The sequence below is a fragment of the Ischnura elegans genome, chromosome 9, assembly GCF_921293095.1.
Source record: "Ischnura elegans chromosome 9, ioIscEleg1.1, whole genome shotgun sequence".
Lineage (NCBI taxonomy): Eukaryota > Metazoa > Arthropoda > Insecta > Odonata > Coenagrionidae > Ischnura > Ischnura elegans.
The window spans coordinates 97,031,846-97,103,934 of record NC_060254.1 but is presented as its reverse complement, the minus strand read 5'-3'; the positions used below and the strand labels follow the sequence as shown (position 1 = coordinate 97,103,934).

At 37.7% G+C, this 72,089-nt stretch overlaps 3 long non-coding RNA genes across 3 annotated transcripts; 1 reads left to right on the top strand and 2 right to left on the bottom strand.

Annotated features, from left to right (window-relative positions):
• Window positions 1-17,982: 17,982 nt before the first annotated feature.
• Window positions 17,983-28,620, top strand: LOC124165332. Its single transcript, XR_006866208.1, has 3 exons — window positions 17,983-18,183; window positions 24,557-24,775; window positions 26,932-28,620. It is a non-coding gene; the product is annotated as an uncharacterized LOC124165332 (long non-coding RNA).
• A 14,166-nt stretch (window positions 28,621-42,786) lies between these two features.
• On the bottom strand, window positions 42,787-47,056 carry LOC124166089. The gene is made up of 3 exons (XR_006866396.1): window positions 46,759-47,056; window positions 44,354-44,406; window positions 42,787-42,882 (listed from the first exon to the last, which is right to left on the bottom strand). It is a non-coding gene; the product is annotated as an uncharacterized LOC124166089 (long non-coding RNA).
• A 1,028-nt stretch (window positions 47,057-48,084) lies between these two features.
• On the bottom strand, window positions 48,085-55,337 carry LOC124165843. Its single transcript, XR_006866341.1, has 3 exons — window positions 54,679-55,337; window positions 53,266-53,318; window positions 48,085-48,153 (listed from the first exon to the last, which is right to left on the bottom strand). It is a non-coding gene; the product is annotated as an uncharacterized LOC124165843 (long non-coding RNA).
• Window positions 55,338-72,089: the final 16,752 nt, after the last annotated feature.

The window sequence follows — 72,089 nt, the reverse complement described above, 5'->3', positions numbered from 1 at the left end:
AAGTGCCATAAATAATTTGAGTCCATCTTAACCATCGAGAAACACCTATCTCGATTTTTGTTGTGAAGTTGAGTTTTTATTCTACGGCGGCCGAATTATCGAAAAATCTCAGTTTCAAGTTATTCAGTCAATGAAATATGGAAATATTATTTATATTAAAGTTATCTTCGCTCACATAGCGCACGGGTTTATCATTCCGATTATTATACTCTTATTTTTCCGTAACGCTTATCCCGACAGACGGCATGCATCGAGGCTTTTCTTCTAATTTCCTCCGTGGGAATGCAGACGAAAATTTTTTCTAGGGTGTTATTGCACAGAGGAACAATGCACCACTTGTAATTTTTCCTTATTTCAGCCATGTTCTCCTTTAAACGCAACGTGGCTCTTCCAAACCTGGGCTTGGATCTTGGACTCGTACTGAACTATGACGTCACGGCCAAAGATTAGTGGGGGCGGTATTTTTTAGCCCGCGAAACTCGGGAGACTTTTGGGAGTCATTTTCTAGGGTAAAAACTGAATTTTAAGCGGAAAAAAGTATATTGCGGTACTAAGTGTTTACTGTAGTATATCAGCATACTGTTTATAAAAAGTATGCAATTTCCCTATTGTGCCCAATATTGTGAAACGGAGATTGGGCTAGAAATTGGTGTGTGTCAGTGGGTCCACAATCCAATATCCAATGGATTGGCCAATAAATTGGCAAGTGTCATACGGGCTTAACATGCTATGCCCGGGTTTTCCTGTCATATTTATTCACATTCTCGCCTTTGGGCTAGATATGTCGATGAAACGGCTGTGGGGTGGTGGAATTTATATGTATGACATTTGAATGCGTTCAATAGAATAGTTTGTCATGAACGAAAGGTATTTTTTTAAAGTGAATAAATAAAGGACGACGCCGAACGGCTGCTATTTTTGATTTTACGAACAGAATTGCCTTGGCCGAACTGAAAAAGCGGAATTTCCGAAGAACAACTGAAAATGCCATTTTGAAAAGTAATCCTAGAAACTCGTGAAGATAAAATTTCGTAACTACTAAGAGTTGTTTCTAAAAACTAGCATTTGTTGAGTCCAACTCTTCCCCTCTCGCCTACCAGAGTGAATTCTTATATACTGTCTTCAATTTTCTGCACCATTGTCGTTAACTATAACCATCTAGCCATAATACCATGTAGAACTTTAACGCAATTAACATTGTTAAGGGTAAAATTTGTGTTTATTATTAATATGCATTTGTGCAAACGGTGATTATTTCTTTTAGGAGTCATTGGAATCACCAATAGTAGTTCCTAAGGAAAAGGTAATGAAGGGAAAACTATAAGCGTGTTTCAGTCAAGTTTTTACAGGACGTTTTTCCGTACATATTTGAATAGTTAACAGTGTAAATCTTTTCTAGAAGTACTAATATTACCTTCATGGCTCTGAAGTAGCAATGCTTAATATGGAATAATTTGAACTTGGTAAAGTATTAGCTGAGGAACAAGATCGAAGAGTTTAGGGAAACTTCCATTAAGATAGTACAATAAACATACCCCTATGAAAAAATTGTATAAGACTGTTTCAAATTTTTATACATTCTTATACATTGCCATGGCAATGTATAAGAATTTGAAACAGTTTTATACAATTTTTCCATAGGGGTAATTCGATGAATTTTGATACAAATGTGGTCAATTTGAAGGGTTAACCATTACTATATCATTACCCAAAATAAGACAGAAACAGGTATACAAACAACAAGCTAATATGCACTATAAGTGCTTTTCAAGAGATTTGGAGCATGGATAAAAGCTGCATCAAATAAAATCACAGATGGAGGAATTAAAAAAGAAAACAATACACATATTTCAAACTTATGTAATATACATAAAACAGCAAATTTTACATTTCCAGAATTCAGATTTAAGAATGCTATTGAAACTATTATTTATACAACCAATGCAAAGTATGCAAATTAAAAATAAATCTCAAGTGTAATTGATGGAACATATCTATTGATATAGTTTCAAAGGAATAGGAAAAGAATCATGAATACGGGATGAAAGCCACCACAAATCTTCCATTGTTACTGGAATAGCTGAACCTGTAATTAAAAATGTGTATAAATTGGTGAGCTGTACTAGAGGAACTAAAAAATGAACTATTCAACAATTTCAATGAATAGCACCAGTGTACACCAAATTTTCAGTCTCATCAAACGTTATAAAACCTCTTGATTTGTATCAAACATTCTATTACTCGAGTGTCTATTTCATCATTCACAGTCTGTGCTACAGGAAAACTAAGGTTGGGCGATATCAATTTGCAGAAAACATTCTGCCAGTCTAATCTAATGCGAAGATGGTGATCTTTCTGCCAACTGTCTTTCCCTGGACTCTTCCCTTCTTCAGCTTAAGAGCTGAAAAGCATTTATGCAAGAAATCCATGAAGAAGACATAGTGCATCAGGCATAGAAGAGCATCCAGCACAACTATTCAAGATAAATAGATTAATAATAGGAATAATGCCTCAAATAATATAATCACAACAACGCAACGATTTACATACCTATGGAAGGATATTTGAAGTCCGCTCTTCTTAGCTTTGTTAGAGCTATTACCACAAGTAGCCACCGTACAACGCATTCTTTATGATGCTTTTACCACGCAAAAAGAGTAGTAAATCGGCAGTATTAGTCAGGGAGCGCAATATTCGTTGCTGAAGAAACTGAATTCCCATGCGGTTCATCCGTCGAAAATGGCCGGTGTCTGCCGTGACGTCACAGGACTTCGGCAAGGGAACTGAGACCACCTCTCCTTTACCACCTTGGTGAATGGCTACGAATGGGGATTCACTGTATCACTGCGGTATTTTGACCATTTTCTTCGCGATTTTTCAATTAGAAGTACTAACATTTATTGTGTTATGTACGAGAAGTATTCTCTCAACCATGGTTGCATTGGTGAACTTACAATTAATGAACAGTGGCATTTTTCGGCTTTGGCAATGACGAAAACATACTTTGGCAGTAAAATGAAGAGAAAGCCCTTTGTACACTTCCGCAGATTTTTTTCTTATCTCGTTAGCGATCTAGCATGATTGGGGACATCGTTATAAAAGTATGAAATCTTACAAAAAGATTGGAAACGGGGGAATTTTAGAGAGGAAAATGGTCATGGTGTAAAGAATTTGCCGGTTGTCCACGAAGTAACGCGGCAACGCCTTCTCATATATAGTATTTTTTTAACGGTCACTTATGCGATGCAAATTGAACTGCGCGGTAGTGCTATTAAAAAAGGGATGTCAAAAAATCAGCATTCACATGATTTAGGTAAGTAATTAGTTATTTCATAAATGCATATTTTTTTATTTAGGAGACAGCTCTCGTTTTATTTATATTTTGCGATGGTGGAAAAAGGTCTAGCGCCGGCCTTGCAAGTGACACCTACGATTTACGTACGCTACGGAAAATTCTAGGAATAAATAAGACCTATTAACATATTTATAAATAGAAAAAAGGGAGGATTGGATTAAAATAATTTTAAAAATAAATTTGCTTTTTAACAATCAATTATATTTAATTTATTGGATAACTTACTAAATATTTTCATGTAATTTTGTACGCACGTACTTACAGAGTTTTCAATTACATTTTTAAGCAATTTGACATAATTTAATTTTTTAGATTTTTTGATAATGCATAAGATAAGAAAGAGAATGCGGATTCATAGATCATCTAAGAAGTGAATTTCAATTTATTAAAAAATCCAGAGGCAATTATTCTGTCAAATGTGTGAAATGTAACGGATATTTTTTTATTTCTCACGGCAGTAGGAATGATATTTCGAAGCACTTGGAGACGCAAGAGCATAAAATATATTTAAATACTCCTGCATCTTCCTCCAAAATACAGAAATTTTTAGTAAAAACAATTTATGGAAACGAAGAAAAGAAATTAGCATTATCAGAAGGATGTCTTTCCATGTTATTTTTCATAGTCATTCCTTCAGATGTGACACGTTATCACAAGCTATCAAATCGGTTTTACAGCGCACGTGATACATGCCCCTGATAAAAATAAACTCCACCATGGTGGGTACAGGAAGGGTAGCATCCTTCATGGTGGGTAGTTAACCTTGCACGACCCACGCCCTACCCACCATTAAGGGTAAGGGAAGGATAGAAAAATCCTTCGTGTACCCTTCCTTGGAACTCCTTCCCTTACCATCCGTCAACCCTTCCTCTACCCACCATTAAGGGTAAGGGAAGGATAGAAAAATCCTTCGTGTACCCTTCCTTGGAACTCCTTCCCTTACCATCCGTGTACCCTTCCTCTACCCACCATTAAGGGTAAGGGAAGGATAGAAAAATCCTTCGTGTACCCTTCCTTGGAACTCCTTCCCTTACCATCCATGTACCCTTCCTCTACCCACCATTAAGGGTAAGGGAAGGATAGAAAAATCCTTCGTGTACCCTTCCTTGGAACTCCTTCCCTTACCATCCGTCAACCCTTCCTCTACCCACCATTAAGGGTAAGGGAAGGAGAGAAAAATCCTTCGTGTACCCTTCCTTGGAACTCCTTCCCTTACCATCCATCTACCCTTCCTATACCCACCATTAAGGGTAAGGGAAGGAGAGAAAAATCCTTAGTCTACCCTTCCTTGGGACTTAGCATTTATAACTGAGGAAAACATATCCTGAAATTGTCTCCTCAGCTACTTTCACCTGCTAAAGAGTATTGAGTTCCGTAAAAGAACGTAAGCAGTCTTTGAAAGCAAAGATAGACGGGCTACACAACTAATCTTTAAAATTTCCTTAAGGGAAACAATAATATACATATTCAGTGGCGTAGCCAGGGGTGGGGTCCGGAGGGTTCGGACCCTCCGCCCCCCCGAAGTATAAAAACGCAATTGTTCTCCTTCATAATAGTAATCAAAATATTGAAAAATAATGAATTTAAAAAATATTTCTTTGACTATTGAAGTTTTTTCGATTATGAAAAGTGTTTGAATAAGTTGAATCCCAATACTTACTATCCTGTTTTTCAAAACTTTTCCCACCTGGTTTTGGACCCCCCCCCCAAACGAAATTCCTGACTACGCCACTGTACACAATAGTTTCTATAATTGTGTGAAAAAAGCTCATTTTGAAGTTTTTCCATTCACGTTTTAGGATGTAACCTATTTGTGTGGCTGACAATGAGACATTGCTAGAGTGATGTTCAGTATTTGAATGCCGATCTTATTTTTTGAAACGAAATAGGTGTCGTAGAAAAAAGTCACAGCTTTCTTCCACATAGGCCCGGGTGCGATTCTCATCTTAAGATTTTGTAGTATAAGTTCCGTTGAGAGGCTGATCCTGTCAAGTACCTCGATAGCCGAGGTTGAATTTGCAATGCTTTTCCTCCCGAGTGCAAATAATCTATTTCAAATGAGTGGATCGCTGTCTGGTCTGATCGCCCCGATGCGGTCAATTCCGAAAAGCGATTGTAAAACGGGTGAGGTGGCAGCTGCACTAAATCAAGGTTTCTCGGTTGCATTACTATTACTTTCCATGCCATGTCTTTTCTTTAATTAGGCGACCCGAGTTTCAGCTCCACACACCAGTTCCCAGATTATCACTAATTCAACGCTCACTTGTTTCCGCCTTCCCTCACTTCTTAATTCCCTTCCTCCGAGTATTGATCCCTTTTCCCTATCCCCGAAAGTCTTTACTAACTCTAACTTTTCTCTCTGAACATCAAAGCAGCACTTCCCATTTCTTACCACTGCTACAATTTTTTTTAGTTTTATGTGTTCTTTAATTTTGGGGTTTTGATTCTCGTTACATTTTATGTACTCGATTCTTGGCATATTTTAGGTAGGTTTGATTCCCGTTACATTACATATATTTTGTTTCTTGTTATATATTATTTATTATCTTGTTATTGCACCACTGTAAATTGGCAATAATTGCTGTATGCGCGCTTTTGAAACAAATAAATAATCATCACCAACAGGTGTAAATTATTATGTTATTATTGTAACCACAGTTACGTAACAGAAGAAGAGATGAATTTTGTAATAGCCAGGACAACAGTCTCAGGAACGAATATACCCATCTCTTTCCTCTATTCTGGCATCCGCTTCATCATTTTACACTTGGCCATTTCGGCTGGTATTGGCCATTTTTAGAGCTTTCAAATATCAAAATGGTTATTCCTGCATCTAACTTTATGATAAAAAAATTATATATCTAAGGACGTCCATTTTTAACGTCAGGTTGCATAGGTTCGTAGGTTTTATAGTCAAAGAAGTTAAGTTAAATTGGCTGTTTCAGGCGTGACTACATGAAATCTATTGGACTTAATGAAAAATGAAGAAAACTTTGTAATTCCACATAAATATTTAATTTACAGCCTAAGTTTGGACGTGGCAGGTCATCACCTGGTGTTGATAACGCACCACGTGCTTCTTTTCCCGTGATTATTCATTAAATGTTTATGTGGAATTACAAAGTTTTCTTTACTCTTCATTAAGTCAAAGAGATAATAAGTTATGCCTCGTGATTATGATCATTCAATAAAACACGGTTCGCTTTATTCTAAAAATCAAGTGGTCTAAGTCAGGGGTCTCCAATTTACTAGGCCACGAGGGCCACATTCCAAGTTCCGAATCGCCCCGCGGGCCGGAAAGCATATTTGCCGATGACTGAAGTATTCGATACCAACCTCTACTGAAGTGACTGAAGTATCCGCTGGCGTATTTCTTATATACGAACAGTTGAAGGCGACTTTGAAGTGCAGTACAGCGCTGCAATGCTCCTAGCGGCGTCTCACAGAGTTAAACGAGCGAGAATCGCGCGCTACTTGAAACGAGTGCGCGGGCCGGATGAAAGCCCTCCGCGGGCCGTATTTTGGAGACCCCTGGTCTTAGTAATAATAATCCAAATATTTAACTGTCCAGTAGTCAGTGACTTTCGAGGGCAAAGCAAGCTTCTAAGAAGACGGAGATGGCTCTCCTCTGAGTGTAGTGGTCCCCATTTTGTTACCTTTCCACCAATCGCTCTCTCGCGTCTATATTAAGATAGCTTCCTTCATCAAAGAAAACGAAATGCATTGATTGCGATTCCTCATCCACCATTTGTGTATTCATAATATACAATTTTTTTAGTTTTATGAATCCCAGAATGGCAACGGTCAATTTTAACCTCATTTGAAAAAGGGCAGATTGGTGCCAATGCGATTCCACTCCACGTGACGTCACAGGGACCTAGTTTCTATACGAGTAGATAGGAGTTTTACATCGTCTGAGATTACTAATACATGCTTGAGGCACAGAGCTCAGGCCAACATCTCTTAATAATCACACATTAAAAATACCTAAGTTCGAAAAGGTTCCTTCGTTTGATAGGGGAATAATAATCCTTATTTAAGCCAAGCGGTACCAGCTAGCAGGGTACTAAGCTACCTGCTAGCAGCCTGCGTTGTATCAGCGCTCAAGCCTCGCCTCAAGGTCACCTCACACGCCGACAGCTGGAACCAGAAACACGTCACACGGACTTTTCCCATCATTCCTACTTAGCCGTCGCGTTTTCGCGCGCTTGAAATTTTTCACTTTTCATTTAATCGCGAAAAATAGATATCGTCATTCGAAAATCTAAGAGCGTGAAATGCGCACTCCATGAGTATCTTTCGATTTAGGCAATAAAAAAATAATAGGAAACCATCCTATTATTCTTTTCAGTAGGCACGCGTACAATGAATGTGCCGTATATAAGGCGCGCGCGTGCGTCTCTGCGTATGGCCTGTGCTCGCTGCGTGCAACTGCTTCTTTCCCCGCAACGGCCCTGCCTCTCCTTTGCGCCCCTGGTCCGTTCCTCCCATTCCCTCCCATGCCTCCCCCATTCTGGCTGCTGCCACTGCTTCCCTGTTCTAGCTGAGGGGCTGTTCTAGGGAGGTTGGAGGAAGGAGTATGAGAACAGAATTCGTGACGGCTACGTGACTCGCGGCACGTACACGTCACACTCTTAGAAATCCCTGGGAATCGGAAGCAAATCGAAAGTTGGGAAAAGGGCGTCAGTTACTTGAAGATACCTCTCTCTCTCTCTCCGGTAACTTGCTTAATTTTGCAGAATTTGTAAATTGGCATTGGCCATTTTAAGAGCTTTAAAATCGCAAAATGGTTTTTCCTGCATCTAAATTTATGGTAAAAAATGATATATCCAAGGACGTCTATTTTGAATGGCAAACCGTGCTCGTAGGATTTATACCTTTATCACTACCGGTTAAAAACATGAAAAATAACACAAAAAACCTGAATAGGTTTTTGGAAGAACAAAATATGTAATCCTTTGAAGATTCCACTTAAGCATGTTGTTGAAATTATTGACTTCTAGATAGTGGTAACGTTATTTTAATATCAAACACAAATACAATGAGAACTTCTTGTTCACACGAAACAGAATTGACTTCAACTGAGCACATGGTGTGAATCGCACAGCATGCTACAACCAACCATCGATATATCGATAGTGTCTAAGCAAACTATCGAATGTAGTTAATTTGCTTTTCAATACATGTATTATACACTCGAAGCATTTTGAAGTTCTCTCAACTGACACTATTAGCTATTGTTATTGTAAATTACCCACATAATGACTCTTGATAATGATGTGATATGATCGATAATCACCTTCTTAATTACGAAAATTTTAAATTGGATCCGCAAATATTCATGATTTCACTCACGATGTAGCGGTTCCACCGCGTCTTATCTTAAACGACTAATTTATTTTAAGGGATTTTAAAAAATCAAGGCACTAATGTGATTTGAATTTTCGAACAAGGCATAAGTTATGGTTATCCAATTATTTTTTGAATTTGCATTGGGCATGTTGGGAGGTTTAAATGTGCAAAATGATTTTTTCTGAATTTAATTCTGTGGTTAAAAAAATATATGTACGTTATGACCAATAAACCGTGCTCGTAGATTTAGTATATTGATCAGTACTTGTTTAAAACGTTGAAAATTAACATTCAAGGGATCGGGTTTTGGAAGAATGAATGGTATAATACTTCGAATATTCCCGTGAAATCTATATCATCCAAGCGTGCACTATGTGCTTCTCTTGTTGTAAGTTAAGTATGGTGACTGGTTGAGTTAAGCCTCAAAGTTTCGTAGTTTCGTTAATCTTGATATTATTTGCCATGGAAAAAAATGACACTACCAGGAGTTGCAAAACGGACCTTGGGCTTTCCTGACCGCAGGTTTTTTCTGAAAGCTGTAGACACATGAGTGATGAAGTCTCTTTAACCCTATTCTAAGCCACAGTTTGGACTCCAATTTGAAATAGACAATTTACAAAATGTCCATTTATCCGATTTCTGCCTTAACATGATTTATCCGCCCATCTTTTCGTAGAAAATTAAATGAAATTATCGTGTAAATATGGTGTCGATATGAGGTTAAAGATAATTGCCATGGAAAAAATAACACCACCGGCAGTTGCACCACGGACCTTGGGCTTCCGTGACCGCAGGTTTTTTCGGAGATCATTCGTTAAGTGATAGTGTGAATACCGCAATCAGTTTGAATGTCGGACCAATGATCGTCCCTGAATTTAAAGGTCCTTATGACGGAAACTGCAGTCAATCGCGGAATCCTTATTTCTTACTTCACTAATTTCGAAGCTGCGTGATTATTTCCGCCCTCGAAATCACAAAATTAGTCAAGAAGCCCACAGATCGTAGTTTATGGTTCTTGGACCTTGCTGTGGAATTAATTGAATCAATTAGGAAGGTTACATGGTCAGTAATCACATTTTCGCAAAATTTTGGTCACTTGAAAATGCCATAGGTACAGCTTCTTTTAATGATGAGGATGGCGAAATTTTGAGATAGAAATTTTCTACATAAGCTTATCCGGAGAAATGAATTATGAAAATATTGCGTTGCATAAATAGCTGCGTGACAATAATAGGCTTCCTACTTAACTAATCAGCTCTAAAGACTCATTTACTAGTCATTAATTATAAAACCTAATTCATCACAATAAATAAAGGTAGAAGAGCAATTTATGCTTTCATATGATAATCTTTTTCATAGAAAAAACCGTTTTTGTATCTCCAAAGTTTAGTTTCTTCTATTTCTATCAATGTGCCAATTTCCAATTCAAGCCAGGATGATTGTACACCATTTGCTATGACGATCAATAAGTGGATCGTTTTTCTGCAATACAAAGAGATTCTCAAAAATATATATATTGTACTACCCATGCTAATGAAAAGGAAATTTTCGAAAAATTTAATCCCCATTTGAATGTGATCCTTAAATTCAAAAGGTCAATTTGAAAGGATTTTTGAAGATCTTAACTCCTTACTGAAATGTTTTCGAGCTGTTGGAGATCAATTGCTATACATAATGTCGACTCAAGTTATTCACTTAAAAGTGGTCTTGCAGTATGCTAATTAAGTTCGAAAATAGCATTAGTTAAAAATTGATACGATCAGTGGTCCACCCTTGGTTTAGGGGTTAGGTGGAAGAGGGGACTTTTCAGTCTCAACCTCACCCGAATAAAGACATTTTATTATTATTATTGCTTTGTAACCTTTGTGGGTGCAATGCAATCTCATCGGATCTCACTTTCGCAAAATACTCTTCAAAGCCTTCTACTTTTCCCCCTTCGCCTTTCCCCCCTCCTAATAGCCTCCCTGAACCTCACGGAAAAACGAACAACCCATAATCCTTCCCCTCCCCCCACTACTACGGACACCTCCGTCATTACCTTAGTCACCAACAACCTTCCGTTACTCCCGACCAACGGTCTTCCACACCCCGCCCCTCTCCAACTCTCACCACCCGCCCAATCACCTACTTCAGATTTCCCAGCCACCCTGTTCGGGCCGGAAGAGCCTTATGTCTTCTTTTCTTTTCATTTGAATTTCCCTCCTTTCTTCTTTTTTCCCGCCTGCCTTGGTTTTTTTGTTTTGTGCCGTACTTTTTTGCCTAAAGAGGGCTTGAGTAGCCCCGGAAGAACAGTGCAGGCCTGCGACACCGGTATTCTTTCCTTCGCTTGTGCCCAGGCGAAGAGGACAGCATTCGTTCGCCTGATTTCAAGGCGAAGACGCGTTTTTATCTCGCCGAAGCTCGGGCGAGAATCAAGTGGTGGAAGGACGCATGGGTGCAGAGTTCGGGCGGAAGCCAAGGTAAGGCGGGATTCCCTTACTTATTTTCTTCCACCCCCGTCATTTCTTCCTTTCATTCTATTTAATTCTTTGGTTTCCAGTCCCTCATTCCTCTTTCTTATTATTTTTCGTCGTAAATGTAAGGCTAGTTCCGGCCCTGCATGAATTGCATTTCGGGCGGGACACAACGGCCCCGTGGCGCGACACACCCCTTCCACCTACCTTCTTCCTCCCCCACAGATACCACATGATATAAAAGGATTTTTGACTGCTTGTAACCTTTGTACCTGAAGATGACGCCGCTGCGTCGAAAATAGTCGTACCGCGTAAATAAATTGGTGGATTAATACAAAGTTTGTTCGTTTTTACTCATAGAGGATTTGGACTTCGTAGAAGGAAACAAATGAAACATGAGCTACAACCTTTATTTTCCAATTATTATTGATGTAAAATATGCATCTGCCACAATATGGTTCAAGAGTTGTTGTTACAAACACCTTATAAGATAATACATGAACCAGAATATATATCCACTGTACACAATGTGTAAAATATTTACAAAGTATACAATACTAGCTGATCAAGCCAGTGATGCAGCGAGGGGGGGGTTTGGGGGATAAAACCCCTCCCCAGAGCTCAGAGAAATTTTCAAGTTTAATTCGTTTTACTCAATTGGATTTTAATTACCAATAGAATAGCGTAGGGATTAATAAATTATCCCTCAGAAAGCCGTAAAACTCACTATTTAACCATTTATCCTAAAATTCCGCAATTTACTAATCTCACAGCTACCGCTTATCCTGGTGGGTATACCATACCCCCCACACACCGGATTAGTTGCACCTAAACTTCCCCCAGCCTTAATTCCTGGCTGCGCCCCTACATCTGGCAACAGGGCAAGCAAAGGTGTTAGAAGATAAAGAGCGACCTGTATGGTTTTTTTGAAGGGTTATTCGAAAAGGTTACTTTAGACGGTTTTCAGATGTCTGTGCGGTTTCAAGGAACAAATTCACTAAATAGACATTATAGGAGCATCATGTATTTATAAATTTTATAAGCAGTGAAAATTTCATCTTCCATATGATTTTTCTTACGAAATTGCTATTTTTATTAACTTTTATCCGATTTTTAATGCCCCGTTTACACAACGATCGTCGGGACGTTGATCCGTACGATCGTAACCTCAAAACGTCGTGTAGACGCGCAGAGTTACCATCGTAGGCCTTAGTACCTAACACTGCCGAACTTACGATGGTTAGCGCTAGTGTGCCAAGAAAAAAGAGATCGAAATGAAGATCGATGCATATACGATTCTTTCGCGCCGTTGCAATCTTGATACAGTAATTGAAATTTCATAAATAACTCTAATATATCAAAGATATATGGCAACGAATGAAGACATTATTGAGCAGGTAATGGAAGGACGTGATGGGAAAGTTTTTTCTGATGTTCTATTTACCAAATGATATCGGATATTCTATACTATACCAGTTTTATGTATTTCTTTATTTACAGGTTAACCCATTCAGTTTTAGCACATGAAAACATTAATATTCTTTTGCTTCTTAATTTCCAAGATTTCAATTTTCTCACGCAGTGTCGTCGTCAGTTGTTATCTGACACAATTCCGCAACGAGGGCAGCACTGAGTTACGATGGTAACTTTTAGACGTGTAAACGTGCAGTAGTCGCGATCAACGTCGCGACGATCGTGGTGTAAACGGGGCATTTAGGCGCTGGGAGACCGGAAACGGAAGCGACAAGAGAAGGACGAAAAGCTCGTGAGGCTCTATGGGTGCGTTCCGAATCACGCATCATGCGCATCAACGCATGACCTTGATGCAGCCGTTCCGAAATTGCATCAAGGCATTGATGCGCTTATGCTGATGCGTGATTCGGAACGGCTTGATGCGATATGAGCGGGAAGTATTCCGCCGTTCAAAATACCCGCAGGCACCAGTGCTGGAAGATAGTTCGGGTTAAGCGATAACACAATGATTTATATGCCGAAATTTAATATGCATAGTACTTATGATGACGAAAAACGTTTATTGATGCGAATATTAATACTTAACTATATTCATTACGGTCGTTAGAAAGTTCCAAGCCGTGACTTGCAACTCATATTTACTTAAAATAGTGATAGTCTGAGCGAATTGACGGGAATTTGTGTAGCTAACTCGAAAAACGGTCAATAAGGAAGCGTAGTGTATAATATATCTCAGCCATAAGTGAGTTTTACGGGTCAAATTGTTTTGAAGAGACGATTTTTACGATCAATAGTACATAGATTTAGCTACTAGACATCAATGTACCTATGGTTTTCCGATGATATATATGACTTGAAAACAAATTTTTTTCATAAAAATCGGGAACAAATACTTCAAGCCTCGATAAAATGTTCACAAACGCTTTTTCATACTGCATATATAATGCTTAAATATAAACTCCAAGACATTTTTATTAAAGTATTCTACTGCTTGGTATAAAGGTAGGTTTGCATGGAGCATTCCAAAAGCATTCCCTTTGCCATTCCCCCCCTGCCCATGATCATGAATTCACAACTTCACCCTTTTCATGCCATCTAAAAATCCTATTCTCTCCTTTGTTTACCCAACATTCTATCCTCTGATAGTGTTTTCAACATCCACTCCCAACTCAGCACTCGCCTGACCCATACCTCCTGTCTCCTTAAGGATTAATTCAACCTCTCCTCTCAATATGGATCTCCTTAATTCAAATTAGAATTCTATCCAGAAGCTGCCTCAACATGTCTTGCACTTTGTCTTTCTTCTCTCAGTCCACTTCACTTTCTCCTTACCCAGATCTCAAACACCTCCAGCCTCTCCCCAGATCAAAATGTTACCAATTTACCAACTAATGTACAGTCTGTAAGCAAGCTAGTTAAAAAAAAGACACATTTGTCTTGTTTGATGAATCTGGATACAGCTTACTTGATGCCAGATCTTTGGAAGTAAAAGGGGTGATCTAGCCACTAGTTTTGAAGAAAATGCCATATGTTATCAAGATTTGAAACAATATAATTCAGAAAGTAAAAGTAATGCAACTTGTTACATAGGATTGACTGTGAAAGTAGTGGAGGACTGTTTACCAAGTCTGTGGCACAAGAGTAGCAGACTTGTGACAGAGTAACATGCAGGTTATAAAGAGGTTGTCAATGGTGTGGATTGTCCCACTAATAAATAAATTTCAGCCTTGCATAACATATGTTGATGGCAAGTTAGCAAAGAAATGATTCGAAATAAGTGCTAGAATGGATGCAGTATGTAATAAATTATGTCTGATCCTCTCAGAATTGTGTGGTCTGATGGTACTATAGGTGAAAGTATATGTATACTATTTATGTAAAATATATGCTCCCCTTCACTGATGATTGTACAAGAAAGGTTTTTGTTTTCTTTATTAAAAGTAAGAAGTCTCATTTTGTCCTATGATGCTATTCAATTTTTAAGGCCAGCATGGAGAATGAGACAGGAAACAATATGAAATGCCTGCATACAGATTATGGGGGTGAATATATGGGTCAGGCACAACAGGGGGAGTTACGGGCATGTGCGATAAAAGATAAAACTACTAAATCTTATAATCTTCAAGCAGCACTGAATAGCTGAACAAATAGAAAGCAAGGTACATACTCTCTACCACCAATTTACTAAAATATTATTGGGTTGAAGCTTGTTGAGCAGCTGTATATCTCGAAACAGTACCTTCCAAAGCAGGAGGGAATGCAATACCTGAAGAGAGATGGTCTGAAGGAAAATTTATTCAAAGACATTTAAAAGTATTTGGATGTACTGCCTATGCTTATGTGGCTAAAGAGCAATGAAAGATGCTGAATGCCAAATCCAAAAAGTATGGATTATGGGGGTGAATATATGGGTCATGCATAACAGGGGAGGTTAAGGGCATGTGCGATAAAAGATTAAACCACAAAATCTTATAATATTCAAGCAGAAATGATTAGCTGAACAAATAGAAATAAGGGATAATTAGTTACTAACCTCAACCTGACAGTGGAGAGAATGGCAGTGCTGAACTCACAAAGGTACCCAAGTAGTGAGGGGAATATCAGAATATCAAGTAATGAAGACTCCATCCCTGAATCAAGTTGTGGGGGTAATGACAAAGTTCCAACTCGTGTAAACACTAGTTTTGAGAGTAATCAAGAAAATGAGACAGTGTTTGGAAGCGAGGGAGGAGAAGCAGAAGAGATGCTTCCTTTATAAAATGCAGTGGCTCGAAAATTACCAGATCACATTATCTCCTTGTCATCTACTAACTTGACCTGCAATCAATCCTTGTCTCATAGAAGCAGCTCCTGGTGACCCAAAAATTTGTCCTGATGTTCTATTCCTAGTTTTGATTGGTTGTCTTATGTATGCAATGATTTGTACAAGACCAGATCTTGTCTTTGCAGTGTAAAAGTTAAGAAGGTTTAATGATGATTTTACAATGCAATACTGGGCATATGCAAAGAGTATATTAAGATAGTTGAGGGAGCTATAAATTATCACATATCTTATTCTTTGGAGAATGTCAGTCAGGAACGTTTCTTGAGGGATACAGAAATGCTGACTTTGCCATCGACAAAATAGATTGAGTATCCTGTACTGGATACATGACAAGTTAATTAATGGAGCAGTGGCTTGGGAAAACAAAAAGTAGTGCTGTGTGACCATGTATACAATAGAAGGCGAGTATGTAAGTTTGGCAGCTGGAGCAAAAAAATAGTATATTACTCTCCATAATTATAAAAGAAATTGTTGGAAAGAACTGCATTAAAATACTTGGTAGTGATGTGGTGCATGTATGCAATGATGAACAGTCTGCAGTAAAAAAAATTCTAATTGTGGAGATGGAAGGTCAAAGAACAGAGGTTAGACATCATTATGTTAAAAACTCTGATGCCAAAGGAAAAAATAATTGCTGATTAAATATGTCAACAAAATATATTTGGTAGCAGATGTGCTTCCAAAGGGGCTTAACAATGTTAAACATTTGAACTTAATCAATATAATTTTGTAGCTGATGGAAGCAACTAGCAACAGGCTTAATCACAACAACCTCCCTTCAACTAGGTTACAATTGTAACCTAGTTGCAAAGTTGAGAAATAAATAGCTACAACATATTCTGTGGCGACCACTACTGCACTGTTTGATCAATAAGAGGTTTTGAGTCTCATTTTTCAACATATGTACATATTTAACTGCTACCAGTCCATAAAAAAAGCCTAAATCACAATAAAATTAAGTATTTTGTGAATTGAATAATTGGGCATTGTCAGAGTGGCACTCATCAAATAGAATTTTTCCCATTCCTTCTGACTTTAGAACATTTTATATGGTGTAATTACAACTAAAAATTGAACTTAAACAATGAAAACCGGTAATCACTATAGTGATGGTGATTTCCGGTTTTCAATGTTTTTGTTTACTTTTCAAAGTTTTATGATGTCGCTTCAAGACAAATACCAAAGTTCAACTGAGAACTATTTTGGAAACCCAATACTTTTGAGATCATTGATAGAAGTGTGCGTTTAGTTGGATAGCATTTAGGAGGACACCGAAAATAAGTTGGCCGCGTCATCATGATGACGCGGCCAACTTATTTTCGGTGCATGCATGCGTTGATTAGTAGTATTTGGAGCCAATTTATGACACTAACTGCAGTATTCATATTATAATCACACGCTTTGAAAAAAATAATTGCACTGAATACTCAATCACATAAATCGGGTACTTCAAGCACACATCACTGTAAATAAAGCACACATATATGATCCTTGCTTAAAATGTATAAATAAATTACACTTGATGATGTTATGATGATGACTTGATGATTAACAAAATATACTTGATGATGGTATCTGCCACGGCATCACTACCCTGAATGTCTCTTTACTTGAGGTGAACTAATCTCTCTAGCAGGGGAAAATAATTTTAGTACCTACCGAGCAAATTCACTTGCAATGCCGGTGTTTCGCACATTAAATGGCTAATAAACGTTTGGCAAAACAGCAACATTTTGCAACGTGCCTTCAAATGATAGAACAAAGAGATTCAGCAAAGCGTAATCAATTCTTTTATTTCGACGAACTAAGTCTTACATAGTTATTTTGAAGATACTATTATACTGTAAACACTTCGTAGTAAGTAGCTTTTAAACTAATCTTTTCACAATTTAACGTTAATTGTCGGAAATTTCCACAAGTTAGTGTACAGAAGCAAAATTATGGTTAAAACTACCACGCTTGCATTTCAATGCGTGAAATTATAAATCGTATTTTGCATTTTTACCACCAATGAAATCAGTTACGGTTGTAAACAAGTTACATACACGCACACTTCAACGCATTGGATATAGAGTTTCCCATTTTCAATTTTATATGGACTAATTATTTCAAAAACTAATAACTATAACACCTTCAACTCTTTCCAATGATCGCAGAAGCACAATATAGTCGTGTAATCACTCTATGCAAACACAAAACACCAGTCACAATTTTAAAGGTTGCGCCCATTTTCGCCTTCGCATCAACCGCATCAAGAATTTCTGATGCGAGCCGATGCGAGTTGATGCTTCCGAAACCTCGAAATATGCTCGATGCAGGGCCGCATCAATGCGCATCAATGCTTGATTCGGAACGGCCTGATGCGCATCGATGCACATGATGCGCAGAGTCCTCTATATTGCCATATAATAACTACGAAGTTGAGTCGTCGCAACCTGCCATGTTTAGTCATATCATTAATGGCGGGCTGTGATGTTGTATAGGAGGAACGTCGAGTTGGTGCAGTTTTTTCCATTTTTGTAATTGATAAATAAGAGAGATGGGCGGTTCGTCTGCACCAAACTCTTCCATTAGTTGTGGGGATGTGTATCGCGCTTTTGTTTTTCCTTGTAATCCTCAGGTAAGGGCTAAATGGCTACAAATGTGGGGGATGGATGAGTGGCAACCGTAGTCGTCTTCCACTATTTTTGAGGTGAGTTAGAAGATGATGTAATTCAATGTATTGGGTAAGTATTCATATGAAGATCAAGTTCTTACTTAGTTTCGGCTTAATTTGATGAAAGGCTGTGATTTACTTCAAAGATTAATACCTTTGCCAATCAGTTTTACGTTGTACGTAATGTAAACAGAAGAGTGCATAATAATTCCTGCTATTGTTGAGAGTTTTTCATGTATAGGTATAAGGTTGTTTGTGTCAATGGTTTTTAAACTTTGATAGTGCCGTAAAACTGATATAAGTAACTCGTGCTACATTCAATTGATTAATTTAAACTATAAACTAGAATACGCAACCCCAGCAGCAGAGAAGGTTGTCTCAACGTTGTAGCAACGTTACAATGAGGAAACATACAAGTTGTCACAACGTTTCTTAAAATTGTCACAACGTTGCACAACGTTGTTTCAACGTTGTCTCAACGTTGAAGTTCCCAGGAAACAACGTTGTGACAACATTGTCTCAACGTTGTCACAACGTTCTGACAATATTGTCTTACCGTTGTCACAACGTTGTCACAACGTTCTGACAATATTGTCTTATCGTTGTCACAACGTTCTGACAATATTGTCTTACCGTTGTCACAACGTTGTTTCCTGGGAACTTCAACGTTGAGACAACGTTGAAACAACGTTGTGACAATTTTAAGAAACGTTGTGACAACTTGTATGTTTCCTCATTGTAACGTTGCTACAACGTTGAGACAACCTTTCTGCTGCTGGGGTAGTTAATTTGTCATACAAATTGCTTACATGTTGAGGGCTATGGCCACGATAAAACCAATGTTTCCAATTTTGGAATGCTGAATGAGAATTGACCCAGACATGGTCCAAAATCAGCAGAAAAAACAATGGTAATATTTGGAGTAATTTCTCTAAAAATAGGTTGTATCGCATAATGGAAGAGTATAAGCAAATCATAAACATCAGTTGAATTCCTAATTCACATTCATATACTTTACATAGAAAAGTATTACAAATGCTAAGAAATTCATTAGTACATTCCAATATTTAAAGCAAGAAATGGTGACCACTTATTGTACATGAAAGATGGTATAGCTAAAAACGCCCTACATTCACACCATCTTTTCTAATTCACAAAAACTTTTCAAATAGTTTCAGAGTACAGAAATGACCTTAGGCTATAAGTATTTAAAAACAAGTTTGTCATGCAAATGAAAACCTGAAATAGCTTTCCTCATTAAAAATTGCTTTTGAAAGAGTCAAAATAGTGATATTAATCAGTAAAAAGTAATAGCTCAATGTGTAGGTGTATGACTTCATCAAAGTTCAAGTCAAGTTGGAATAGGAACACTACCATAAAAACAATTGCATGTGGCCATCAGCTATACAGAGATCACACTTGGACTATCCCAATTGTGTACTCGAGGAATAATGGATATTTTTATCCAATTCCAGAGGTTTACAAATGATATTTGTTTTCCCCTGTAGTAAGAAAGGACTAAACATTAATCTTGAGCGAAGTAGAATTGGAAAATGCTAGTATATGTAAAGCCTATAAATGTGAAATCATATGGCATCTACTCACATAAAAAGTGGTGCGTCTTTAACGTAGAGAGTAGGAATGAAATAACTTATGAGGTGAATACAAAATTTAATAACATTCTCTTGCTACAAATGAACTTGAATTACAGTAACATTACTTATCATGAGCTAGGAAACAGCTTTAATTAAAATAGGCACTTACTAGCTATTGCATGGTATAAATGAGGGAAGAAAGACTTTTCTTCCCTTCTGTTTGCCTTTTGTAGAATCCTTCCAAATCCCTCAATAGGGTATCAACCGCTGAACCTTTTTGGTTGCTTCATCACCACCAAGATGAGTAGACTGTTAAAATTTGTATTAGCCAGATTTTAAATGCATTTTATTGTCATCCATTTTCACAAAGTGGTTTTTTTGAGTGTGTTTTCCACGCCCAACTCTTGTATAGAAACTAAATTAACTCTGTTTAATTCATTTTCACATTATGCATATCACCATTCAGATCATTCTTTTCTATTGACCAAGTTTATAATACAATAACCAGTTTTTAGCATTAGAGTAATGTCAAAGCAAAGAGTTTGAAACAAATGAAACTAATGCAATGTGGCCCAAAGATTTTTCTTTAGTTTTTCAAAGTTTAGGGTCATTCCATGTCAGTTCACCTAGGCCATGGCACCGACTCAGATTTTTATGAAATTTTTGTCACTAGATACTACCACCTATTTCATTACCCATGCAAAAAATATTTCCTCCCTCACTCTCATGGTTTGCAAGATATGAGGGGTCGAAGCTTGAGATGTTTGCTTAGACGTGGTGGTAGTGGGATTTAAATTCCAGTGTGCAGGGCACAAGGTAAAAATTCATAGCTCAGAAACCAAAAATAAACATTTGAATGAAATTTTGACCCATTGTGTATCCAAATACGTAGCTTCCTTAGTAATCCCTTTCATCCCCCCTGTATTGCAATGTTAGCCAAAATAATGTCCAAAATTGTTAATTAACCGATTTCTTTAGCTCAAAAACTTTTCTTCGTATTTTAAGAATAATCACGAAAAGGCAGACTAGTTAACTCATCCAATTCTTTTATGAGAGGTAAATATGCACTCCTTAACACTTTGAGTGCCGGCTGCTAAATTTAAAGCCCTACTGAAAAATCCAGCCATTTTTTACTATATTCGTACATTTTTTAAAACATTAGCATCAAAAATATATTTAAATCGATGTTCATTTCAATAAAAAGGGACTTTTCTCTTCTTTATGAATGAGTTGAATAACATTTATTGCTAATTCTTAAATATATAATTTAACAATGAAACCTACTGTTTTTGAAAAATAAAAAAGTTGTAACATATGATGTACCACCATAGCATGCATAATAATTTTTTTAATACGCTCAATTTGAACTATTTAAAGCACGGAAATCATAAAAAAGCATTGTTCCAAGCAAAGCATTATAAAACCTGGATGACAAAAAGGGTCAATGCACCCTCAACGAACGGTCCATTGGCCCAAAGAATTTTCACACTAAGTGGCCTAAGATGAGGTTGCCGGTAGCTGCAGAGGACTTTTCGTCCTCAAGACATAAATTGAACTCTTTTTCCATCGAGCAGTTGATTTTTGAAAGACAGAACCCCTAAGCAGTAAACTGGAAAAGTACCACGGACGAAATATTACGGCTTCACGCATACAAAGCCAATTAAATGGAAAGACGTAATATTATGTCCATGGCAATCCTCAGAAGGATTAGCAGGACGTAATATTACGTCCATGGCACGCAAAGTGTTAATACTATGAAATAAAAATGGTGGTGTTTTGACTGCCACTGAGTATTTCAGGTTTTACTTTTTCTGCCTCAGTGAGGGGGATTTGGGACGTGTAATATAAGATAATAAGTATAAGTGTATCCATAGCTTTATGATGATTCATTTGAAATAATGGTCAGTAAATCTAAGACCAAACCAGAGCCACAATAGTGAACTTGTTCATATAATTTTATAAGAACAATACTTGTCTTGTGGCAGGTGAGATGAAAAGAGCCCAAATGGCTTGGAAATGTTCTGTGAAATTATGCTCCTTTCCTGGAATTCACCTATTTTTCAAGAGTTTAGTTTATGGAAAAAATGGTATCGACTTACATTAGACTCTTACTGTGCATTATAAGAGAAATGAAAATACTAACCTAAATAAAATTATCTAAATAATACACTTCAATCAACTACACTTGGTTTGTCATTGCTATAACAATGTGACGCTGAAGTTTTCATCTGAACTGATCCTCTTTGCTCCTAGTGGTTCTGGAAGAATGTCTCTTCGATGAAAGAAGCTGACTTTGCACAACACCAGTTCAGCCAGACTCATTTCACTTTTACGAGTGAAGTGTATTATTTAAATAATTTTATTTAAATTAGTGTTATCATTTACCCCACAATGCACAGTAATAGTCAAATGTACTTTGATACCATTTTTTTTTTCAATAAAATAAACAAACTATAAGCAAATATCTCAAACGATGGGCCACCTCTGGGCAAACATTTCAAACTTCGAACCCTCATATCTTGCAAACTATGAGAGTGAGAAAGGAAACATTTTACAAAGGCCATTAAATAGGTGGTAGTAGCAGGCGACAAAAATTTTGTAAAAATCCGAGTCGGTGGGTGTAATTTCGAAAATTTCCTGGATGAATTGACCCTTTACTAAATTCCAAAATTTTACTGTGCATTCTTATTGACATTCTTCACATTCAATGACTGCGTTGAAGTAGCGTACTGAGTTTATAAACTTAACTATTCTCAACAATTACGATTCACGGCGCCATGAGACGAAAACTGTCCTCTGATTAAAATTTCCAGCTAATCAGATATTGTCGTTGTGCTAAAAACAATGCCTCATTGTTTCGCATTATATATTTCTGTGAAAGCGCGCAGCCTGCAGCCTGAAATTTCTACAATAGGCTACAGTTTCTCCATTGTAGAGATTCCGGTCTTATAGAATCGCGATTTCACAGTAAACATTAAATTTGATAAAAAGTAAGCTTTGGATTGTAGTGTAATTATAATATCTGATTATGATAGTTATTAAAGTTTAAACCCTAGTCTACCAGATATATGCGCAGGCAACACACATTTAAAAAATCCACTTGGTAAAAATAGTTCACAAAAATATGAAAGTATAAACTCTGCCTAATATGAATCAACACTAAAAAAAATTACAAACCCGTTCGGATGATACCCGTTCGAAGGATCTGGAAGGATTCCCCAAAAGTCAAACAAAACACCACAAATTCCGATGGCCATTGATTCGCAGCTCAATGCAAATGATTGCTACTCAATTGGGTTGAGAGTAAAACCAAGAATGAAAATTGATGCACGCAAGAAAGTAAACAAAGCCAATACATTATCATGCCGGCGGCCATCTTGTATGGATGGCACTTCGATAGATCGACAGTTGTAAAACATGGGCGGTAGTTTGAAAATCATATCAGAGGATATGAAATACGTGAGAATGAAATTATATCTAACATACCGCTTGCCACCAAAATTTACTCTCCTTGTTGAGATATTTCGCTGTGGCCATAAAAATATCTAACACCGATGAGGAGTGTTTATACTTTTCTTTGTACATCTACATCGTATTCATTGATGTGAAATCCTTTTAGTTTTTTTAAAATTTAAAATGGGTTTATTGTTTATGAGTGTTAATTATTTTCTATTGTCTATCATCTGTGAAGTTACATTTAGGAATATGGTTAATGGGTTCTCCCGTAAATAAATTTTTGCAGCAGGTATATGATATGACAAATCTGCTATTAATGCGATATAGCATGTCCTCTGCAGGTGTGATGTTTAAGTCTATGCATAGAGAAAATCATGGCTAGTATGAGTTCACATAGCTCGTAAGTTTTATTCAAGCTTGCATATAGCATTGAAGCCAGAATTAGTTTGTCACAGCAAGTTTGCTGCAAACTTGCCGCGACAAGGTTGGTCGTCACAAGCTGATGACAACCCAAGGACAAGTACAAGCGTTTGTCGCAAGTTTGCATGCTAACTGTGTCAGCGATCGTCCTAGGGACAGGGTAGGCCCGGGCCCACCCAAATTAGACAGAAAAATTTAAGAATCGAAGTCCAAAGTTAAACTTCATTTGTGTTTTTTGCGTTCTTTGCCCAGATGATTTTCGGACTTAGTTTTTTGGCACCTTCGTTGAAAATATTCTAAATGGAATTGAATGACGAAAGTCAATGCATCCCCAAAAAAGCTGTTTAAAACGCGATTCATGGACTTAAGAAGTTATTAAACCTTAGATTATGGAATTGGAAATCTAATAGGCAAATGAAAATATTGCCCACAATGTTGCAAAGTAACGTTGCCATTAAACGTTGTCCAAACGTTGCGTCAACGTTAACATTACAGTGCAACATTTGTAACGTTGCTACAACGTTGAGACAACCTTCTCTGCTGCTGGGGAACTTATTTACATGATGGAATGTGGTAAGTTGTTATTATTTCGTCACGTGAAAGTTATACTTGTAAATGCCCTTGAAAGTTATACCTGTAACATATAAATACTTTCACGTTTGAAATATCATGAGGAACTTTACGTGTGATACAATCAATGATACCAGTTTTTATTAAAGACTTACTGAAATCATGTAATATTCATGTCCTTTTTGGAACTATGTTGTTGGTAACGAATGTTTGTAGGCAATTGAACTCGAATCCATGTCGGATTTTACACCTTGTAATTTCATGCGATTTAGAAGCCGCAAAACCTTCCTTGATTAATATTATAGTCAACATACATTACATAATGCATGCACGTAATTATTTAGCCATTTAATCATTATTAAAACATATTCCTGCGAGTTATCTTCGTTTTCCTTGCCACAGGTGCACTTATACGAATCAAAATTTGAATCCACTCGGAAGGAAGGCTGGAAAATATTAAAAGCCCAATGATGTTCCGACGATTTTCGACGTCGCAAATTGTCCTAAGCCTATTACGCCAAAGAGGAGGCGTCTAATATTCGATTGCCGGCTGATAAGGACATGCCACTGGTGTCGCCTGAAGTCTTTTCCTTTGCTGAAGTTGAAGAGCCATCGAGTGTGGTATGTACGTAGGTTGTACTGTTATTCAAACCATTCTTGGCATTTGCTGAGAGAGTGTGTTTATGTTGTTATCAGTGTCAGTGCATTTTGATGAAAGGTATTACTATTGGTGATAACGAAGTATTGTGTCACCGTTCTATTGGGTTACTGTCTTTCAGTCATCTGGTTGTTGGACTTTGTTTTATTTTGTTCATCTTGAGTAGCATTTTCAATTCCATCATCCTTTGCTTTCACCAACATACCTTCGCTCAACCGGTAGCACTTTTTTAACACAAGTTTACTGCCCACTTATCTCTTCTTATGATGACTAAATTTTGAAATTATTCAATAGTAGCACTAACGGTTGTCCTGTTTAGATTATTAACCAGCCTGAGAAACAATTACCTATTAGATCTAGGCTGTACCAATATGATTGTACAAGTAATATCGATCCCTTTATAAATGGGTTTATTGGAAATGTTTCTTACAAACAACTGGTGGATTGATAAAGTGATGCCAGGGCATTTATTAGGGAATTGCATCAACAAAGCATTCATGTATCCTTATCGTCCATTCAATAGTTTAGGTTCTCAATGTCAGGCACTGCCTGAAGTATAATTATTAAAATAAAGTGGTAATTAAACATACTCTTTAATTATTGGTTCACATTTGTACTAATTGTAAGTAAAAAGTGGCAAGCATGCACAAGCAAGTGATATCTCTACTTTCCCTTCATAGCTTCATTGTATTCTTGGGGTCTGTGAACTAATTTACAAATCAAAAACATTGCTGATATTGACAATTCAATGATGTTGAAACTACCTTCATTTTGTGATACCATATTTGAACTAACTGCGGCTAAAAGTACAAAAGAAAGAAGACTTTTTAATAATTAATTAAGAGGTACCTAATTGCTATTTTCATTGTTAAAAGTCCTATTTGTTTACTTCTTTATAAGAGAGTACTTAAATGTTATATTAAAATGTGAATTGATACAATTTTTTTGCTTGCAACCAAAATCATTGACCATTGGTTTCTCGATAGTTTTCCTTGGAAAAAAATCATCTGTGTGTTTTGCATAGTCGATGGCTGGATGAATCCAAGGTTTCGTTTCTTGGAGAGGTTTAGTGTTTTTGAAGACTACATGCAGTCTTAGGAGCTGGAGATATTGAGCATGTCTTTATTTGTGTGTTTATTCATGTCATAAGCACCTATTACCCTGGGTCATGGTCTTCTAAAATCTGTTGTACATAGTTTGTCTGTTTCTATTATGCCTCATTTTAGTGTATTTAGGTGGTGTAAGTCTTTCTTTCTTATATTCCATATATGTCACATGCACTTGGTATTTTGCTGGGATATGACCACGTATGTATATTTTTAAATGAAGTATTTGTAAAGATTCTCATTCATCCATTATATTTTGAGAAATCAGCACAGTTGTTGAAAAATAAGCACGCAGTCTTTGCTAATGCTTATCATCTATCAAATAAGGTAGCTTCTCAAATTGACAAGTTTACTATCCATTGCAAGTTCTTTTCTTTCACATTGCCTTTGATTATATTCTGACAATTTTTCAGTTATACCATTTTTCATTACTTCCATAGCATCCACATTGGTACTTTACATTGAAAAAGTGTTTTCAAAATCCTTCTGGAGTAATTAAATTGAGTCACTGGTTACTCTTATGTTAAGCTGTTTTGGTGGCCCATGACTGTGTCGGATTTGAGAACTACCATCGTGTTTGCTAAATTCATTCTGACACTTTGATATTCAGTATCCTTTCTTGATTAATATACTTTGGATTCAATTATAATTATGCTTCTACTGCATTAAACTTGAGTGTCTTATTCAATAATGTGCTTAAATGTTTCTTCATATCTTGGCTCATCATCTGGGTGCATCAGTTAGAGTAACAGGGTGGGCAATATCTTGAATTCAGGTCCTCCTAAATTGAGTGCCTAAGAATATTTTGGTACTAAATTCCACCCTTAATATTGTATGGATGAGTTTTATTTATTTTCTAAGTGGATAGTCCTTTTACCAAGGTATTCTGCAGTACATATATTTTGCATTAAATTGTAGTGCATGTTATGTGAATGCCAGTGGTGATTGTTTTATTCTCATATTTTACTCAAGTTCACTCAGTTAATGTCACCAAGATTATTCCTTTGTTCCAGATTCATCGCTGCCTGTTGCATCAGGTTTTTCTGAATTGATGGCTGTATAATGGAACAACTGCTACAACGATAAGATACAATTATTGCATTTCAAGTCCAAATAACCTAAGCAGGAGAAGCATGTGCAGCATTATATTCCCAGCAATCATCTTCTGCATTGGCTTTGTGGTGTCACCTTGTATTTTGCCTAATGAGAGAATATATCAGGAGTAGCAAAATTTATTTTTTTCTTAAATTTTCTAGCTTGTTGTCTGTTTTTCTATATTCATTTTCAAAGGCCAGACTGAATGATATTGAACTTATATATGTTAAAACTGATTCCATGGGTTGTCATCCGGACTAGTATTTATAGCAAGTGTTTGATGTTGCTCCACATAGCTAGTTATAACAGAGTCACATCTGTTAGTGTTTACCTGTCCTTGATGTATTTTATTCAAAAGTGATTTTTTAAATGATTACCTCTTAACTACGTATTTCGTTGCTTTAATCTGGTAATTCACATATGTGGGTATATTTTTGTGCTCTTTACATCAAATTTGATGGTGAGTTGCTGATATGGAATTCTCAATCTATTCAATAGCATGGAAGCTCCTTTATTCTAATGCTCTAGAGCAGCTGACATATATTTGGCCTGGTTAACTAGTTTTTCCCTCTTTGCTTGTTGTGTGTTGATACGATGACTCTAATGAGTTCTTAATGCATATATCCCTCTTTGGCATATACACATTTCATCATTACCAATATGTGCAACTTTTATGCCATGAGTGCTTGGTTATCTACCAGTTGAGTAGTGGTTAATGTGGATTGTTGACGGCTTTACACATTCTAGTGAAACATGATTGCCTTAAGTTGTTTGATAGAGGTATACAAGCAACTGTTAAATCAGATATTTCATTATTTTGGCATAAAAAGAGTAAAAATTACGACCTAGTGTCAGAGCTTTCTTGTTTAAATATCCTTAGAAGTCCTTAATTTGCGGGAATGATTTCCAAGAACACTCCTTACCTAAGATTTTAATGAATGTTCAAGTCTGAGAAAGATTCTTACATCACTTTTAAAAGGTGCATGGTATGTTCTTTTAAAATATGATTTACCTTCTGTTTAATATCTTGTCAAAAGTATGAGCCATTTTTATCATTTATTACCATACAATACTGCTACCAGTCCACTTGTTTAGAGAGAACACATCAAAGGACTTGTGAATAAACTTAGGTGATTCATGCATGCTAAATTTTTGTAACTATTATTCAGATGTATGGCAATCATTCTATAATTATGTTAATTTCCCAAGTATATGATGAGGTAGTAAAAAATAACAACTAAGCTATTTATGTCATTCACATTTATCTCCCATTTAAGGATATTGATACCTAAGTGTGTGGAAATTGTAAGTTTATTCCATGGCATATTTCAGTTAGGCTAACAGAGATGTCATGTAGTAAATCTTTCACGGAATTGCATTGAGACAAAAGTGGACTGAATGAAGAGCCTGCTGTTGACAAAAGTCATATCAATATCTAGCTGACTTGAAGCTAACTAAGAAGGAAGATTTATTTTCATATCTTATCATACACTTTTGAGTGTTTTGTTGCAAAATACATGGGCATGCCATTACAGGAGTTGTGCCCTGGTCATAAAAAACTTCAGTGATCTTTTTTGGATTAATAATAAAATAGTTCATGTCATTTATAGATTGACTTTTATTCCTGCATTAGTGCCCTGGTATATGTTATAATTTTGGCCTTAATATGTGCACTTTGGTTCTCCTTTATTTATCTTATGTTTCACTTGTTTCACCTTAAGCAGAGATGGGAATTGCTTATACACAATTACAAATATATTACCCGGGATTGGGGTATTGTGGGAGGAATGATCTATTTTTCAGTCATAGATAATTTTTTGCCAAATGCATCTGCTTGGAATTTAAAAGTTAGTACCCTTGTGTCAACTCAGATTATAGAAGTTAATATCTTTTGTCTAGTTACCTTCTTTTGTTATAAATCACAACTCACTAGTTCACAGGGTTATGATGTGTTATTAGGTGTTCATTTATTGTATCCCACAAGTTTTTATGTTGATTTAATTGCAAGAGTACCTCTTTCTGTACCTACTAGGCTTTTTGAGAATGGTCTGACATGATTCCTGTTAGATTATTTTCTGTTTTTACTTCTCAAGGTATTGTACGAATGTTTTAGAATTGTTTTCTTTTGTTATTGTTTCTCTATTCCAAGTACATATTTCCCAGGAAATTACCCGAGTGGTTCACCTAGGCTTGTATTTATTAAATTTTATTTCCATTAGAAATGCAGTAAACAATGGAAGGGCTTGCATTGGTATGTTAATAAGCAAGGCGTCTAAGGGTGCGATTCATAGACGGCACTTTAGGCTAAAGTATACTTTAGCCGGGCTAAAGTCTGCTTTTTCCGTTTCATAAACGCCACTTTAGAGGAAAAATGGCCGAATCGTCACTTTACCGTAAAGTGCCCAACCGGAGCTCACTTTAGGGCTAAAGTGTCCTTTACGGATGAATAAATATGGCTGCACCGGCTGTTATTGAAGTTGAAATATGAAGATATTTGGGTTACGGAAATGAATATGAACTAATTTTTTGGTGAGAACACAGCAGCAAACTGGCGCGTTTCAAGAAATAACCATACAAGTAACATATGTCTTTTCCCTGAATATATATCGAGTCGGTATTGATGGAGATGACCCAATTCTTATATTTTGAAGTTTAACTCTATAGGTCGTGTGATAATTACAACACAGTAATTGGTTGAACAGGTTGGCATAATTTATGTTGATTTTATATACAAGTTAATTGTTAAGTTCTTAGGTTATTTATACGTTCATATTCTAGAATTTTCCTTAAAGATACTTGAATATGATAGCAAAATTCTGTTTACATTGGCGTCAATAGCCTTCGTAAACAAAGACTTGATTTTCATATCGTTTTGCCAGCCAAATACTAGTTTCTACACCTTGCATTGCATTTTAAGCGTTTTCATTCAATATTTGCTTAATGTACTCTTTCCGTATGCCTCCATATCACGCTTAACATGTTTCTGTGATTGTGAAACTAGAGTCGAGTTTCTGTTTCGTTTTTCGACTATACATTTGCATGTTTACAATGATGATATAAGATCTCGTCATGAAAGGCAGCAATAAAAAGTAAAACGTACTTTCCTTCATAGCCATATTATCAGCAGCAAAGCAATGTTTTCTCGAGGATGTAGGATTGTTATGAAATGTTATTTACGCAGCATCACAGACTTCACTGACATTTTTTACTGCAAAATTCGTGAATGGATACTCGGGTTAGGTATTCACATATGTTGAGGCATCTTTTAAAGTAGACAAAGAGATATTTATTGATATAAGTCCATTCTCACATTCAACATGTTTCATTGCGTGGCCATTCATTCATTGGTTTTGATGATATAGATATTCTTGACTGTACATTCTCGTCGATTTCTCTAGAATTTATAACCCCTTAGGTCAACATTCCAAGAATTAAAATATTGGTAAGCACAAAAGAATTCAACAAACACCCATACCTCATTCAAAATATGCGTCCAACTGAGACAACCACTGATCGGTAAATCTTCAAATTAATTGGCAGTTTCAAGTTAACGCGAGAGAATTTCACTATTTCACCCACCTTCAATGAACGTACACCATCAAACTTCGACTAACATGTAGTCCAAACAACCGTATGCAGTTAATCATAGAAAATGATCATAAAATGACGTGAAAATATCAGCATTTGAATATTTACTTCGCTGGGAACATCGAAGGGCATTACCAATGCACGAAGCTAATTAAAAGTGATCTTTTATTCAGCCAACTCAGTCATTAACGTACAAAAAAGCTAGTGGGGAAAAGCTTTCAATGACGCAGTATTCATTTACATTTGCACATAATATGAGAAAATACAGCTTAATAAGTCTTAGCAAAATACAACACGAAAACCCAGTCGCCAGAAACATGTAAACAAGTACGCATTTAATATCGTGTGTCATCTTTTTCTTCACTTTTTCGCAGCGTTCATTGCCAACACTCAAAAATTTCAATGCATGATCGAGACTTTAGGAGCTAAAGTTCCACTTTATAAAGTGAGATCCTTGGAACGACTCTGAAACGAACTTTAGCTAAAGTCTCACTTTACCGTAAAGAGAGACTTTGTAAAGTGAGCAATTTCAGTGTCGTCTATGAATCGCACCCTAAACCGTGATTCAGGTTTGTTTTTTCTAGGTTGCTGCAAGCTTGATTCTGGCTTGCATTGCTATATGGGTACAAGGGTGGACTGGCCAGGTTGGCAATCTCTGAGGCACCCAAGGTTAGGGGGGCCCTGCTGCATCTTGAAGGGATATTAAAGGTGTAATTAAAAAAGATATTCATTACTTAGATTACTTGAACCAATGTTTTTTGTAATTATAAAATTTTTCGTATTCATTTGTTGCTTTCTTAACTGCATACTCATTGTAAAAAAATGAAGTGATTTAGGTGTCCCGAAGACAAAAAAGAAACTGCAAGTGCTTATTTGGAAGGGTTATTCGAAAAGATTGTATTTAGTTTCTTTTTTTAGATTTCATTGCCATTTATGGGGCAAATTCACGAAAGAGATATCAGCTCCCTAATATATTAATAATTTTCTCACTTTTCATAGTATTTTTTCATGCTAAACTTCTTTTTTATTAACTTTATCTACTATTTAAGAGTGAGAATAGTGTCAAAGTCCATTTTCGGGCATGCAGTTTCCTAAAATTTTCCAAGAAGGACCTCCGAATTCCCCCATCAGGACCCAAATCACCCCAGACCGCTAAATACTACCATCATTGGAACAGATATACCCTCTGTCTGTTTCTATCATTCACGTTTGGTATTGAGCACATCTATTCATGTGAGTACCCAGTAGGGATGCAGCTAGGAATTAAGGCTGGGGGGGGGGTGGTTTAGGTGCAACTAATACATGTGTGTGTGGGGGTATAGAATACCCTCCAGGATTAGTGATAGGTGCGAGATTAGTAAATTGGCGAATTTTAAGATAAATGGTGAGTTTTACTGCTTTCTGAGGGATATTTTATTAGTCCTTACACTATTCTCTTGGTAATATTAATCCAATTAAGTAAAATGGATAAAACTTAAAAATTTCTCTTGAGCTCTGGGGGGGGGGGGGGGGAGAATTTATCCCCCAAAACCCCCCTCGCTGCTCCACTGGTACCCAGGATCAAAAAAAGGAGGGCATGTCGTGGTCTTTCAATTAGTAACATTTTTGCAAATAAAGAAGAAACCAAAATTGTAAGTAAATTATGACAGCGTTTCATTGGCCTATACAATGAAGAGAATGATTTTTAAATTTGTTCCATGCCTTATGCGAGTATAATTTTAAAAATAATTTCTTTAAAATTTTCGTTACGAGCTTAATTTATTTTCGCTTCTAAAGGGGGGGGGCGTAGCCAGGAATTTCGTTCGGGTTAATGATCGAAAAAACTTTATTTGTCAAAGAAATCTTTTGTAAACTCGTCATTTCTCAATATTTTGTTTTTTATATTAATCAAAGTAACTGTGTTTCCATATTGTCGGGGGGGGCAGGGGGGGTCCCACCGCGCTACGCCGCTGAAGGGCTGTTTCCAGCTGGTTACGCCCATTCATGTACCCGCTGTCCTACTATCTGATTTCAGTCATTAAACTCGCGGCGGAATTGCTTGTGTCAGTACATATTTTGCAAAGAGCCTTTTTATTGAGGGTAAGAGTTTCCGTTAATAGTACTTTCAGTGATTATTTAGCGCAATTGGGTGTCAACCCATTAAAATAAGGGTTCAATCAGGTCGTAATACGCTTAGCCTTTGCCGTGGTTTTATTTTTATTATCGTCGTTTCCATTGTTGTCATGCCTAGAAAATTTGTATTTATGTTACTGAAGGTTTCGAGAATCAATATCAACTATCCGAAAATTACCAACATTCTTCGCTTACCAAAAAAACGAAGAAATTTTACCACATCTCCTTATGGGAAAACGGGGTGTTTGTACTAACAATGGCGGACGTCGTGAATCCCATAGTGGAAGCCTATGCGACGACTCGACATGATGAGAGAGTAGTGTTGAGAGAGCAATCTAGAGGACTCTGATGATGCGTGATTCGGAACGCACCCTATTTCTTTCATGGATTTGTCCATGGTCCTTGGATTTGTCCTAGGAAGGAAGAATATGGGCCGAAGAAAAATTATTCGGTAAATACACGTTGAACACAGTAATGTTTACATTCAGTCCCTGCATACCTCAAAAGCTTTGCTGATGCCTCATTCACATTACGATCGTCCGAGCCGTCGTCCTAACGATAGTTGACCGAACTAGCCGTGTGAATGCATGTTCTGACTATAGTTGACGTAGTTCCGAACGTTGCCACTTTACGATGGTTAGGCGCTGGGAGACCGGAAACGGAAGCGACAAGAGAAAGACGAAAAGCTCGTGAAGCTCTATTTTTTCCATGGGCATTTCATGGATTTGTCCTTGGAAGTAAGAATATGGGCGGAAGAAAAATTATTCGGTAAATACACGTTAAACACAGTAATATCTTGTCAATGCATACCTCAACAGCTTTGCTAACAATCAATTTCCCGTTCACTTTAGATGTCAGCACTTGAGGGCAGCACAGGTCCACAACCATCGTAATGTGAATGCACGATAGTTCCGACGACGGCTTGGACGATCGTAATATGAACGAGGCATGACCGTTAATTTCTCGTTCACTTTAGATGTCAGCACTAGAGGGCAGTACAGGTTTTAACAATCGTCGTGTGAATGCACGATAGTTTCGACAAGGGGAGCCCTTGCCGAGGGCCCCCAATCACCCCAGACCACCCCTACAAGGAGGGACTAGAAGAGGGGGCCTGAGGGTAACCTCCCAGCAGAAGTGGGGGGTCCGAACAAAACTATTATTTATCTAGTGTAAAACCGATACCTCTGTACCACAGTTGGGGTCTATATCCTATCTTCACCCTATCCTCTCTCTGGATCTGCCGCTGACTGTGATCCCCTCTCCAGTTCATCCGCCCTTCCCGGCAAAAACTAATAGCTTCAGAAGTGAATGTGAAAGTCTTGGAATGGGGTAGGATAGAATCATCTATTTCGGGATGGGGAGATTGTTTCGGAGACTCTCCATGAAAGTTGCAGCGGTGAAAGTGGAAACCATTGGTTGTAGCCAGTGCTGAGGAAGGGCAACAAGGTTCAAACTACCCTCTCATGCAGTGGCGCAGCGAGGGGGGGTTTTGTGGGATAAAACCCCCCTCAGAACTCAGACAAATATGTAAGTTAAATCCATTTTACGTAATTACATTAGGATTACTTATAGAATAGTGTTAGGATTAATCAAATATCCCTCAGAAAACTGTAAAACTCGCCATTTTGAACCATTATTCTTAAAATTTTTCTGGAGGAGGGCGCCGGCAAATCCCGCTTACCCTGGCTGGTATGCAATACCCCCACACCCCTAAGTATTAGTTGTGCCTAACCCCCCAGCCTTAATTCTTAGCTGTGCCCCTGCCCTTATGAACTTCTGAGATGTCAAGTGAATCCTTTCACCAAGACAACTCCGAATAAACACCATCAAATAAGGATATAAAGAATTTAAAAATAGTTCTGCTACGGCCTTAGAGAATGAAGTTTTTCTCTTGAAAGTGTGGCAGCTTTTTAAAATATTTGATATCTTGGTAAATTCATTATTATGAAGATTGTCTTATTTCAATTGCCGCTAAAAATTTCTGTTAGATGCAGCAACTGTAACGTAACATTTCGGTTTCACATACCCTTGGTCATGAAGTAGTAATCCTGGTTTTTCTATGATATGTGAACATAAAGACTGAAATTGCAGGTTTCCTGTAATGATTAGGAGTCATAGGCGAATTCAGAGGGGGGCACGTGCCCTCAAAAGCCCTCATGACCCTCAAAAATATGCAAGATTTTTAACACGGTCCCATTATAATGCGTTCGTTTTGTATTACGAGGCATCCTCATGCCCCCCCTCCCCCAGAAAGAAATCCTGGATCCGCCCCTGTTTGGAGTTAATTAGAACTGTATCATGCTCTCCAGTGCTTAGGCGGCTTGGGATTCCGACCTCGAGATAGTCTATGATGGAATTTAACATCACTCAATTGTTGGTGTTATTTTTTGGCACTTTGCCTCAACTTTCAATTGGTAGTATCGAAAGTAATAACATGACGACCACTAGCACTATTAAGAATAACCTTCGATTTATATTTCAAGGTGTTTGAAAAATCGGCAAGGAGAAAAACCTGGTTTATCGTAAACTAAGACCAAATAAATCAAGTAGACCCACTGTTCGGGCGGAACGCTGTGGCCAACATCGCACGGTGGGGAAGTGAGGGGGATGAGGGGGCATGATGTTGGGAATGCAGACAATATACCATACACGCACTTCAGATATTTTAACGCTCATCCGCAGCAAAGTTGCTGAAAAGTGAAGATATTGGGCATGCAAAATGATTATAGACTTTAAAAAAATATTTTCGCGATGAACTAAGGCATCTTATAGCCTTCACTGTGTGCAAAAGTTACATAAACCAAGATTAAGCAAGAAGCGATTGTATTAAATACATTGATTAAGAATGTCATATGTAAACATGTGCAAAATGTACTGAATTGAAACGAAAGTTTTCAACAAATTAATGTTCAAATTCAATATTAGAGTTCGAGAAATCTGCTATTCCACCCATCTCTAATAGTAACGCCAGAAATATACGACTTTACGTTTCTTGACCAGGGAGAAAATGATGGAATTATCCAACAGAGATATTTCTATGCCAACAAATGAATGCCATAAATGTGTATCCGGCACCTTGCTATTTGGGAGCAGGTACATACCTCTACCCCTCCTCATACATTACGTCCATTTGTGGTAATCGAAAGCAAACCAATGCCCCCAGGAGGGTTTTAAACCAGGAAAGCAGGGAGCACAAATAACCTCGGAGTCCTAGATAATATGGAATCCCTGCTGAGAGGGTCTCTTGGGACGAAGTCCAACAGTCATGCTAAGGAGAGAACTCAGCCCTCCCGAAAACGATAAATTCTCCCAATAAATCAGGCTCATTTCATCATAAAAGTTTATTTGTAACTCATTTATATTTACTTCACTTGTGGAACTTTATATAGCCAAAATTAATGGAAGCTAGATTTTATAATTTAATTGTTGGTTTCTTTGAATATATGGAACAAATGGAATAGTGATGAAGTAACTATGAGTTGAATAATTTTAAAAGAAGTAATTTATATTATTTCATCTTAATTTGAAGCGATTCCATCGTGCCTAGCTGTCATGTCTTGTAAATTTTTCTCTTTATATGTTAATACGATTTATCATATTATGTATGTGTATCATCATTCTTTACCATTATGATATCGGTACACACTTATGCCTCTTTGGAAATGTATGAGAGTATTTGGCCACCACTCTCCTCCTCCCTGGGTTCCTCACTCTCTCCCATGGCTCAGCCATGAGTGTGGAGATGCAGCAGTGAGCTCATTCAGCTGAGGGAGAAGCTTCAGATATGTTCAATGAAAGTTTTTTAAGCTGTCTCTCTCTCATGCAATCACTCTTTTTCTACTGAATGTGAAAAGTGTTGTAGTGTAGATACGCAGGCAGAAATTTGCTTGGGATAGTTGGTGCTTTTGTGGTAAGGGAGTAGCCTATACTGATAGTTGTCAATGTCAATTATGTAGGTACTTTCAAATCAATGAGTGAAATGCAAGTTTGATAAAACTTCTTACGTCATTCCCAACCCCCTGTCAGCCTGAGAGCAATAGATCAAAGCTATTTGAGCTGTACTTGGGTGTTATAGGGGTCCTTCTTTCGCACAGAAAAGAAGAATAAAACAATCTCCCTTCAATGCAGTGGGGGGCAAGATAGGGACATCTTTTTTTATTACATAGCTATACCATGCAACCAATGGAATTGATAAAGAAAATGTGACTGATATTGATTAACATGTAAATGCTGGTCCATCAATGCATTCACATCATTTTCTACTCTGGCAAAACAACAGATGACTAATCTGAAAAATATTCCTACTCATAAATTTATGTTGATATAAGCACAACATATTTTACCAGTAATATGTGCTTTGATTAATAATTTTCTCCAGGATTAAGAGCAAACACGCATCAATCCTAGAGATATTTGTCAATAAATTCAATGCCTAGTTTAGGGTCTTTAAGGGTTATTTCGTGCAAAATAACTATGCCCTATGTAAAAATGAACAATGTATCAATTTATTGCGTCACAAATACAAATGAGTCGCACTCAGAGAATCGGCGAATCGCCATGGCCACAGTTTCAGTCACGATTCTGCGCTACGGCTGGCAGGTCTCACTCGCGTGGCCTCAGGGACGCTACTCCTGGAGAAGGGTGCCAAATCCCTAGGGTACCGTTACCCTGCCCTGGCGCCAAGGGTCCTCCGCCTCTCTCCCTCCAGCACCTAGCACATGGAAACCACAATTAGGGCACAAAGTGACATTAGATTACCGCAGAACAAGATATGTATCTCTTTTGATATAAAATACATTTTTATATTTAAAAATAATTAAAATTTCACAATGAATCACATAGCAAACAAGAGTATGAGAAAATTCTCAAATCAAGGTTATAATATTGAGAAGACAACCAATGAAAGTATTGGTTTGTCTGATGCCAACATATTTGGAGACAGTAGGGTTGCACCAATAGCAGCCTTACATGTTGAATCCTAGAATGCCAGCAAAGGATCCAGGCTTATAAGGCTTACAGGCCAGTATGATTATAAAGTGTGCCAAAAAAACTATGCATTGTTATTAACTAATTTTGGGTTATTTTTACTGTGTTCAATTCAGCTGTTACTCCAAACAAAACAGCATGTATTTCCCTGTTAGTATTTCTCATATTAGTATTTACACCAGTGAGGGAATAGATACCCCAATAAGACTCAGCAGTGGAATAACAAGGAATATGCCTTTAGTGGAAATAGGGAGCTTAGAGAGGGGGATGAGGGTGGGTAGTGGGGGCTAACCCCCAGAAAATGAGGAATTAAGGAAAATTAAAAAATAATATTGTGGTATAAACATACTATGTTGTTGATCTTAATTTTAATAATTGTATTTGTCGTGGCAACACTTAAGTTGTTTACTTAAACTGTGTTATTCTTGCTGAATAAAACCTTGATTAGGTTTTTACTGAAACTGATATTTTACTACAATTTATTCAGCAAGAATTCTTTAGTAAGATGGAACAGCTTTTAAAGCCAGAAAGATTTGATACTGACCCTTCACATGTGGGTGCTGAATCGAAGTGGAAACACTGGAAAAGAACATTTGCTAATTTCCTGGGCCAAGTGAACAAGGTTTCAGAAGATGGTAAACTGCAATTACTCTGCAATTATGTATCTGCTAACGTCTTTCGGTATATTAGTGACTCAGAAAACTACTCAGATGCCATCAAAATACTAGATTCATTATATATCACAAAACGAAATGAAATATTTGCAAGACACTGCCTAGCATCTAGAACTCAGCAGACGGGTGAATCAGTCGATGAATATCTCCAGGTATTAAAACAAATGAGCAAACATACCTGAAATAAAGAATAAGAAAATAAAGAATAATTAAAGAATAATTCAAGTAAAATAAAGAATGAGAAAATTATGAGATGGCGACTTGAATTAGCTAATTACAAATTCGATATCATTTACCGACCAGGCAACCAAAACACAACTGCAGACACAATGTCGAGGATTACAGCAAGTACCTACTTAGAGGGAAGAATGAACCTCAAAGAACTACATGATGCTTTATGTCATCCGGGTGTAACAAGAATGCACCACTGGGTTAGAGCTAAAAACCTGCCCTACACACTAGAAGAAATTAAAGGAGTGATTAATTCTTGCACCTGCTGCAATGAATTAAAACCTCGATTCTGTAGAAATGAAGGGCAGCTTATAAAGGCAACTTCTCCATTTGAGAGATTAAGCTTAGACTTCAAAGGACCCTTACCTAGCTCATCCAAGAACCGTTTTCTACTGACTATTGTTGATGAATATTCAAGGTTCCCTTTTGCATTTCCTTGTACAGATATTTCGGCATCTACTGTTGTGAGAGTATTGACTATGGTGTTTTCGCTCTTTGGTACACCAGCTTATATACATTCCGACAGAGGAGCTTCGTTCATGTCACATGAACTGAAATCATTTCTCACCTCCTTAGGCGTTGCTACAAGTAGAACTACTGCCTACAGCCCCCAAGGAAATGGTCAGGTCGAAAGATACAATGGAATAATATGGAAGACTGTACTTTTGACCTTAAAGTCAAAAGGGTTAAAGACAGAACAATGGGAAGAAGTGCTTCAGTCAGCACTTCACTCTATTAGATCACTGTTGTGCACCTCAACAAATGCTACCCCACATGAACGTATGTTCACTCATCCCAGAAGATCTTTCAATGGTCGCTCCTTGCCTACATGGTTAACTAAACCAGGTCAAGTTTTAATGAAAAACCATTTGCGGCACAGCAAGTATGACCCGATTGTTCAGGAAGTCGAATTAATAGAGGCAAATCCAGACTATGCATATGTAAAGCTTCCCAATGGGCAAGAATCAAGTGTTTCCATTAGACATTTGGCTCCAAGAGGGGACTTCCCAGTCAAGCTTGACGGACCTCCCTTGAGCCCATCTATTGACTCCGGAGAACTGACATCACAAAACTCCTCATGCGATGAAGAGACAGGGCAAGATAAGGGCATACCTAATTCGAGTAAGAGTGTCTCTGAACAACCCAAGAGTCCATCTCCACAGAAAGGTTCTCCACGTGGACGGCAGCGAAGGCTACCAGCTTATCTAAATGACTACATCAGATACTAATCGATTTTTAGTGGGGGTGAATGTGGTATAAACATACTATGTTGTTGATCTTAATTTTAATAATTGTATTTGTCGTGGCAACACTTAAGTTGTTTACTTAAACTGTGTTATTCTTGCTGAATAAAACCTTGATTAGGTTTTTACTGAAACTGATATTTTACTACAAATATAAAATGCCTGAACATGAATTTTACATCATTTTTACGCTTTTAATTTAACTTTGGGCGGGTGAAGTTATTGTATGTCCAAACTAGACAATGGTTTTAAATAATGTTTTGATTTCCCTGACGCTTTGGGAGGGATACATTCGCACATCCTCCTGCCCGTAATAACACCACTAGGACTCACAGCAATTAAAAAAGCAAAAAAAAATATTTAAAACTATTGCCCAGTACATATTGACATGGATTAACTGCAACCACTTAAAGTTAAATAATTAGTGCCTAAATGATGTAAAATGTATTTCTTGGCATGTGCTATTTTGAAAATTTTCATTCCTCCTCCCCCCTTCCCCCCCCCCCCACTGAAGCATATTCCCAGTAACGCCACTGATTAACACTATTATCCAGCTATAATAATTATATGCGCAATTATTATTGGTAGGTATACAAAGTATGTAGAAATTTATATATGAGTATCTTTTTTTGTTCAGATTTCAACATTCATTTTCATCTCAAAATTAAAAATTATTCCTTTCTGAAGTAGTCCATCTACAGTTTCAAACTCCAATATCATAAAACCCTAGTAAGCTCAACGTAAATAATAGAGAATTTGAAATGTATAGTTTGAGGTTTCACTTGGTGAAATTTTTACATGTTGAATCAAAAAACCTTGTAGATTTCAAAAAAATGATATTAATATTGACCAGTTTCATCGCTGTGCATCAGTGTCCGTTAAAAATACAGGATATAGGAAGAGTTTGACCTTATATGTTGAACAATGAGTCAGTAGGGGTTGAAGGCTGGACAAAATGGGTTAACTAAGAAGGAGGGTATGGTGGCCATTAAGTAATTCGAAGTTACAATAACCACTTAATAGAAACTCTTTCTAGTAAACAAAAGCTACCATAGCACAAATCAGTATCTGTAGGAATTTTTTGCATGAAATGAGACAAATATATAAATAATGTATGCCTAGAAAAATGATTAAAAAAACAGATCCCATACCATTTTGATTATCTGCTGGAGGCTAGGGGCAGGTGTCATTCCCCCTAATGTTCCGGTTAGACTCATAGTCAGCAGTTATGGCTGAAAAACAATTTAAATGAAATTCATTAACAGCCAGCTTATATTGAACTATGGCTGATCTACCCTTATTATTACGTATGCTAATGCTCCTGGTATGTATAATAGTATGACAAATTTTACATGCCATTGGACCTTAACCTGTGCTGGGCCGCAAGGACACCAGGATGTATCCCGCTGCACCCTCCTGTTCCAAAATTGACGAATTTTACGGTCAGAATACCAACATTGACCAGTCCCTTAAATTCAATCATGTCTCATTCAATGGCATAATTAACACTGTCTTGAGTAAAAAAATAATAATTTAATTTAATATGATTCAAACTGGTAAGATTCAATTCAATCTCAAAAGGGTGAGGATATAAATTCCAAAATTAATTATTGTATTCCACACCCCCACACTCCCCTGCAGTCCTCCTCCTGAATACTCCTGGCACCCTCTGGCCATGGCCGTCCACTGTCGTAAGATGGGACCCAGCACAGGCCTGCGTTTAACCCTTCCGCACGGGACGTCGGGTGTGGCCGACGGGCATTTTCATACGCAGAAGACCTGACGTCAGGTATAGCTGTTGCACATTTTATTACAACCTACCGGATGTCGGCTCTTGCAGATGCGAGGGAAGGGAAGTAACCACTGAGGTAGCAATTGTCGGATGCATTCAGGCCCGGCCTGAGACCCAGCTTAGCGAGTCCTTAGGGCCAGTGGTCCAGCGAGGGGGGGATTAGGGGGATAAAACCCCCCCCAGAGCTCTGATTTTTTAAAAAGTTAAATCCATTTTACTTAATTGCTTTAACATTACTTATAGAATTTTGTGAGGCTTTACAAAATATCCCTCAGAAAGTCGTAAAACTCACTATTTATCCAAATTTTTCTCTGGGAGGGCCCCCGCACCTCCTGCTTACCCTTGCGGGTATGCCATATCCCCAGACACGGACGTATTAGTTGTGCCTAAAACCCCTCCTAGCCTCAATTCCTGGTTGCGCCTCTGCTTAGGGCCACTCCGCGGCAATTAAGCCAGACCCTTTCACTCATTTATGATCATCCTGGCTGTAGGAATCCGTTGCGAGGTGGTTATATTGTCAATAGTTTTTCCAATGATATATTTTGTGCTTACAACAATTTTTTCAATGCTTTGAAATGAATTCTTCGTTTTGATCTGAGATTAAGTAATTTGTAAACAAAATTTAAGCGTTAAAAATAACAGCCTTACATACTTAGAGCCTTAATCCCTTATTCATATTTAGTAACTTTGTTGTTATTAACACAAGAAACCTGTTTAAAAATCCTCATTGCTTAAAAAAACAGTTATTCTTATATAAGAGTAAATTATTGAAAATCAAATACAATGTTTGGTGAAGAAACACTGGTAATGCAGTAAGTTGACCATGGATTGGTGCTATGATAAGGTTAGAGGGTGTAGTCCAGTGGTCGGGGTAAGGGACGGACGCTGATCGCTGGGCGTTGAGCTGGGTCCCAAATCAGAGGGATGAAAATACCCAGGCAACTCACCCTCGAAACAGAGCTCCGTACAGAGAGATTTGAAATATTCTAATGCAACTTGTAGCACGAAAATGTTTTCCTATTCTAGCCGCCAGTGGGAAAGATTTAAATGAAGATAATAGATATTCTTGGAAATTAACATTTGCATTTAGGAAATATTTTTTGAATAAAATTTGACTAATACATAAAAAATTTATATTCAGAAAAATCAAAGTAAAAATAGATCTCATACCATTTTGATGATCATCTGGAGGCTAGGGGCAGCTATCATTCCCCAAATTTCATATATTGTCAGGTGTTATTGCTGGAAAATCAATTCACATGATATTCATTAGGAGCCAGCTTGTATGTGTTTTGAATGATCCACCCTTATCATTATGTATACTCATGTATGGATTCAAAGAAACGTGAAATATTATTTTCCATTTATCAATACTGAAACATCTAGAATGAGGCTTTCTCACTTGAAGAATTAGATGTTAGATTTGGCCAGTGTCAAAATGTTTTTTTTTTGTATTGAAGCTCTTTGGAGAGCCGTATATCAGACCACTAATAAAATGAACCCCTCTCCTCCTGTCCTTTCTGTTCGTTCCTTCCCTTCCCCAAATGCTAGCGCTTTGTGCCTTCAAATAACTATACGTATGTATGGATGTATTGCGTTTGTATTGTATTGGATTGTATGCGTGAAGCAGTAATATTTCGCCCGTGGTACTTTTCCAGTTCACTGCTTAGGGGTTCTGTTTTTTCAAAAATCAACTGCTCGATGGAAAAAGAGTTCAATTTATGTCTTGAGGGCGAAAAGTCCTCTGTAGCCACGGGCATCCTCATCATAGGCCACTTAGTGTGAAAATTCTTTGAGCCAATGGTTTCTTCTTTGGTTCGTTTAGGGTGCATTGACCCTTTTTGTCATCCAGGATTTATAATGCTTTGCTTGGAACAATGCTTTTTTATGATTTCCATGCTTTAAATAGTTCAAATTGAGCATTTAAATAAAATTATTATGCATGTTATGGCGGTACATCATATGTTGCAACTTTTTTATTTTTCAAAAACAGAGGGTTTTAATTGTTAAATTATATATTTAAAAATGAGGAATAAACGTTATTCAACTCATTCATAAAGAAGAGCAAAGTCCATTTTTATTGAAATGCACATCCATATAAATATATATTTTGGATGCTAATGATTTAAAAAATGCACGAATATTGTAAAAATGGCTGGATTTTTCAGTAGGGCTTTAAATTTAGCGGCCGGAACTCAAAGTGTTAAAAGAAAATTAGAGTTTCCTTTGAGTTATGTTTCCCCTTCGGGCGTGTCAAGAGGTGTGCCTACGCGGCAGGATGTCCAACGACAGAAATTGCGTGACGTCATACACGTGACATAACACAAGCTAATGCAAAAACAACAAGAAAAAGGACACATAGGGTACAACAAGAAGAGGAACTAAGGCGTTTTGGGAGGATGAGAAGTACTTGTGTACTAACTCTGGTCGCAATCTGTGTAGCAATGGCAATGTGCATAGCAGACAGACAAACAGACATCTTCTTTTAAATATATAGAAGATAGTTAGCTAGATTTATAGAATACCTTATATAGGAGGAATAGGGGACGCTCAACTGAGTATTGAGATTAATTCACAATTGAATTGCGTTGGGACGATTAGAATGGTAGAAGGTATTTCAATCTTGTTACAATCTACGAGTGAGGGATGAATACCATTTCTAGGAACTAAGCTACAGAAATTCCAATTGAAAAACTTGAAAATGTCTAAATACCTCTAGGTGGTTGGCCGCCGACGTGCCAGGGAATTGGCCTAGATGTTATGGCCCTGAAATAGTGAAGGCATATAAATGTATTGATGAAAATTAGAACTGTGTCACATTTAAACATTAGATAAAATGTTACTCTAGACCTAATGTTGTGTGGTTGAAAGTAAATACAAATATTATCCAAGATTATTACAATCTTTTCCGAGAAAACTTTACCTTTTTTAGAATAATGGTGTTTTTTGGGGAGGATACTTGCATTCAGAAATGTACAATGGAAGACATAAGTGATAATTACATAGGGGTTAGTATTTGCTATCAATGCTACCATGGGAACAGATTATTCCACAGCAAGGTACTATTGTTTTCAATAATTTGTTGAAACCACACATTCGATTTCCCTATCAGGGCCAGATCAGTAAAACTTGGTTAGCTGGCACACAAGGCAAGCTGCACCCTTTGCTTTTTAAGCCAATAAGAAAGGTCAAGGATGTGACTGAACTAGCAAAATTGGAATAAACTACAGGGACAAAAGTCTTACAATTAGTGGAAGGAATGTATTGAGGAAACTCATACATGTACATGCACATGTTGGGCTGTCGGAGTAATTTTTACGGACTCCATTGTGAGGTTCATCCCCCACACATAGAATAAACATCTGTTAGATATCTAATAGATATCTACAGATAGATATATAGTTATCTAATAGACATCTATCGTTGATATCTATTAGATATATTATTGTCACAACAGCAGCATGTCTAATAGATATCTACTGTAGATGTCTATTATATATCTACTATAGATGTCTATTAGATATCTACTTATCTATGTTTTATACTCATCTATATCTATAAATAAGATTTCTCATTCCTATGCTTGATGCAATTAACATTAGTGAAAACTTGTCACCGTATGATCAAAATGAAAACTACAAAATATTCTGACATGGCATAGCATCGATCCCAAGCCCTTATTGTGAGAGCCGGATGTTCTCACCACTAGACCAACTAATCCTGATGGTGAAAAGGCGCTATTTTGGGATTATATAACACTTGTTAAAAATACCGCTCTGAAATTAATTAATTACAGCATAATTTTTTTTCTCATTATATTAATTAATTACTGCCAAACTAAGGCCCATTCAATGGAACCATTATCAGTTTAGAGATGTGTTCGCCATTCCGAAATGCCATAAAAAATACGGCGTAAAAAAGGCAGAATAAGGTGCGTTGTCTCCTCTTGTCAGTTAGTCAGTTAGTTATACTGGTAGTGTTTCTCATATTAGCATAGGCAGATCTTGTGGGGGGCTCAGGGGCATGGGTACCCTTAGACCCTTAAAAATAAGCTTTAATGATTTTTAATAGGGTCCCATTATCATTGCGTTCATTTTGTATTACGAGGTATCCTAGTGCCCCCCCCCCCCCCGGAAAAAATCCTGTATACAGAATTTCTTGTACCCCCCAGAAAGAAATCCTGGATCCGCCCCTGCATATTTAGTACGTATTTACACTATTATCCAACTAGACCGTATACATACAATTACTTTTGATAGGTTCTCAAAGTATGCAGAAATATTTTAATACGAGTATCGTTTTTTTGGTTCAGATTTCAAAATTCATTATCATCTCAAAATTCAAAATCATACATTAATTGTCCCAAAAGTTCCTTGGTACATTTATGGGCTATAATGTCTTTTATAAAGTGAAACCACAGGTTCAAAAAACATTCATAAATTTAAAGATGATACTATGAAATGTCTTGGCTATTGTTTAAATTAATGTCTCAATAAAAATTTGAGTGCACTAATATATTTTATAACGCTCACAGGGCATGGTTGCAAGTAACTTGTTGCAGCTAAGAAACAAAAAATTCATTGACAGTCTGCCCTGCAATGTATGAAATTGCTGTGATACGACATCTGCTGTTATCTGAAAAAGGATAAAAATGAGTGATTGGGCAAATCCACAATTTTAAGAAATCCAAATACAAAAAGAATCTTTCACCAATTTGAATCAAATCTTGAATCCATATTCACAAAATCTGCATAAAAAATGTTAAAAATTTAAAAGTTATAAATGCAGGATACAGGAAGAGCATGGTCTAATACATATATAATACATATACTACTACTTAAATGAGTTATTAGTGGAAGAAAGCTGGCAACAGCACGTAAGCTAAGAAACATGGTGGGGGCATGGTGGTCATTAAGTTATTCAGAGTTACAAAACCTATTACTAGAAACTCTTTCTAGTAAACAAAAGCCACCATAGCATAAATCAGTTTCTGGAGGAATTTTTCTACCACAGAAGTGAATGATTTTGAATGTGTATGTATTTTTTTATGGTTGGTAGTGAGTCTAATATATAAAAAATGTATATCTAGAAAAATGATTACAAAAACAGGTTTCATACCATTTTGATGATCTGCTGGAGGCTAGGGGCAGGTCTCATTCACCACATTTAGCGATCAGACGCATAGTCAACTGTTATGGCTGAAAAACAATTTGAATGTTATTCATTATGAGCCAGCTAAACCCTTTCAAGATGGTGGAGTTCTCTCCTTAGCATGAGAGCTGGACTGAGCCTCAAGCAAATCTTCCATCCCCTCTGTACGGAGCATGAATGCAGGACATTCATCAAGAATGGTCTCCCATATAATCACACACACTCAGCACCAACCTTTTTCGAACCTTCCTAGTGGGAACTCTGCAATATCTCTCCGTGTGTAGTTGATCTCCCTCTTTCCGGGGTTCATAACCCTAACTGCGTCATTGGTTTGTGGTCAATTCATGCTTTGTTTATATTAATTAGCTTCATGGATAATTGCTGCATGCTTGTAAATTGCAGAATTTGAATCAAATTCCTCATTTTATTCTGAGATTTTTCTAATTTAAAACGGAGCTCTACTGTCAATGTTAACGATTTAACGCATCAAAAATTTCCATCTTGATGTTTATACTGAAATCCTGATATAAGTTAATATTTATGGTAGACTTTTGCTTAAAAGTTTTAAATGTTGCTCAAAAGTAAAACAATTCAATTCTTAGTTTGTATTTTTTGAGGAAGGAACAAATAAGGAACTTATTTATTTTGCAAACGGAACGGATGGAAGGAACAATTGCATGACCAAAGTCCCCCCCCACAAAGAGGGGTAATATAAGACGAGGGGCCCGAGTACCTGCTCCAAGATTTCGAGGGTATGGCCTAAGTCCTTATGTGCTTGGTCCTGAAACTAAGACTTCACAAACCCTTGACTGTCATAAAAGGCAGAGTACAAGGAAACGTATAATTTCGGCATTCGGCCTGATTAGCAAAATCTCTGATGAAAAGTTTTTGGCTTTCACCTCCCAGGTCAAGAAACGTCCCCCTGCATACTTTTGTCATAAGTAGCGAAAGAGTTAAAATGTATTTTGAATGATCTACCCTTATTATTATATATGATATTGCTACTGGTATTTTTTGTATATTGTATGATAAAGTTCATGTGCCATTGACCTTTAAATGAAGATAGTAGGTATTCCTGGAAATTAATGGGTGCATTGAGTAAGTTACCTTCTTCTAGTAAAAAAAAAGCTATCACGGCATAAATCAGTTTCTGGAGGAATTTGTCTACCATAAAGGTGTATTATTTTGAAAGTGTATGTATTTGTTTTTTTTTGCATGATATGAGACCAATTAAATAAAATTTGTACCTAGTAAAATGATAACAAAAACAGATCTCATACCATTTTGACGATCTGCCAGAGGCTTGGGGCAGGTGTCCTTCCCCAAATTTTTCATTGGACTCGTCCCAGTCACGTGTTATGGCTGGAAAATCAATTTACATGATATTATTCAGAAATCAGCTAAAATTGAACAATGGATGATCTACCCTTTTTATTACTTATATTATTGCTCCTGGTATTTATAATTAGTATGATAAATTGCATCTGCCTATTGCCTATAAATAGAGGTCCATGGAAGTGGTTTTATTTTTTGCTAAAATTCATTATTAAACCATGTGATTTCGGTGTTATAGAAAATCTTGGCGGTGTAATTATAATGCTACAATTTTTCCACGTTTATAGCCATTTATTTAATGGTACACGTTTCATGAATACTACTTTTACTAAGCATTTTACGTAACATTTAACACAATTTTGATTGTACTAAATTTCTGATAAATCAAAATGAAGGAAATGGTCAAGTTATATTGGTTGACGGTACATGAATGGCTCAATGGCTATGTAGTCTTGGCAAATGCAATTGGCAAATGGCAAATCCCCACAACCTTATATGTATATACTTGGATAGCCATTCCAGAAATTTTGGATTGTCAAGTTTCTCTACACTAAATAAAGCCTTTAAAACTGCTTCAGCAGTAGCAACAACAAGCTCCTCCTTCGCTTTCTTTGACTGAGTGACTGTGTGTTCAAATTTTTTATTGCAAACTTAGCATAGTAATATGTGCTCTGTCTTTCACAAAAAATCCTTCTGAGCTGAATTCACTTACCCTGGTATGAGCAGTATCACTAGATTTTGGAATTTTAAAATTCCTTTCCTTCGTTTGATATTTAAAGCTGGAACCATGATAAATAACAGTCCAACCGCAAAGACAACCACCCATGATGGTGTTTTCAAACTGAGTTCTGGGTAGTTATCGTAATACTATATAACTTACAAATTGGCCAAAATCTTTCATGTCGTGCGTTCCCTTTCAATAACCCTCACCCAGGTGTTGAGGGAAGGTAGGACAGCAGCTAGATACAACAAAACCGCTTAGTTTTGATTACAGCCGTTGCCAATGGGAAAGAAGCACACATAGCAAAACATAATCGGATTCAAAGAAAAGTGAAAAATTATTTCCCATTTATCAATCCTGAAACATCTAGAATGAGGCTTTCTCACCTAAAGAATTATCTGTTAGATTTGGCCAATGTGAAAATGTTTTTTTTTTGCATTGAAGCTCGTGGAAGAGCCGTATATCAGACCACTAATAAGGAGAACCCCTCTCCTCCTGTCCTTTCTGTTCCTTCCTTCCCTTCCCCAAATGCTAGCGCTTCGTGCCTTCAAATAACTATGCGTGTGCAAGGATGTCTTTTAATGAATCGAATCGCTCAGTTGACGGGACGGCACCATTAACGGTTGCCGTGGTCACCACGACACCCATTTCAATCTGGCCCGGCAGTGCACCGTCCATGGCGTGAAATACAGGCAGTGCTACGTAGAGGCCGCTTTCTGACGAAACGACTCTTTGCAATCAAGAAATTTCCAGCAGATATTATCAGTGTTATTTTAAAGCACATAAAACTATACTATCTTAATACTAATATTTGGAGTTATTTTTACTGTATTCAAATCAAATATTCCTCAAAACAAAACAGCATGTATTTTCCTGTTAGTGTTTCTCATATTAGTACATATTTACATTACGAGGGGGGACCTAACGGCTGAGAGAAGGATCTGCTTTTCCCGTAAAGGGTTTCAAGCAGTGATATTTTCTGAGTCAGTGTGCGTATCCTGGTCGCTCTGAGTGCATCTGTTTGTCTTTGGGATTTTTTCAGTTAATCAACTTCTTCCGATTTTGCGAAAACGTGTAATGGCTGACTGCCGGGAGCAACGTTCGGCTGTGAAGTTTTGTTTTTTTTGTGGGGGAAAACTCCCGCAGAAACTCTAGTGATGCTCAAAACTGCATTTGGGAATAGCACTCTCAGTAAAACACGTGTCTACGACTGGTTTTTCGCATCTTAACCAAGGACAGATCTCGATTGATCACCATCCTCGTTCAGGGCACCCGTCAACATCTAGGACGGACAACAATGTTGCAAAAATCCACTCCTTCGTTCAAGAAGATCGTTGCCGAACCATTGAAGGACTTTGTAGATATTTTGCAGAGGTTAATGGAAATTATCCGGAAAAAAGGGGTGGATCTTTGGCGCACAGGTGATTGGCTCTTCCATCATGACAACGTACCCGCCCACACCGTGATGTCCATTAAGTGGTTTTTGACAAAAAACGGCATCACGCCAACTGTTCACCCCCACTATTCACCAAATATTGCCACCTGTTACTTTTTCTACTTCCTAGACTGAAAACGGATAGGAAAGGAAAACGTTTTGGGACGGTAGATGAAGTAAAACAAAAATCGCTGAAAGGCTTAAAGAATGTTGATTGAAGTGAATTAAAAAATTGTTTTGAACAGTCGAAGTAACGATTAGATGAATGTGTTGACGTCAGTGAGGATTACTTAGAAGGTGATAAAAATTTGTCGAGAAAATATTGTTTATTGAAAAAGTTATTGCGAAATTCCTGTTGTTTTTGGCTCCCCTCATGTATCATCCAACTAGAACATGCACAATTACTCTTGATAGGAACTCTAACTATGCAGAAATTTTTTTTATGAGTACCTGTTTTTGGTTAGATTTCAAAACTCATTAGGTATCATATTGAATTTCAAAACTATTCATTTCTTATCCCTAAAAGATGTCTTAGTATGTCGGCTGGAATGCTTTTTGAATGTCACATAACGGGTTTTACAGACATATATATCTAAAGATGGAGCATAGAAATCTCCAGGTAAATATTTAAATAAAGTTAACTTCAAAAACTTCATTGCACTAATATGCTTATATCCTAAAATGTTTTCTAACGCTCACAGGGAATGGTTGCATGTAACTTGCTCTCCTAGATTTTAGTGACGAGGAGAAACAGTGGCATTAACCAGGACCTATGCCACCCTGAGCTTCCCAGGCAACTGCCCAGAGTGACATAGCTAGTGGGCAACCAAACGCCCAAACAGCAAAATTAAATTGTTTTCCACATTTAAAATTTTATTTTTGTATGCTACCTCCTTGTGTAAATTTATTATTATATTTGCAGAAGGAAAGCTAGACTTAGTGAAAAAAAAGCTCATAAAGTTTCATGGTTATAAAACATGTATATAATAAAAACATATCACTGCCACTCATTATGTTGGTTTTGTAAAATATAAGTGTATTAAACTATTTGGATTAAAATGTTCATATTATCTCAAAAAATGCTCCCTAGTATTTCATTTTAACAGAAAAGGTACACTGCATTATACACAAAAGAGGTGATGCTATACAGTGGCTCAGGGAGGGGACCGGCTTTGGGGGATAAACCCCCTCCACCCAGAATTTAGAGGAATTTTTTAACTTAATCCATTTTACTTAATTGGATTGATATTAATCATGGAAAAGTGTAAGGATCGATAGAATATCCCTCAGAAAGCCGTAAACCTCACCATTTTGAACCATTTATCTTAAAATTTTCTGGGGGAGGACCCAGCACCAGCCGCTTACCATGGCGGGCATTCCATACCCTCCAGATCCCCTAGTGTTGATTGCCCCCTCTGAAATTCCCCTATCCTTAATTCCTAGCTGCATCCCTTTCCCCGGACCGCTTAATTGGTATATGTAATTATATTCCATACCAAACCCCCCTTTAGTAGGGCGATACAACAGTGGTTTGCTCTGTGTTTTCCCTTTAGCTGGCCCTGGCATTGATGTACAAATCTGTAATCAAATTTTGACCGCAACAAAGATAAGAGTGTTGTCCACAAGCAATCTTGTTCTTTTCCTAATCCAATCAATTCCACATTACAATATTTGAGTGCTCAAATTTTGGGGCTTTAATGGATTCTAGGGTGTTGGCAGATTTTATCATTGCAGTTTTTAAAGCATACAAGCCTCAAAGTCTCTAAGTCTGGATTTACAGACTTTTTAGTTGTGTTCGCTAGAGTTTCCTTGTGTTCACCCATCCCTATTTCTTTGATGCCAAACGTCGGGTAGAATCGACGAGCATTTACATATGCAAACGACCTGATGCCGGCTATAGCTGGTATAGGGGAAGGAAGGTGACTGGTGAGATAGCTGTGGTCGTATGTATTCTGGCACTGCCGGAGACCCAACTTAGGGAGACCTTAGGGCCACTGCACGGTAATTAAGCCCGCCCCTCCCCTTATGGGATCAGCTCTCATCCCACTCCACAATGTTGATTGTAAGGCATTTACGTACATGAGTAGGCCAAAAGTGTCTTGTGAACGCATACCCCAGCTAAAAGGTTTGCGCCGAGTACATTTAAATGGGTAATCATGGTATCCTTTGAGTTATGTTTCCCTTAGGGCGTGACAAGCGGAGTGCCTACGCGTCAGGATGTCCTACCACAGAAATTCCATGACGTCATATACGTGACATAACACAAGCTAATGCAAAAACATCAAGAAAAAGGACACATAGGGTACAACATGAAGAGGAACTAAGCCGTTTTGGGAGGATGAGAAGTACTTGTGTACTAACTTGGGTAGCAATCTGTGCAGCCATGATAATGCGCATAGCAGACAGACAAATAGACATCCTCTTTTAAATATAATTATATAGAAGATGGTTAGCTAGATTTATAGAAACCCATCTTACCTATTATAGGAGGAAGGGGTCAGGGGCGCAGGTAAGAATAAAGGCTGAGGGTGGGGGGGTTAAGCGAAACTACAATACTTTGTGCTGTGTGGGTATTGCATAACAGCCAGGGTAAGCGGGAGCTGGGGATACCCTCTTCCAGAAATTTTTTAAGATTAATGGTGTAAAATGGCGAGCTTTATGCTTTTCTGAGGGATATGTGATTAATCCTAATACTATTCTATAAAGAATACTAATCCATTAAGTAAAATGGATTAAACTTAAAAATTTCTCTGAGCTCTGGGAGGGGGTTTATCCCCCAAAACCCCCCCCACGCTGCGCCATTGGAATAGGGGATGCTCAACTGAGCACTAAGTTTAATTCTCAATTGAATTGTGGTGGAATGATTAGAATGGTGGAAAGTATTTCAATCTTGTTACAATCTAAGACTGAGGGATGAATACTATTTCTAGGAATTAAGCTACAGCAATTCCAATGGAAAACCTTGAAAATGTCATATAGGTACCTCTAGGTGGTTGGCCGCCGACATGCCAGGGAGTTGGCCTTGATGTTATGGCCCTGAAATAGTGAAGGCATATAATTGTGGATAAACCTCATTAATTTATGAAAATTAGAACTGTGTCACAACTTAAAATTAGAGAAAATGTTACTCTAGACCTAATGTTGTGTGTTTTGAATGTAATTACAAATATTATCCAAGATTATTACAAGCTCTTGCAAGAAAACTTTTACCTTTTTTTAGAATAATAGTGTTTTTAGGAGAGGATACTAGCATTCAGAAATGTACAATGGAAGACATAAGTGATAATTACATAGGGGTCAGTATTTGCTATTAATGCCACCATGGGAATAGATTATCCCACAGCAAGGTACTATTGTTTTCAATAATTTGTTGAAACCACACATCCGATTTTCCTATCAGGGCCAAATCAGTAAAACTTGAACGGCTGGCACACAAGGCAAGCTGCACCCTTTGCTTTTTAAGCCAATAAGAAAGGTCAAGGATGTGACGGAACTAGCAAAATTGGAGTCAAACTACAGGGACACAAGTCTTACAATTAGTGGAAGGAATGTACCGAGGAAACTCATATCCATGCACATGTTGAGCTGTGGGAGTAATTCTTACGGGCTCCATTGTGAGGTTTATCCTCTAATAAAATTATACAGGTGGGAATCTACATATTATTGAAACGGTATGACACACCTTTAACAAAGCTATAATTAGGGCATCTTCGGTGATGTCCTCCTTTGCATAATTTCAATGTTGATAAATGGCCAACACATACTCAGCTAGGAGCGTCAAAGGTTGCAATGTGAGCAGAGTCTGGAAATGAGCACCTATTCTCGTAGCTATTGCCATCATCATTGATTCATTACTAATTATATTCAACTGTGACTGCACACAGACAACTTTGAGTACTTGAGGGGGCTTTGCAGCAGCCAGAAACTATGTACAGTGTCGTTAACCTCAGCTTCAATGTCAATGTGGCAGATAGAAATGTAATTTAATTAATTATGAATTAATTTGATTAAAATCCTTTTACTTCTCCTAGTTTAAGAGTGATAAATGCTATGGAAATTAAATTTTCAATGGAAATGAACTTCTACAAACGAATGTTACTCCCAGAACAGAGTTAATGCGCAATCTTCCCAGCTATGGAAAGAGGAAAGCAGTCAAAAGATCTGTGATTCTCCTAACCTATAAGGCAAGTTGAGAAGCAGAATATCACTCATGTTTGAATGGTGGCAGGAATGGATCCAGATTGCAGGGGGAGGCCCTCCTTTACATTGAGAGGGATCAAAAGATATGGGATTCTACCATTTCAATCCTGTTGGCATTTGCATGAAGTTGATATCTCTCTAGTTTAAGTCCACACCAAGACTTCTAGGCATAAAAACATACGATACATTCACTTACCTCTTGAGGTGGGACTTCGGGCCTCGCCGCGGGTTGCAGGTGGTTTCAATGGTGGTAAAACCTCCCATCCCCATCAGGATGGTTCCGCGACGTTCTTAGTTCCAGGGCCTGGCGGACAAGATCTTCAATCCTTCGCTCTATGACCTCCACCATCCAGTCAATTTCATTTGTGATTGATGCTATATCCATAATTATATTATTATGACGTTGTATGAATACTTCAACTGACGGACGGTGGAGGTCGGGCCCTGGAAAGTCTTCCACCTCTTCCAGCTCCCTGGCAGGGCCCTCTTGTTCGATGTTGAGGTCTTCTACCAGTCCTCCTTCTCCCGGAGGAGGAGAGGCGGGCGTTGATGGTCGGCCCGCCTCCGGGGGTGATGAGGCTGTGGCTATCGGAATCTCTTCTGTTTGTGGTAATTCCACGTCAGCCCCCAGAGTCTCCAACTCCTCCGGGATAGGGCCCTCGGCGGCCAATTCCTCCACCTCTTTGCGTCCTAGGCATCTGCCTATTATAGAGAGGAAATAAAAACTGTGATAGTTTCCTGAATGACAGCTAACCTGACAACCATGAATGTACAATGTGACACATGGTGAGAAGGCAAGAAGTGAACTCGGCCACACGGTTAATTTCGAAAAAGCCAAAGGTGATGGCGAGAGAGAGAGAGGAGATATTTCTCTGGAGTAATCAGGAAATACATGGGAATACAGAAATCACTGACCAACGTCATTAGGGAACATGGATACTCCCTGCTGGGTGTGGGGATGGAAAATACGTCCCATGCTGCTCCAGGAAAAGGCGACAGTGCCATCCACGTGGTGTGGCTCTAACGTAGTATCATATTCTTGCATTTGATCAGTCGATCAAAGTGATCGTTCTTGTTCACAAAGACATTTGCGTCCAGTTCATTCCCACTCCATAGATTTTGCTATCAAAAGTGGATTAGTTAACGACACTTGTAGACTATGCAGGACAGAGAAAGATCGTATCATGCATTTGCCAATTGGAGTCTCGGAGTTTATTGTACAATGAGAAGAATTGGAGAAGAAGCATTAACCCGGGTTCTTCGTGGGGAATCTAAATGAACAGGTCTACACTTAGGCATTTGGGACCCTAAGTGTCTTATATGTTTAACATCTAGTGAGGTTATCAAGCCTCTATTTCACCCTTGCATCGCAAAGGACCCATCTACTTCACTTGGGAATCAATCCAGTTACGATCCCGTACTAACTTGCACAAATTGCATAGCTCTAAAATAAAAATTTTCATTTGAAATATTGAAATATATGCCTCACAATTTTTTTTCTTTTTAGACAAACTTTCAGTGAACTGTGCTGAGAGTACTAATTCATTGTTCTCTTGAAGAGGGGATAATATGGCTCAGTGTGAGTTTACACAGTTTTGTATCCGTTATTCTAGCTATTTTAAGTCGTTCATTAATATGCCTTCACATAGAAATTATTGGGAAGATGTTTGCAAAGGAATGTGTTTATCTCTCATCGACCGGAGAAAAAATTCCCAGCAAACGCCCCAAAAAATCATCATATGCATCGATTACATGTTCGATTCATGATAAATATGATTATCATGTCCCAATTTCTCCAGTTTTTTACTTTGAAGTACTAATACATTGCAATGGAATTGCTGGAGACATACCGGAAAGGAAATCGATTAAATAATGCATGACTACGATAAATTTCCGCCAGGAAAAATAAGGCTGGGAAATAACACCTTCATACGGGGCTCTATCAATCTCTTCCTTGAGTAAATTTACCCGAAAACCAAGGAAAATGCGAATTTCGTTGACATAAAATTATTTTTGAGAGAACTAGATCCTGGTTGCTATGCAGCTCTCTCTGTGGGATGTATTTGAACAAAAAATGGGAAAAATATATATTCTTAAGGGCGTATTACACGGTATAATAAAGTTTAGAAGTTGTTTTGTTACTTACGTATGGTATTACCCATATTAAAAGCTGTTTCCTCCAAAAAAACAGTCGTTTTTATACGTGCTCTCGGTTGCTGCGTGTGCTTTTTTGCAAAGATTGCAGGCATATTAACGCACTCCTAGCAACGTGCGGCTATCGGCTTCTGAGGGCATTGTTGTGAGGAAAAGCATGCGGCTGTGTATATACCTATATATTTCATTGCGAATATACTGTTCTAAGAATCAATAAAGTGCCGTATTTTCAAATTAGTACAAGTATTTTCACTGACATTATCTACTTTCACTGACATTAAAATGTTTTACCCTCGCGATGACTCTTGATTTTTCGAAGTCGATCGCATGTCCGGTGGCTTCGTGTACCGCTACGGCTGACTTTGAAGAGTAACCCAGTCGAATGGCCCCTTTGTGCTCTTCTGTTAGAGTTTTGACCGTTCGTCCCGTTGCCCCGATGTATTTCTTCTCGCACGTTCCGCAGGGTATTTTGTATACTCCTTCCCTTGGCATTTCTCAGGAGGTGTCGTACTTGGGTGTGTGGTTTAAAATGGCTAATGGCTGTGGCTTAATGGTCAAATTTCCGAAGGATGTTGCCGATCTTATCTGTCGTTCCTTTCACGTAGGGGAAGAAGGCTTTATTTTTGGCTAATGATGTTTTCTCTGTCTTGGGATTTTTCCTGTTGTCTCTGTGGATAATGTTTTTAAAATTGCGGGATATAGCTCCGTTGTCGTAACCATTAAGACGTAGGATGGTTTTCAGATTAATAGTTTCTGAAGATAGATTCTTCGGGTCACTCAGCCGGATCGAACGTCCAATTAGAGAGGGCATCACATCGTTTAATTGAGCAGGGTGGTGATGAGAACTGGCATGGAGATGCCGATTTGTTGACGTCGGTTTTCAATACACGGCGTGGCCTAGGCTTCCGTTGTCATTCTTCTTCACCAAGACGTCGAGAAATGGCAGTTTTCCTGACTCTTCTATCTCCATGGTGAATTTAAAATTGCTATTAAGTGTATTTAATTATTAAAAAAATTCTTCTAACTTCCGTTGACCATGCGTCCAAATGGTGAAAGCGTCGTCTATGTACCGTTGCCAATATTTGGGTATATGCACTGCATTTTTGATTGCCACTGTTTCCAAGTGTTCCATATAAATATTCGCCTCCGCTGGAGAGATGGGAGATCCCATCGCCGCTTCTGATATTTGTTCGTAAAAATTGTTTCGCCATCGGAAGAATGTGCTGTGCAGGCAAATTGATGTCAGAGAAGCGATACTCTTGTCAAACTTTTCTTCTATTAGTTTCAACGCCTCTTCTCCAGGTATATTCGTGGAGAGTGATGTGACGTCAAAGCTGACGAGAATGTCCTCCGGGTTCACCCGTACGTTCTTAACGATTTATAGGAAATGCTTTGAGTTCTTTACGTACGATTGGGCTTCCTCTACTTTAGGTAGTAGAATTTTTGCTAATTATTTGGCCAGCTTGTGCGGTGAGGCGTCTATGGCGCTAACGATAGGTCTTAGCGGTATATGTTCCTTATGTATTTTGGGTAACCCATAAATACGCTTCAGAGGTGAATTGCATCGAAGTTATGCTTAATTTCACGAAAGTACTTGCTTGTTCGTTAGCAATCATGATTCCCGAAGGAGTGTTTTTTCTCCACTTTTTTATTTCTTTCACTGAAACATGCGTTAAATCCTAAATTTATGATTTTCAATGAGAACAATGTTAATCTGAGAGGGAATCTCTCATATGCGCACTTTACGTCGTTTCTACCGTCCTTTTACTAGTAGTTTTTTTTAGTAATTTCGATCGAATTGCTGTTATCATTTTGATAAAATTTATTTAACTGTTTTTGATTTTTGGTCATCATCACCGAAATATACAGTGTTCTATATGAGCGGAACATTTTTACAAATTTCATCAGAATTTGATATTCCTGACTAATTTTTTTAACAGTGTAATCGTAAGGAGGAATATTTGTCGATTTTCGTAGAATTCCATTGGCCCAGGAGAACAGCAGACAATTTGGTTCTCGGCAGGGGGTGATCACTCAATATCATGAAGCATGCAAGAGGATTCCCACATGAACACCACAAGATCATGAAAACGTTCCGCATATTAACAAATTATACTACCATATCCATGGAAAGGCAAAACTTGACAACTACTTTTGAACTTAGTCAGCTAGATCACGCAAAACATACTGTGAGAGTTACGAGACAATTTCCGAAACATGCATAAAGAATACATTTGTTAGTAGGCTACATCACAACTAAACGAATATAACCTATTAGTAAGCTCTAACGCTGCCATTATAGTCTCTTATTGATCGTGTAAAAAACAACATTCTGAATCTAAGTGTTGTACATTCCATATCTCTTCATCTATTGTTATGATCTGATCTATCGTAGTAACCGCACAGACAACCACGCTAGTACCGCTTTAGACGACCACGAAGACCTAGTGCATCGCATGCTGCATGTTGGTGTACACTCACCCCCTGCCAAACACAAATGAAGAGGCTCGCAGTGCATTATACCGATGTATCATCATTCAGGCCAGGCAAATGTCTAAAAACCTATCAATAAGTCCTAACTCTGCCGTTATAGTCTCGATCAGTCTCTCTAGTGTCTATCTGTTCTACAGACTATCTCTTATTTTATTCTTGTGATCAAATTTGCTGCAGGGGAAGTGACCTTTATTAGTGATCAATGTAGACTACGCAGGTAAGTGACGTCTCGGTAGGTATATAGGGCCCTTGGTCTCTTCTCCCTCTCCCCTCCCGACTTCGCCGACGCTCTTGAATACCTCCCCCTAACCACAACTCCACCCAACGACGCGCAAACCGAACCTGTCCCTACCGCCTTCATGACGCACTCGGACTCAAATCCAGGAAAAAGTTTTTACTTTGCTTTGGGATATTTGTGCTAGGCAACCTCCCCTGCGATTCTTAGTGTTTCCTCAACCTCCATTTACTCCACCAGTGCTGTATGTAAGAAGCAGTGGGTCACTCTGGCTTTATCCCCACATTCCTCATTATGTTATGCGGAGTGTTGATCTCACAGTAGTTCGGTTAGCGTTGAGAGGTGGACGATCTGTCGCTTAAGATTACTGGTAAGTTAAATGCTTGTTAATAACCTAATATTCCATGCTATTTCTATGTATTAGATAATAGTTTTTGACTTGGTTCAGACTTTTCGTGTTTTGTTAACTATTTTTTAAATCTGGCTCCAGGAGTAAGGTCTGGCTACATGATATACTATCACGAGCAAGTTAATATATGAACGCAACAATTTGGTTCACACATTTATCTTTCGTTATCTTTCGTTCATTTAGAACGTGCGGAAATTTACTTGAACATGTACCAGTTACAGTGAAATGAAATTATGTCTTTAAAAATGGCTTAAAAGGTATAGTGGTATAGTATCCTTAATGTAATTGTTCGCGTTATAGATTAAAAGGTATTTCTTGATTTTCTTTGTTCTAGAGCTTACAAAAGGTGTAGCGAATAATTCAATCCGTTAAATGATAGTACAAGCCTCTGATCAAGCTTCCAACTATCCCTTTCAATATTTTGGCATGAACTTTGGAGTATTATCATCGGTCATACTGCTCAAAGTATGCATGCCTCGTGGAAATAATGAGAAGCTTCGTGTTATGTTACTGAACGCCAGTAGCGAGTGATCATCCAGCTGTGCAGTGAAGTGAAAGTGTCAATAGTTCATTAAAAAATCATTGTCATTTGCGTGTTCTATGTGAAGTGTTGGTGAATATAAATATTTTGGAGAATCGCTGTTGTAAAGCTGAGCTCTGCCGCCCATGGACCCGGGAGCAAATAAAAGGTAGGGAGTCTTCTCGCAGTTTGATCGATATGAAGCTTAAACACTTTTTGCCTAAAATTATTTAAAACAAATTAGTTTTATCCCCCACTTTTATATTGTGAAGGAGAATTTATTGATGCAGGGTGGCGTGTTACCTCGCGAAGGTTCCTTCAGAGTTGACCGTGTGTTTGTGAAGAGCTTCCGGTGGGGAGGCTGGGGTTGGTCACCGCTGCGAATCTTCCCGTTCCAGCATAGCAACACAGTGTTTTGTTTATACCTGCGACGAGGTCCCATGTTACGGCCATTGGAGTTTTTTCATTTCCCAGTTGACATTGAGGACGTAGAGCTCACCTTTTTATCTTTTGCTGATAGAGTCTCTACCAGGCGACCGTAGCCGATTGAAGTTCGGCAGTAATACTATTACGCTAACATATTAAAAGTACATACATTTCATTAGCAGGTCTTTGCCTAACCTAAAGTCATACCCCCGTGCGTGATGAAGGCGGAAAGTACCTCGAGGGCCGACTTGGAAGTTGGTGGTACTCTGGCATTACAGGTTGAGTGGGGGTTTGGTGGTCAAGAAAGTCCACATCGAGAGCTTTACTCCGGTCTGACGTGATCATTCGGTGTCCATTTCTGGGTGAAATTCCATCGTTTCGGGATATTTATTCTTGAAAACCGCCATGCTAAATACCCGAAAATCCGGTTGGTGCGAAGGCTTCCGCGGTGCGCTGGTAATGCAGCCTACATCATCCGAAAATCCAATGCAAAATGCGAATAATGCTATTCCGGGTACCTGAAGCTGTCTCTATACCGCGACATTGAAACATTTTCGGAGGGGGGATAGATGTTTGGCGGAAAAATATGGAAAAAATAGATGACATTTCCATTGCTTGGGAAGACAATGCATCGATCTGTATGTTTTATGTGCATGCATCGATGCAGGAGCGCAGCTAGGAATTGCGAGTGGGGGGGGGGGGGGTTTAGGTGGAACTAATACCGGAGTATATGGGGATATGGAATACCCACCAGGATAAGCGGAATATGCGACATTTATGAATTGCGGAATTTTTAGATGAACAGTTTAAAATGGTGAGTTTTACGGCTTTCTGAATGGTGGTTCTGCATCAAGGCGAAAGCGATTATTTCCTCCGCGGCTAGCTCATTCGCACTGTCGGAAAATAACGAAAAATTGGCGATACTTAGGGTGTTTGAAGAGAATGGTCGTCGTCCACTCTTAAACCTCGAAACTGCAGTTTTAATTTTAGAATTCGTTAGATGGCAGGTAAGAATAATTGACAACGGCGAATGAAAGAATCGTTCACCAGTGTGTCAAATACAACGAAAAACCATGTACAAATTCGTGAGGCGCATTAAAGTTTTTAAATCTCAAGTTTAAAAGGGATATTTAATGGCAAACAGTCATTTACAATATCAAATCTATAATTATAGATATTTTTCCAGATAACACGGCATTTGTATTACATCTGTATTGCATCAATATTACACAAAAAATACGTGACCAAATACATATGTATAAGATGGAATACGGTCGTATTACATTGGTATATTTGACTTAAGTGGTTCAAAAGTCCCTATGGATGTATGTATACGTGCGTATTACAAATTGGAAATCTGAATACCCATACATGAATTATACATATGTATGCGATGGAATACAATCGTATTACGTCTGTATATTTCACGTAGAAGTGGCTCAAAAGTCCCTCAGATGTATGTATACAAATTGGAAATCTGAATACCCTTAGGTATATGTAATATACATATATATCTGCAGGCCCTCGTACATGAATTATACATATTGATTTTCTGATCCACACCCACTTAATATCAATATGGATCAAACAGATGAATAAATATAAGGAAACCAGAACATACAGATAATAAAACATTTATTCAAAGAGAAAAATAAAATAATACACACAAAGAACATGTGTGGCCATGAATATTGCTAAGAAGCATTAAGGGCCAGCAAACAGGAGGTGAAACTTAGATTAAAAAAATGGCACAAAGATAAATCAAGTACAAACAATGGTTTGAGTTGGAAAATAGAAAAAAATGTTAACACGGAACAAACGTTGTAACCCATTGCACAAGATGAAACCTGAATTCAGGAAACCAACTCTGCACCATCAGCCACTTCCTGAAAGGAGAAAAGAAGAAGTCAAGTTTAAAAGTGATGCAAAAATATATATTTTTGTAAGATCTGAATAGGAGCTCAAGGCCTTTCAATTTTTTTTCAATTCATATAGGCAGTCAGTATTTTGTGAAGTCTGTAATTTTAGTACTAATTCTGTATTCTGAATGCAAATGAAAGTTTGGCTTCTCTGCTAGATTCCAGACATAAGTTTTAAAATTTTTCATTTACCAAGTATGTCGAGGTCCCAGCTAGCACAGATTTGACCTTGTCCTTTGAGAATTCAGATATTTTGGGGATATGCTTTCATTTAACAAAATTAATAGCCTTTCTCTCAAGAAGAATGAGAAATATGAGAAAAGATCATATGACTACTTTTAAATAAATTAACAAGGAAAAAGTGCATCCATTGGTAAGCTTATTTAGTACATGATACTACTATATTAGTACCATGATAGTAGCGGATCATTCACACAGAAAAAAGATAAACTTGTGATATCAAATTTTCAAACAATAAATTTCATATAACCGATAATTTCAGGCTTACAGGTAACTTTAAGAAACTTCTCCATTATGGATAAAAATAATTTTTCCCTAAAACCTTACCTCAGTATTAACAATTCCACCTGGTCTTCTGGCTTTGCGTCGTCGTTTTTTTTCGTAATCCATTCTCCTCTTGTCCAGGCCAAGCTATTTACATCCGTCGCGCCTGCTGGGTATGCGCGAAAGAGCATGAAAAGAAAATTATAATTAATTAATTTGGCCCCTACGCACCTTTTTCTTACATATAATGACAAACGTTCGCATGAAAGTTACGTATTTATCTTGTGCTAATAATAATGACGACATGCACCTTGACTGGCTGCATTTCAAGATGAAAGAAATATTACATTTTGCCTTCAGAGAACCGATATTACACGACCAATACTTCTGGTTCGTTAAATAATAAGAAGTAGTGGGCAAAACGGTTCGGAACTTCGGGGAATCTATTAGTGACAAGGCTACGCTGATAAGTCTACGGTCAAAGATGTTATTACTAAGCACAGGATAACTAGGAATGCAAGAACTACAATACCGTGGCTTGTGGTAATAAACAGCGATAAAACAACTCACACGTGAACGAAAACATTCCTTTAAACAATTTTTTCTGCTCTTAATTAAGAGACATACAATTTTTTCCGGTGCAGAAAGACTTAATCCGCGAACCGAATACTAGGTCCACTAGAAGCGATAAATTAAGAGATATTTTTTCCGAACGGATAGAAATGGGAATTCGTTTTTCCCCCGAACCATAAAGGACTTAAATAAACGCTAGTCCCAACTTCGTTAGAGCACTTCATTTTTATCTGTAAACGGATCCTAATTCCTACACTAAATCCTAACACCGCCTGCCACACGCCTTTTAGGCGGCTTGCGGGGTATTATGTAGAACACCTCTTTATGTAAAAAAAAACTCTTCCTTTTGGTTATAGGCTAACTAATTAGGCTCAGGTCATCGAGATAATTTGCAATATATATATGAATTGAATGGTGGAGAAGAGTTCCCACAAGTTCTCATTGCCAAATCAATTGTTTTATGGTCACACGCCCGTTTTCAGGAAGTAATTGAACATTTATTAGGTGATCAAATCATGTATCCTCTTAACTAATAGGCTTAGTAATTAGAGAAGAAAAGGGTGACAAGATGCGGCTGAATTATGGTAGAAAAGAGAGAAATACATGGTGCCTAATGGGCGTAAGATGAAATTTAGTATGAGTTAATATGGTAGGCGTTATGCTATTTCAAATTTGGAATTTTCAAAAGTATTTCATGTTATCGTATTTTTCCTAGGTCACGAAGAAATTTTCTTTCGGAAACAGCTATTAAAGTCGATGATATTGCGAATGTTGCATTAATTATGTCTCGAGTAAGATAGCACCCTACATAAGATTCTAAAATGGCTTGATGCCCATTGAAGTAATGCTAATTAAATATTAATTCAAATGTGTGAAAGGAAGTTACTCTAAATTTTAGGATTAGGTAGAGCTCAGATAGCATGAGTATCATAGAAGACTATTTGAGATTAGGATTTGGAGAAAAAAGAATTCTCCTGATCCCTCCGCCTTCCCAAAGGCCATCACCCGCTCATTTCAGGAACACACCGATTTAGCTCTGTCCCCCAACACCATCGCAAGCCGCGCTGTCCAGGACGTGGGCCATAGATGTTCTCTCTGTTGGACATGGGGAGACTCGGAAGCCGTAGCAGGTCCACTTTGACTCGGATGCAGGATCTGGGGAAGGGAGAAGGTAAAAAGCGATCGGTGGCTCTGCGCCCGCCAGCCCTTCCGTTCTTTTGGACGCTGAGTGCAGTTCCAATCTAGTGCATGGATAGAGTGAGTCATCCAGAAGGGTATTGCCCGTGACGGGTAACTCCACGCCCTCCTTAACAAGCTCGGTCATCTGCGAACACAAGTAGTCAGTTTAAGGCTAGTAGCAAGCCTCATTAGCAAGTTCGCAGCCATTGATTCTCTCGCGTAGCGTGAACCGTGGAGTGACAAGAACGAAATTTGATGAATGGGAATTGAAATGTCTTGTCCTTTATGCTATTAAAAGAGAAATATTTAAAAATCAACTGTGGCCAAGGTTGAGACGGATAACATATGACACCTGAAAGAAAGATACAGCATAAGCAATGGAGGCATTAAAAGTCACCAAGCAAGCAAATGAGATTCAGGCGATCCTCAAACAATCGAATTATTATGATTCTCTGTTTTGGGACAAATAAGGCGTGTTACTTTTTGATTTTATTCTGCCGGGTATAACGATAATTGCAACTTCTTGGTTGATTGCGCGGAGCCATTCAAAATAAAATAAGAGGCGTGCTGAATTCTATAAGTGTTCTGATACATGACACCGCACGTCCCCTAAGCGCTTGTGCTACCCAACTGTTCTTTGAGCAATTTCAATTTACGTTTAGTTTACGATAACCCTCCGTCCAATAATGAACTTGCGATTTTTGGCTTGCATATTTCGCCGGAGTGACAATTTGGCTAGGAAAAAGCGTTTGAAAGCGGACGATTATATTCAGGAAAGCGGTAAAATCATTAAAAGGCATTCGTAGCAACGTTCTATGGAGAACAACCATCGCCGAGGCCATTGCGTCGAAAACGAAGCAAATGTGTACTTATTATTTAGCAATGAAATGATATTTAATCGATCACTTCGTCTTTTAGTCATGACACATTGGAGATTGAAAAAAACAGTCCTCGGAAATAAAAGGAACACGCAAAGAATAATTTAAAAATAAACAATACTCAGGTACAGAATATTAAATCAGGAAGATCAAAAAGAAGACAGAAAATACTGAACACAAATGAAAATAATCAGGTATATAACATTAGCCATTACATCTAAACTATCTATACTTGAGGTGGTTGGTCGGTCGGAGGATCAGAAAACTAAAAACCTCGTCACCTACCGCCATCGCACCAACCTCCACCTACGTATAAAATTATGCAATAAATAAAAGCAGCGATAGCATAAGATAAGTAATGTATTGCAGTTCTGGATAGAACAGTTCATGCTATGAAATTGAAGTGACATTCGGATGGAAGTTAATCCCGTGATACTTTATGGTTGAGTCAAATCTTTAATGCTCACTATAATAATCGAATTAGGACTTGAAAAACATTTATCACATGTTTCTTGTGTGTATAATGATTAAGAAGTTCTCCTTGGTGTTTATGTTTGATAATAGGATACATGAAAACGTGAAAGGATATGTGTACACTTGAATGAATAAACTTAAGAATTCACCGTGTAACCAATCTAATTATGCAGGCGATTGAACAGAAATTACTGCATGTTCTAAATCTTCTACATTAACATTATTCTCTGCGTGCCACTTTTCGGATGTTTGGCAGGGGGTGATTAATCACCATCTTGCAGCATGCAAGAGGACCACCGCTTCCACACCGCACGGTCATAGTAATATTACGCATAATAGCATAATACACGTCCATATTCAGGGGATTTGGTTCATGAATTCACGTGTTGACTCGTGCTTGTAATTTCATTTGCTTTAACACAGTTAAGTCAACATAAAAGCTCACTCTGCGACTATTCGCAGTAAAACGAACCTTGTGACCAAAGTATGTGACGTCACGAGAGGAATGTAGAGGGTCTCTTTTGTTGTGCCCTGACTCCCTTTCCCCCATCCCCTCTCCTTCAATACCTCCCCTTAACCTCCAGCTCTCCACCCTACGACGCGCTAACCAAACCTCTCCCGAATGCCTTCGCGATGCACTTGGACTCAAAATGGAGCAAACAATTTTGACTCGGTCTTGAGCTATTTGTTCACGGCAACCTCCCCTGATTTTCTCAGTGATTCCCCGCCCTCCATTACCTCTCAGGACTGTCAGTAAGAAGCAGTGCGTCACTTTGGGTTCCCCCCCCCCCCCCATTTCCTCATTCCAACATACCTAGTTAAGTTTGAGTCTCACAGCAGTTCGGATGGGGTAAGGATGTGTGTCCTACCTCGCTGAAGTGTAAGGGTAAGTCCTATTCTCGTAAATAACCTATTAATCCATGATAATCTATAAATTTAATCATAATTGTTCATAATTTTAATCAAGAAGGAAACATTCTTTGGCAAATTATTTGGTCACTATTATTGGAGTTTTTGTACCCACATCCTTGGTTTTGACTTCATGTTACTTCCGAGTATAATGATTAAGAACTGTTATTTTCATCAGTACCAAATTTTAGTGCTACAGCTTAAAGCTACTTCTTGTTCTTTTTACAGTTTACGAAAGGTGGAGTGAACAATTCAATTAATTCAGTGATTGACAGTGCAATCTTAAAATCAAGTTATCAACGATCTCTTCAAGCCTTTTCCTCAACGCTTGGATAATAATAAATGGTTCTTCATCACGATAGAAGCAGTGTTCATGTCTCTTGGAATTATGTGAAGCTACCAGAATGTGTTACTCATCGGCTAAAGAGTGAAGTGAAAGTGTCTAGGGTCCATCAAATAATTCATTGTCAGTATTGTGTTCAATGTGAAGTGCTTGTGAATATAAGTATTTCGGAGTGTCGCTGTTTTAAAGCTGAGCTCTGTCGCCGATGGACCTGGCAGCAAGCAGAAGGTAGGGAGTCTTCTCCTCTTGCAGTTTTATTCAACATGGAGGTTGAACAGTTTTTGCAGGAAATCATTTAAAACAAAATTGATATAGCTCCATTTTTTTCTGATGGGAAGGAAAATTCTTAGACACAATTCGTGGAGTCTCTTTGAAAATGAGAAATACTCATTGAATGTTGGAGCTATCCGTTTTTGTAGTATAGCGGGATAAATAAAAAAGGGTTTTCAGATTAGTTCAATAGGTATAAATGCCCTAGTATTGCGCTTTCTCTATCGCGTGATCTGGCCACCAATTTCCATAGGTTCGACTAAGATTGATTTAAGATGCCTTGGGATGAATATTCGAAAGGCTCGTATACAACTTCGTAATGTTCCAATACTTTAATTTTGCACCCGATACAGATACTGTACTGATACGCCATTTCTAACAGTTTTCAATCTGTAAAGTGTCTGATAAAGCAAGCAGTGTCTTGTACACAAATTCTCAAAAAGGTTTTTATTCAGTGATAATAGGGTCAGATAGAAAAGTACAACTGAATCACCTCTTTGGAAAACAGAGTTGAAGTGAGAAAGCTGTTTGGTTGGTAGAAGTAGATAAGCTTCTTTTCCACTTCCCACTGCGCTTTAAACACATGAATGTGTTAACCTACGTGAAGCAGTAACCGTATGACTCGCTATAATCTAAACCTATTCTTTTGCGTGCTTCATGGTATATAACTTGATTTCATCCCTTGCGTACCGACCGTCTAAATCTCAGACACAACGCAATCCATAAGTGCTAATTCAATATTTCTACCGCATTTGCTTCGTTCACTTGTTTATCCAAGAAAAACCCCTCTCCATATTTTTCCTTCGTCATGTAGTTTACAGAAAAATCGAAACCGCTTGAAAGCTGAAGTAAACCACGACACCTTTCCTCATGTACTGCTGACATAACTCGTGAGTTGCGGAAGAATATTCTAATATATTGACCGAATACTTTGTCGGCTTATCTCATTTTTAAAAGTTATGAAGCGGATGAATTGTATCTCTTCAGCTTCTGTTGACTACGACCATTATCATTAAATAACACAATACTGATAAGCAAACCACGCTTCCAAAGTCTAAATTACACATTCATAAATATTCCCATGCAGAAATGCGTTGATAACAATCCATAAACTCATTTAGTTTCAATTTTTCAATTGAAATTTCCCTCTAGTAAAGGTGACAAAGCTAATACCAATGAACTTATTTCCGTACAGCTTTTTCTTGAAATTTGCAGAATGTTAGCGTCGATCATTGTGGCTTCGATGATCTGTTGCGAAATCTCCTTCACTTTAACCTCTCTAACCATTGAACTTCTAATAGGCATGCCTGGTGGCGCCAAGAAGTGGTGCCTAAAATCCGCAATAATTATAATTGACAATAGTTTTATTTCGGGGAAAATAAAACCAAAATTTGTAATAATATAAAATACGTTTAAACCTACTGAAGATGCCAGTCTTTATTCCCTCACTGAAGAATAAAATTTGCCATTTCAAAGATAATTAATTTGAGTCGTTACAAAATGATTAATTCTAATGATGAAATCAGAACGACATGACTTACCTTGAGTAAGATTCGAAGATGAAGACCAAGAATCTTCACGGAAAGAAATGAGTATAATGACATAATTATTCAGGCTTAACGACACTATTTTGTGGCCAAGAAAGGTGTGAAAGGTACTAACTAACACCATTTGAAATGAAAAAATGTAAAAGCGAGCACGCAAGTTAGCATATTTTATCGATATCTGTGGCATAGTGAAAGAAGATGATCACATTGCGGACTTAATTGAATATCATAGATCAAACCGAAGAGCGAAGAAATTCGAAGCAATTGAAAGGTCTGTTTTGGCACTGCCTAGATTTAATTGTTTACGCTCGGCTAATTAACAAGATGGAAAATATTTTTGGGTGCCATTTGAAAGCTTTTTTGCTATTAAACTTAAGGCAGCAATTATGAGAATATCGACCCATTCGCAGCTGGCGTAGAACTGGCAAATAAATAGAACATTTCCGTTTCATGGAATCTTTAGCACCGAAATAATACCTAGATCCGAAGGAGTATTAACCGAAGCAATGCATACGACCTTGATTGAATGGAAGCTAATAATGCTCAGTGTGGTTTTCATATTTAAATCTTCGGTAAATTAGATGACAATAAAGTGACTTGTAATGGAGTGAGTTTTTATGCACTAAATCGAGCACAAATAATCTTATCCCTTATGTATTTATCGCATAGTGGGATTAGCAATGTTCTTATTGCTCGCGAATTCACTACATGTCTCCGCTATTCACTGTCGTATGCATGTTAATGCTTGAGGACTATCGTGATTAGAATTACTTTCTCTGTTCACTATTTCATAAAAATAACTTGTGCCCACTTACCTCAGTCAATACCGCTTTATTTCTTCTCAGTATTTCTGATGATATGTAGCTTGTAGTCATCGCTCTCCATCCTCGTTTCCGCAGAATGAGACGGTGACTTCAACGAACGAAGGAACGGCTGAAACAGTCCAGGAAATTAATTTAACAAATTGAAAACATTCAGAAGTGTGACTCTGCCGAAAGGACGGTTGGTGATGGAATGGGGTGTGCTTTTCTTCGTAAGTAGTGGGAGGGGGAGGTGCTGCTTTGCGGACGGCAGTTGAATGCAGTTGACGGCAGTTGATGTACTGTTTTTCGTAATGAGATGACGTGTTTTGCAAACGTACCTAAAGACCTTCGCAGATGACTAGAAAAATCTGGAACATAGATCACGTGAGTTTCGATCGTTGGCCGCTTAAGAATTCCCGCGCTTTATTGTGTAACAGCGGCACCAAATAAACGAATCTCATTGGTTAATCGTATTAATGATTTTCCGCGCGATATATTTTATTATTTATAATATAGATCATGACCGTATTTGTTGATGTATTTTATTGGATACAATTTCGAATGACCTTTACGATATCCAGCGATTTTTTTTAGAATTATCGTTACCTAAATAAATAAATCGGTTCGAAATTATCGTGACGTCACAGACACACGTGACATGGCTAACGGAGTGTCGGAACTTCCCCTCCCACTGTTTCTGGACTTCAGTTCGCGGCAAGCTCTCTTGGGGTTAAGAGGTGAGTACCTAAACTATTCCTATGTTGAATCATTTTCATATTATTTTCAATGCACTTTCAATTTATTCTCTGAAGTGTAGGATACTTCGCAAATACAATTTGTTCAACTTCATTTAGTTATCGTGTTCATAGTGGCATATATTTTGGGTGACAATATTTATTACGCCAACTGCCTGCACATTCCAAATTTTAATACCACGTGTGAAATGTACCTGGAGTTAATATTAATGTCGGAGTAGTTTTTTTAAAGAACGTTAGTGATAGGGAAATCTCCTCACCGCTTAAAACCGTCCTGTTTTTTCTCTTTCTCTTGTGACCTAAGAATTGAAAATTTTCGAGATTTTGTGAAAAGTATATCGGCAATGGACTTAAGTCCGTACTTTGTTGCCAGAGCGAATATTCGATCATTCAACTCGTTTTACCCTTGACTAAGTTTTTCCGAGTGGAATATGTGTAAATTATGATAATTACATTCCGTCATGAAGTGTCGACATTTGAAATGAGTATGTAACCTGTGAGTAGTTTTATCATTACATGCATCGTGGTTTTTAGAACATCAAAGATAACGGCTTGATCGTAGGAATTATGATCCGTACGGCACTCTGGTAGCTTACTTCTTGTACTTCAGCAGGGTAGTTAATTTTTTGTCGAAGGATAAAATGATGAATTTCATCGCAGTGACTGTAAATATAGGATATTGAAATTAGACGTGGAACAGTGTATTTCATGCCAGCCACGCTGCTTCGTTGCTGATTGTGAGAGAACGTGTGATTTTAAAATGAAGCTCCTATCCGCGATTTCTTCAGTTGCTAGTCAGCGACCCTTATTCATCCAAAATTTTACCATAATTGGTACATGAATGTCGAGTTATTCCACATGATTAAAGTTCCTACGAGGTATTTTAAGAAGTCCTTGGTATTTGAACCTAGGAAATTGCAATCAACTTATTTCGTTAATACATGCACCTGCCACTCCGAAACCGCCTTGCATAAATTGGTCAAATATTGTTGATGTTGAGGAAAAGTAATAAAATATTTGGGATCGTGATTGGATTCACAGCACTTCGCTTTCAACTTTCTTTTTTCCACTTATTTCAACTTTGTGGTCGTTAGTATGATAATTTGTTTTAGCCTTTAATTTCAATATAATCTTTATGTTATGCTCCATGTAAAGCGTAAACTTTTAGTACGTGAATAATGCCAGCCTTTAATGCAAACTTTTTCTTTCAGGTCCT